The 72,089-nt window shown below is 39.6% G+C and overlaps 1 protein-coding gene and 2 pseudogenes across 1 annotated transcript; all 3 read right to left on the bottom strand.

Moving 5' to 3' along the window:
• Positions 1-9,922: 9,922 nt before the first annotated feature.
• On the bottom strand, positions 9,923-10,021 carry LOC132315271 (small nucleolar RNA R71; annotated as a pseudogene).
• A 16,461-nt stretch (positions 10,022-26,482) lies between these two features.
• On the bottom strand, positions 26,483-27,058 carry LOC132314056 (uncharacterized). Its single transcript, XM_059812972.1, has one exon. The coding sequence runs from the start codon at positions 27,056-27,058 to the stop codon at positions 26,483-26,485; it is 576 nt and encodes a 191-aa protein (XP_059668955.1).
• Positions 27,059-30,648: 3,590 nt separating this feature from the next.
• On the bottom strand, positions 30,649-30,747 carry LOC132315268 (small nucleolar RNA R71; annotated as a pseudogene).
• Between the last annotated feature and the right edge of the window lie 41,342 nt (positions 30,748-72,089).

The raw sequence follows: 72,089 nt of genomic DNA, 5'->3' as shown, positions 1-72,089 counted from the left end.
TAGTAACATATTCGTAATTGGGCTTGGGGTTTTATCATCTTGGGCCTTCTTAATAAGTTCAGCCTATTATGCTTAGTTAACATGGCCCAAGCTTCTTGTAGAGGCCCAATTTGAAGGTTGAATAGTCTCAGTATTTGTGTTAGTCCCCTTATGTGCTGATGTGTCTTGTCTTAATTGGAAGGGGAGATTTTTGCCCTTACACTTCGCCCCCAATCCCCTTTAGTTTGACATGGTAGTCATAACTAGAGGGAATTGAAAAATTGAGACAGTATGCCTTGAAGGCAGTGACTTATATTTGTTTTCTTGGAAAATACGAAGACCCAAAATCAAGGCTTTTGAGGAGGTTATAGTTGAGGTGCCCCCATGCTCAAAGGTGGTGTCTTATGTTGAGCCTTCTTCTGTTCAAGCTATTGGTGCTTTTATTTTTTCAGATTGACGGCGATCACTCTTGGTGATTAGCTTGGGTGACTAGCCTTAATGAATAATGATGGTGATCATTTTTAATGATCATCCTAGAGATCAACATAGTGTTTTTCTTGAGCAATTAGCTTCAACTTTCTTGATTGGTATTCCGAGGTAATTTATTTTTATCCTCGGTACTGCTCTGTGCTTCAGAGGATATGATATGAAAATTTTAACCGTCGATTTCTTTGAGTTCGAGGTAATTTTCATGTCATTTTGTTCCGCGACACTTTTGTGCCTTAAAGAAATTTTGAGGTACTCGGACTCTTGAGGTCTGAAGGCGAATGTTTATTCCTTGGCAGCTCTTTGTGCCTTAAAGGAAACTTGAGGTCCTCGGACTCTTTGAGATTCGAAGACAAATTTTATTCCTCGGCCGTGAGCCTGAGAGGAATTGTATTGTACTGGACTCTTGAGGTCCGAGGGCATGTAGTTCCTCAGCCATGAGCCTGAGAGGAACTGTATTATACCGGACTCTTGAGGTCCGAGGTATGTAGTTCCTCGGCCATGAGCCTAAGAGAACCTGTAACGTATCGGACTCTTGAGGTCCGAGGTAGTAAGTTCCTCGGCCATGAGCCTGAGAGGAACTGTAATGTATCGGACACTTGAGGTCCGAGGCATGTAGTTCCTTGGCCATGAGCCTGAGAGGAACTGTAACGTATCAGACTCTTGAGGTCCGAGGTAGTAAGTTCCTCGGCCATGAGCCTGAGAGGAACTGTAATGTATCGGACACTTGAGGCCTGAGGTAATAAGTTCCTCGGCCATGAGCCTGAGAGGAACTGTAACGTATCTGACACTTGAGGTTTGAGGTAATAAGTTCCTCGGCTATGAGCTTGAGAAGAACTGTAATGTATCGGACTCTTGAGGTCCGAGGTAGTAAGTTCCTCGGCCATGAGCCTGAGAGGAACTGCAACGTATCGGACTCTTAAGGTTCGAGGTAGTAAGTTCCTCGGCCATGAGCCTGAGAGGAACTGTAATGTATCGGACTCTTGAGGTCCAAGGTAGTAAGTTCCTCGGTCATGAACCTGAAAGGAATTGTAATGTATCGGACACTTGAGGTCCGAGGCATGTAGTTCCTCGGGTATGGGCCTGAGAGGAACTGTAACGTATCGAACTCTTGAGGTCCGAGGTAGTAAGTTCCTCGGCCATGAGCCTGAGAGGAACTGTAACGTATCGGACTCTTGAGGTTCGAGGTAGGAAGTTCCTCGGCTATGAGCCTGAGAGGAACTGTAATGTATCGGACTCTTGAGGTCCGAGGTAGTGAGTTCCTTAGTCATGAGCCTGAGAGGAACTGTAATGTATCGGACACTTGAGGTCCGAGGCATGTAGTTCTTCGGCCATGAGCCTCAGAGGAACTGTAACGTATTAGACTCTTGAGGTCCAAGGTAGTAAGTTCCTTGGCCATGAGCCTGAGAGGAACTATAATGTATCGGACACTTGAGGTCTGAGGTAATAAGTTCCTCGGCCATGAGCCTGAGAGGAACTGTAACATATCGGACTCTTGAAGTTGGAGGTATATAGTTCCTCGGCTATGAGCCTGAGAGGAACTGTATTGTATCGGACTCTTGAGGTTCGAGGTAGTAAGTTTCTCGGCTATGAACCTGAGAGGGATTGTAATGTATCCGACTCTTGAGGTCCAAGGTAGTAAGTTCCTCAGCCATGAGCCTGAGAGGGACTATAATGTATCGGACTCTTGAGGTCAGAGGTATGTAGTTCCTCGGCCATGAGACTGAGAGGAACTGTAATGTACCGGACTCTTGAGGTCCGAGAGCATGTAGTTCCTCGGCCATGAGCCCGAGAGGAACTGTATTGTATCGGACACTTGAGGTCCGAGGCATGTAGTTCCTCGGCCATGAGCCTGAGAGGAACTGTAACGTATCGGACTCTTGAGGTCCGAGGTAGTAAGTTCCTCGGCTATGAGCCTGAGAGGAACTGTAATGTATCAGACACTTGAGGTCCGAGGTAATAAGTTCCTTGGCTATGAGCCTGAGAGGAACTGTAACGTATCGGACTCTTGAAGTCCGAGGTATGTAGTTCCTCGGCTATGAGCCTGAGAGAAACTGTATTGTATCGGACTCTTGAGGTTCGAGGTAGTAAGTTTCTCTGCTATAAACCTGAGAGGAACTGTAATGTATCGAACTCTTGAGGTCCAAGGTATGTAGTTCCTCGGCCATGAGCCTGAGAGGAACTGTAATGTACCGGACTCTTAAGGTCCGAAAGCATGTAGTTCCTCGGTCATGAGCCTGAGAGGAACTGTATTGTACCGGACTCTTGAGGTCCGAGGTAGTAAGTTTCTCGGCTATGAGCCTGAGAGGAACTGTATTTAGGCCAGATAGTCTAAACTTAAAAAAAGAGAGAATATATTTTCTTTTCTTAATATCTCTTTAGGGCTGCTTATATTACTCCCTATTATGGAAGGTATTGCCCCCATGAAGGAAAGAAAAATATGTCTCGTTTGATGGCGGCAATGTAGATAATTTTCATGTAATTATACGCATTGGCACTCTCTGTGCTTTGGACGAGTTTACATGAAAATTTAACCTTCGACGTATTTGAGTTCGAGGTAATTTTCATGTAATTTTATGCATTGGCATTGTTTTGTACCTTAGAGAATTTTTTCATGAAAATTTAACCTTCGACTTATTCGAGGTAATTTTCATGAAATTTTATTCCTCGTTGCAGCTCGTTATGTGTTAGAGGAATTTTGAAGTCCTCGGACTCTTGAGGTCCGAAGATGAATTTTATTCCTTTTTGTAGCTTGTTATGCGTTAGAGGAATTTTGAAATCTGCGGACTGTTGAGGTCCGAAGATGAATTTTATTCCTCTTTGCAGCTTGTTATACGTTAGAGGAATTTTGAAATCTGTGGACTCTTGAGGTCCGAAGATGAATTTTATTCCTCGGCAGCTCTGTGTGCTTTAAAGGAAGTCTGAAATCCTTAGACTCTTGAGGTCCGAAGATGAATTTTATTCCTCTTTGCAGCTCATTATGCTTTAGAGGAATTTCGAATCTGCGGACTCTTGAGGTCCGAAGTTGAATTTTATTCCTCGGCAGTTCTGTGTGCTTTAGAAGAAATTTTGTTTTTTGGTGTCTGGTATCTACAGACTCTTAAGGTTCGAGACTTTTTGAGGTTAAGTTTGCCCCCACTTTTTGGTGCTTTGACGCCATATATAGTATAACTACATAGTTGGAATATTTGCTACTTCACTTGGGGATCGATCTTTATTGCGATGTGAATAAATCAAACCTAAATATTAATCAACACACGAACATGGAGCAAATACAAAGTTATTCGTAAACAAAGTTATCAGAAGCATGTAAAATGATTACATGTAGCATATAACAACTGATTAAGGGAAAGAAAGAATTTTAAGAACTTCTTATGTATCACAATTGAATTTGTAATTAGAAATTCTAATTAGTAACAAGTATTTACTCGTTCTTGTTTATCAAGTACATTGAATTTACTCAATGCATGTAATATTTTAGGACTTCAAGTAATAGACTAAATAGCACAGCTCGTGCATTCAATAATGCCTTTGGCCTCGGATCTTTATGCAAGTATAAATTTCAGAAGTCAATGTAGAGGGTCAAACTCTTCTTTTAGTTGAATAGTGATGAAGTTGTGCATCCCTCTGAAGAGTCTGAACCAACAATATCAAGTGTTGTGGTCCTAAGGCTCTGATCAATTATCAACCTTCAGTGAATAACTAATGGATATAATCTAAAATTCTGATCAAAGTCAATTGTGAGCAAAACAGCTAGTGGATATAACTAAAATTGCAATGCTGAAAACCCTCGATGAGGGAGAGAGGGATGAATCCGTAGAGGATTATAGTCGAAGAAAGAGAGACTAAAGAATCTGTTGAGTGTTGACAGAGACAGAAGTTCAGGTGGTCTCTTTTTTATATTTTTACTTAATAGAGTATACTGAATAAGCAATTTCTTTCAAACTGACTCATAAATCTTTATGTATAATGAGTGTCTACATGAATAACAAAATATGATTGCATCATGTGTAATATATATATATATATATATATATATATATATATATATATATATATATATAAAATTTGTATCATGAAAAGCTTAACCTAAATTGTAAAAATCAAAGTTGGGAAACTTATCTGATTAGAGAGATTCGCGTCTGAAAAGGCCTGGGATGTTTGAAATACCCAGCCAATAAGTCAGCTGGAGTTTGTGGCGTTGAGCGGCAACCCATTTTTAAGAATTTTCTGAAAGCCTTTGTTTCGCCGTTAGTCTTGAAAATTGAATGCTGGGAAGAACTTTGCTGACCTAAGAGCCCAACTCCTTCAGGTTCTTGGAAGACAAAACTATCGTTTGTCGTTTGTTTCACGTGCGTTCCAATAAGCATATTCAAGCTTTGAATGCTCCAGAATGAGTCCCCAATTTGAATTGGCAATTATATATATATATATATATTTATATTTATATAGATTTGAATGCTCCAGAATGAGTCCCCAATTCGAATTGGCAATATAAATTTTTTTATTTTATTTTATTTTTTCCCAAAACTGGGTTACCATGAAACCAGTTCTCAAATGAGGTTACAAAGCGGGCTTAGTTTTGGACTAACCCAAAACTGGGACAGCTTTGCTCTTGCAGCCAAACAGTGGCTATTAGGCTATATATAGGCTATATATAGTCTATATATAAACTTTTAGTCTACAGAGGAGGCGAACAATGAGAAGCTTGGATGTGGTGGACGGCGGGCTATTCAGCCTGTGGGCGACGGCTAGACAAAGATAAAGATGGCCGGCGAGCTCGCGGCAGAGATGGACGGCTGGTGAGATGGAAACTGCCGATGAGACAAATCTGCGAGCTTGGTGAGGACTTATGGCCGGTGATGATGAAGATGGTCAGCGAGCTTGCGGCAGAGATGGACGGCTGGTGAAAAGGACGGTGATGGCCAGCGACTATGGTTGGGCTTGATGGCAACCGGCTCGGATGGATTCTGTTCCGGCCGTGAGGACGGCGAATTCGGCTGAACTCGCGGTGGGCTTGATGGCAGCCGGTGATGGGTGAAGATGGCTGCTAAGAGAGAGCTGAAGTCTCGGTGATTGGACAGTTGCGTTGGTGGGTAAAATAGGTTTGCAAAGTTGTTTGACATTGGCGTTGTAGATACGAAGGCCGAACTGCTCGAGTTCAGGCTGAACTTTATCGAAAACCTGTTGCTTAAATGATTTGTTGCTGCGGAAGATCTCTTCCATGGTCATGGAGGCGGCGAGGACACGAGTCTCGCCCTTGAGCTCTGTGACATGGTTGAAGTACTTGTCATGGGGTAATATGAGCCTGGTATACTTGAGCATGCTCTCAATCATCCTCCACTTTGGGGCCGATGGTGAAGACCGCCGGGTGGACGAACAGAAGCTTCTCAATGCCATGGCTCGTAATTCGAACGTGTAGTTCTCCCGAGTTAGGTCCGACCTTGACGCATTTCTGGCCAGGTCGTAATCACCTCTTCTTAGCAAGCCTGATGTGTGGATCTATGACGAAAGATCCAAGGATGGTAAGAAGCTCAGACGGAGCAGCTGTGCGGTTCATGATGTGGATCTAGATCTAGAGAGAGAAACTAAAATGGGTTAGAGTAGCAGTATGTCTGCAGAGCGATTTTCCATGCCCGTGAGTGCAACATTGTAGCACGAAATAGTAGATCAACAGAGGGCTTCTGAGACTAATTAAACATTCTCCCTAACTAGTGCTTATATAATAATTATGCATGTTGGATTTGTTGCTCAATATTATATATATTCAAAATTAACAGGAATTTAAGATCAGAACACTTATCTGATTAATTTATGGCTTTTCGGATTCGGATAGACATCTGATTACCAGGGCAAACACACATGATGCCTCTTGGGTTTTCCATTCATCGGCCTTGCTACGCATTATTGCCTGAAAGCATATTAAGTGGCGTTGTTGATGGAAAGAACCTCGTGGGCCGGCTTGCGTTTTTGGACGTCGACACTTGTTACATGGAGACCTTTGGCCATGATAGTTATTGTTGGAGAGGACTTGGGTTCAAACCCTGGACTTGAATATTTTAATTTCAAGTCACATTGCTGGATTTGGAGATTTTAATTTGCAGTGTTGTAACTTTGGTGCGGATATATTTCTATACGATTCCCACAGATAGCGTCAAAGTATAGGTGCAAAAATTCGTTCAACTTTGACAAGTCAACGAATTTTCTACAATTACTACACCCAAAATAATAATAGAGAAGAAATAACGAATTAGAGAATTTGTATAGAGATGGGGGGTATTTTGATGATACAACTGAACCTAGGATTACCTAGATTGCCTACGTATCCCGCATGGAGTGCGAGAATTGATGAGCGCTGAAAAATGCGTATTTAAACCCCTTAAGCTTAGACATTCTAGTACCTTTATCTATCTTACTTTACCGTTTTAGATTGATTTCGTATTATTTCCATTTTCAGGCACTCATCCCAAAAATAAGCTAACTCAGCTAAATAAGAGTTTAAATGAAGCAATTCTGGGATTGAACAAAGAAAGGAGCAAAGTGGAGAAAAAAAGAAGCAAATGAAGCCAAAGGTGGGAAGCAGTAAAGTTCGATTGATCCAAGTCCAAGGTTCGATCGATCGAACAATGATCGATCTCAGCACTTCAAGATAGATCCAAGCCTTGGGCCAAAAGCAAAAAGTCCAAAGTTCGATCGATCCAACACCACCCTTCGATCGATCGAACACTTTTGCCCTTATTGAAATGATTGATCCTATCCACAGCTGTACCACCCACTAACCACTTTTGTCCTTTTCCCAAAAATATCTCCCAAAATATCTCGGATTTGTCTTTTCCTAAAAAGGTCAATCAGTTGGATTGATCCGGCCTAAGTTCGATGGATCTGAGCCAGTTCGATCGATCCAAGTCCAAGGTTCGATCGATCGAACTTCCTCCAATGCGAAAAAGTTAAATTTCCATCTCATTGAAAGTTGTCCTTTATCCAATAATTAAGGAATATTGTGTGCACGACCCCAGCTCATTTTGGGTGTCATTTGACCTACCTATATAAGGATAAGGATTGCTTTTTACACATGAGGCTAATATCATTTTCATATTATCTTTTAGAGAGCAAGCTTAGAAGAGGAGGCTAGAGACACCGTTGGAGACTCTTCATCAACCAAGGAGCAAATCTCTTCCATGGAGTTAGCCCTTGAAGGTTGGAGCAACATCACCATGAGTGGCTAGACATCCTCTTGGGGCTAGAGTTAGCCCCAAGCATGCTTTCTATATCTTAATCTTGTGTATTATTGAGGGATTAGTGTTGTAATACATGTTCTGACGCTTTTATATATATAAATCTTGTTTATTCAATCATTTATGTGGTTTAATGCTTCCAATTGATAATTTCATTCTATCCATATGTCTATATATGCTAGAATAGATGTTAATGTGCTTGTCTCTAGATTTTGTGTTATTGATGCATGTCTATGTGTATTGATGCTATAGATTTGGAGATTGTCAAGACATAGTGCTTAATGGAATGCTTTTGTGATTCTCTTGATGGTTCATACTTATTCCTTGATGGATTGTGCCTCTCCCTTAGTTTATTTTCATGCTAGTAGTGTAGTTGTAGTGTAGTGTTAAATGGGAGGACAATCCATGCATGTTGTTTGATGATCCAAGCTTTTGAATGCAAATAGCATATGTCTCTAACCTTGTGTTGTATTTGGATTGTGAGCTTAATGAAAGGATTAATGACTTGTTTTGATCTATTGTGCATTTCACATGTTGTTTAGACAATATATACTTCATTGCTTAGATATATTATGCCTTTCACATGATGTTTAGACAATACATGCTTAACTAGTCATTCTTGCTTGTTGAATCAACCAAACACACACATACACCAATATTGCAACACACCATTTGCCCTCATTAGTCACTTATCAATGGTATAGAAATGCATTGCTTGGTGGTGATCTCAAAACCCCAAGACTCTTCTCTCTCTTACTTACTCTTAGTTGCATTATTTTGTTATCACTTAGTTTAATTTAGTTGCTCTCTAATCAACCAAACAACCAATTGTTTGATCACTCGACCTACTAGCCCTAATAGCAATTCCACAACCTTGTTAGATCCTCACAATCCCTTGGGACGATCCCTACTCGCCCTAGCTATATTTTTAGTGAAGGTAGTAGTGGCTTCTATAAATGTAAAACTCTTAGCCCTCGCCTTAAATTTCACACTGTTAAGCTTATGGTAGGACGACGACCATAGTTTTTGGCGCCGTTACTGGGGATTGATTGATTTGATTAGGCAACATCGGATTTGTGGAATCAATTAGGATTAGTACTCTTTTGATCGTGTCTTTACTTTATTTTTATTTTTCTTTTTGGTTACTTATTGTGTTGTTCTTACTTAACTAGGTGCATTGTTGGAGAGGAAACAAGCAAAGGAGTATTCAAGTTAAACAAAGAAGAAAAAAGATAAAAATTCTAAAAATTTGCTAAGCTAAGCTTTAAATTTGGAGTTGAAGTGCTAAAGGACCTTTGTGAGACTTTCTTTACTCAATCCCTTTGTTAAATCGTCGGCCCACGTGGAGGCTTATTTTTAATTGTTCTTTGCATCATTGTTGTTAAAGCATGGGAGTATAAATTAAGTATTTGTGGAAGAAGTCTAATTGCATTGTTGTGAAGGCAGAGTGTTTGTCATTCTTTGTATTTGTTGTGTTTTGCATTGTGGATGCATGGACGTTGTTCATTGAGACCAACTCTTGTCCCTCTTGATTTGCATCTTGAATCAATCATTAGAAATCCTAGGGGAAGAGGAAGTTCAAATAGAACCAATCTATCAATGGATGACCATAATGATAATCATGTTGAGGACTTTGGTCACATAGACCAACAAGGTATCCTTTATCCCAATGTGCACAATGAGAACATAAAAGTACCATTAGGCATGCCTAGGCCATTCATTCACCAACCACCATAACAACAAGGCCAAGTTCCATATGGAATGCCAAGGCTAATGTATGCTCCACAACCTTCCATCATCAATCAAGGGATTCAAAACCAAGGTGTTCATGTTGCACCTCAAGTAGCTAATCCACATCTTGCTTTAAGAGACCATTATGTGCCTAACGAGTATAATGCACCAACATGCATCCAATTGCCTCCATTTAGAGCGCATCATTATGAAATTAAGCCATAAACCATTCAAATGCTTCCTAACTATCATGGATTTCCAAGTGAAGAACCTTACAAGTATTTGGATGAGTTTCTTGGAGTATGTTCCACCGTAAAATATACGGACATGCCGGAAGAGGTTTTAAGACTCAAACGTTTTCCATTCACCTGAAAAGACAAGGCAAAGTATTGGTTTAACAATCTTAGGCCTTTTTCAATCACTTCTTGGGTAGAAATGCAACAAGAGTTCTTGAAGAAGTACTATCCGGTTTCTAAGACCAATGCCATGAGAACCTCAATTCGAGAATTTTTACACGGGGATGGAGAAATGTTTCATGAGGCATGGGAACGCTTCAATGAATTGCTTAGGAAGTGTCCACATCATGACATGCCCAAATGGCAATTAGTTCAATATTTCTTTGAGAGCTTCTCGGACAACTATAAGGGTATGGTTGATGCTTCCATGGGTGGCTCATACATTGATAGGCATGAGGATGATGTGTGGCATCTTTATGAGAGCATGAGTGAAAATTCTTTGCATTGAACACTATCATCCAAGAATGGTAGAAATTCACAAGGTAGGAAGAGTGTTGGCTTACATCAGGTCGACCATTCAAATGAAATAGCCGCCGAAATGAAGTCTTTAGCTCGAAGGTTTGATCAATTTTTGATTAACTAAAACTCGGCGAACCAAGTATCTTCCTTCCCTAACCATTCTCATCGTGCATCAAATGAAACATGTATAACTTGTTCTAGTGTTCTTCATTCTACTTCTCATTGTCCTCATGGACAAGTGCAAAATGAACCTAATGAACAAGTCAATGCAGCTTTTGTGAACCAAGGGAACAAACCTTATGGTACTCACTATAATCCAAGTTGGAGGAATCATCTGAATTTCTCTTGGAAAAACCAAGGAGAGGGCTTAAACCCTTCCCAAGGCGGTTTTTAAGGGAAGTACATTCCACCTCCATTTCAAAACCAAGGATCCCAAGGTTATAGACCTTATCAATCATAAGGGAATCAATTTGCTAATTCTCATTTTCCCAACCAATCTTATTCCCAAAGTAATACTAGAAGTCCCGCCTTTGAAGAAAAAGTTTTGAATGCTTTGGGCACTTTAGAGGCTAACACACAATTGCTTCATTCTCACTCTCAATCTATTGCGAAGCTATAAACCCAAGTAGGGCAAATAACAAGCACTCTCAATGCAAGAGAGAAGGGAAAGATGCCTATTAATGCCCCACCTAAGCAACAATGTGTTATGGAAACCCATTCCTCATCGGAAGGCCACACCATTGAACATGTTAATGTGGTGACTACCTTACGGAGTGGTAGGATTATGGACAATCAAGTTGGAATGTCCAATGAAGAGAGTGAACCGGTGCAACCTTAAGTTGTCACCCGTCCCGTTTGACATCCCATTCCTCCTTCATTGCATATACATGATGTTGTGAATGAGAAAGTTTTGAAAAATGTGTTTGAAAAAGAAGTTTTGAAAAATAATGTTGAAAAAGTTTTGTTGAAAAATGATTTGAAACAAAATGATTTAAAAACTTCTTGTGTTGAAGAGAGTTCAAAAGAAAATTTTGAAAAAGTGTTTGAACCAAAAGTTTCATTTCTGAATGCCTTAAAAGGATCCATTTCAAAAGACAAGCAAAAGGCAAAAACCAATGAAATTATGGAAATGTTTAGGCAAGTGAAAGTTAATCTTCCACTATTGGATGCAATCAAGCAAATTCCGGCTTATGCCAAATTCTTGAAAGACTTGTGCACCCAAAAGCGGAAGAACAAGAGCTAAGCACTAAGAAAAGTGGTTTTGACCGAGCAAGTAAGCTCAATTTTGCAACATAACACTCTTCCAAAGTTTAAGGAACCCGATTCACCCGCTACATCATGCATTATTGGTGATCATATCATTAATCGGGCGCTTCTTGACTTAGGAGCAAGTGTTAACCTTCTTCCATACTCGGTTTATGTCAAATTGTGCCTAGCTGAATTGAAACCGACGTCGGTAGTTTTGTAACTTGCCGACCGATCCATTAAGAAGCCTAGGGGTATAATTGAGGATGTTTTGATAAAGATTGATAAATTCTTCTTCCCGGTTGATTTCGTTGTCATAGACACGGAACCGGTCCCCAATCCTAAGAGCCAAATTCCCGTTATCCTTGGTCGTCCCTTCTTGGCAACCGCTAATGCCAACATCAATTATAGGACGGGGATAATGAAGATCTCATTTGGCCACATGAAGGTGAAGTTAAATATCTTTAATCCCACACCCAATTCATTTGACAAATATGAAGGAGAGGTTAATGTAGTAGATAAATGTCATGATCTTCATTGTCAAGGAAATGAGCTTTTGTGTAAGACTAAAACTTCCAAAGGATTATCTACCTTGTATTCTCAAAGTCTTGTTTCAAATTCTTGCTTTGAAAGGGCATGGAAGCCCTAAGGTTGTAATTGCATATACAAAGGATTAAAAGTTTCTTTTGAGCTTAATCCAACAAGTTCTTCAAAGAACCATTTGTTGGGTGGAGTTCAAAGCATCTATCACCGTAACAAGGAGGGGATGCATTATAAGATCTTTGATCTGGGCTAAAAGAGCCTAATGTCTTGCTAGAGACGTTAAAAACTAGCAAAAGCATTCGTAGGGTGTCAAAACCCTATTCCTCCCTCATTTTTATCTTTCATTTCATTTCTTGCGAAGTCTAGATACTTGTTTTTGGTTCATATGCATTGAAAGGAACTTTGGTGAGGATTGCATAAGCTTTCATGTCATTATTGAGCATTCTGCATAGTTTGATCAATCTCAAACCTGAGTTCGATTGATCGAACTCCATTCTGTATCCAACACTTAGAAATTTTTTCGACCTGCAGAAACCTGCATCCAAATCACCTCTCTGTCCCATCGTTCGAACTAACTCTTAGATTGATCAAGAGACCTTCGATCGATCCAACATCCAAGTTCGATCGATCTCATGATTCAACACTTAGAAAAATTTTGAGCCTGTATAAACCTGTATATTTCACCTCTCTGTCCCATCGTTAGAAACATTTTAAGATTGATATGAAGTTCTTCAATCAATCCAACTTCCAAGTTCGATCGATCTCATGTTCCAACACTTAGCCAATTTTTGAACCAAAAACCTGCATATTTTTGCTCTCTGTCGGATCGATTGAACTCTTGTTTTGATCGATCTCAATTCTCCATTTCATTTTTTGATTTTGTTTTGACTTTTAAAATTTTAAAAATCCAAAATATTTTCATTTTTATTTTATTTTATTTTTCAAAAAGTTTTCAAAAATTCAAAAATATTTTAGTTAGTTTTTAATTATTATTGTTTATTCAAAAAAAAAAAAAAAACAAAAATATTTTCTTCTATTTTATTTTATTTTACAATTTTTAATTTTAATTCTAATTTTTAATTTTAGTTTTGCATTTTTCAAAAATTTCAAAAATCCAAAAATACTTTGCAGAGAGTTCATCAAAGTTTGATTGATCTCAGTTAAAGTTCGATCGATCGAAATGTTTTTAAAATAGACCTGGAGGGTCTCAAGATCGATCATTTAGATCGATTCAACCCTCCAAAACCCTTGCTTCCCTTATCACCGCCGCATCTACTGTCATCTTCCTCATCTTCGGTGAGATATCCGGTGAGATCCAAGTTCACATCTACCTCTCTCATCTCGGATTTCTCACCCACTCTTCGCATCCACTTCTCTCCCTTCGATTTGGGTAAGATCTGAGATCTCACTTATGATTTAAGCTTTAATATGATGATTAGATGCTTTATATGTTGCATTCTTGCTTTATACATGATTGAATCTTTATTTTTAAAACTTCGAAGCATTGAGTTTCCATATATATATATATATGTGTATATGCTTCGTATATATATGTATATGTTTGATCTATTTTGGGAGGATGGGCCATGATTGGGTGATAATATTTGATGATTTGTTGTGTTGAAGGGCCCACGAACACGTTTGTGTGGGCCCCATGCTTCCAAAGTCACAGATCTGTGACTGTTTACATTCGTCGCATAGTTCGATCAATCGAACTTATATCTCAGATCGATCTTGAGAGATCGATCGAACTTATGTCTCAGATCAATCGAAGTTGTGAGATCGATTTCACTTATTTTCGATCGACCAAACTTTTGTGATCGATCTCACTTCTTTTTCTGATCGATCGAACTTTACAGATCTCACACACACACACACACTTCATTCTTCATATATTATGTTCATGCTATCTCATATATGCCCAATGCCTGTGATATTCCACATTGGATGCATTTCATACGTACATTGTTTAGCATGTTTCCACTTGCATAGATTCAAGTCATATCTATTTTGTCTATTTTTACTGGACATACATGTTTCTATATCGTGCTTAAAATTTCTTATTCTGGCACTAACTCCCATTACAAGTTTTTCTTTTTCTTTTTGCAGGCCATGGTTAAGAGGAAGACCATTGCCAACAGGCAACACGGGCCCCACCGACACATTAGACCACGGATAGAGGAGCTAGCAGAGCCTTCTCATGCATTGGAGGAGCCAGCACAGGCTACCCCACCTCAAGCACCATCTCATGAGGCTGAGGATGACCATATGCCATCCATCTCTGCGGCTCATCCTACATTTACACCATCACCATCTCCACCGTATGCTGGAGCTGAGCATTCGCCTATACCAACTCAGCCAGCTCATCTGGAGCGTGATAGGCCCGTGCCTAGATATGCGCATATGACGGTCGACCATGAGTCAGAGTTTGATACAGCCTTCTTCTCCAGATCGGTGCTGACCCGATCAGCTTACCATGACATCATTCAGTGGGGCTTGGCCGCTATTCTTGCCCCAGTCACAGAGCCAGTTTACCCGCGGCTAGTACGGTTGTTCAACCAGAACCTCTGACCATCTCCGCGTACCACAGCAGAGCTGGTCACTTCTGTAGATGGCCATCAGATCACCAGCACAGTGGACTCACTAGCCCGCTTTTGCCACTGCCCATACCGTTGTCCTCCAGAGCTTTAGGAGACATATCCGAGGCTATGGCCTTCCTACGCCGACATGGCGGTCTTTCTTACAGGTCACCATGCCAGTGGTGAGACCTTCGCCACTTGGACATTCCTTCCAGATGACCTTTGGTTCACCGATTCCGTGTTCTTCCGGAACATTTACATGGCTTGGCACAAGATTCAGAGGAGGGACGATTATTTGACAACCCTCTACACCTTCTACACCGGGCACTGGGTGTCTATTACCGCGCTCATCTGGAGCGTGATGAGGAAGCTTTATGACGAGTACATCAGCAAGAAGATGCCCGGATGGGCTAAGTCTCTTCCATTCAGCCACCTTATCACCCAGATTTTGATTGATCAGCGCTACCCTATTCACCCTCGGGAGCACCCAGAGAGAGGTTTATGTCACTTTCTGAAGAAGGATTGGATAAAGAGCTACAACGCCATTATTACCAGACAGCAGGACCACGCGGTAGTGGCTGCAGAGGAGCTAGAGGAGGAGGAGGCACAGGCAGAGGCATAGGCAGCAGCAGAGGCAACAGCAGCAGATCCCGTAGTGGACGATGCACCAGTTGATCCAGCTGCCGATCATATAGATATTGACTTAGAGCGCCCTGCAGACGATGCAGAGCAGTACTTTCCAGCGAGGTCGACCATTCATGAGCAGGAGTAGACTTAGGAGCTTTCTTCTGATTCATCTATGCCTGAGGCTCCAGATCTGACCCCCGACTTTGGAGTACGCACCAGACGCTTGAGGATGCTGTTGTTGCCATCCGAGCTGATCTCACAACCTACAGAGCTAATTTTGCTTCCTTCCGCACGGATGTCGCGACTATGTTCTGAGATCTATCCCGAGATATCCGCGGAGCCCGAACTACCCATCCTACCTCATCCTCCTGAGTTCCCAGTTCCTTCTATCTCATGATCCCTCTCTCCTATTGATACTTTACTTTTGTCACTGTACATTATTGTTCTTGTAGCCGGTCTGTTGGCTTTGATATTTTTGATGTACCAGTACTTTTTTTTATATATATATCTGTTTTTGCTATGGATGTCATATATTATATTCTCATATCTGTATGTTTGACTCCATCAGGTGCATCACAGTGACTTCAGTGAGAGAGTGCTACCTAATTTTCAGGATCACCCTTATACCTCTCTCATTTCTTTACCTGTTTATCCCATTTACACTTGCATGTCCACTGTGCACTAATTATCCCATTTTGTTATCTGATGAGTTTATCCAAGTGCCAATTTTCAGGACCACAGTTCATCCCAAGTTTGGGGGGGCCAGGCCACCCACTTCGGATACTTCAGTCCCGATCATTCTATGCCTTAGTTGCACTGGTATACTCTTTCCTTTGTTCTCTTGCACATTGAGGACATTGTGCCATTTAAGTTTGGAGGGAATGGTGCTTTGCTGTGTTAGTTTTAAATTCAAAATTTTGAGCATGACTTGTGTATTTGAAGGATATTTCTATGATTGGTACATATCTAGCTATGATTTTGATCTTTTGAGGACTATATTGCTTAAAATTTGAAAATTGCTTGACTTGAGAGTCCAATATTCCTTGTATGCCTTATGGATGCCATTTAGGAGTAAATTTTTTGAAAGATTGATATCTTGCTTGCACTTGTGGTCCACATCATCTTGATTTTGTGATTATTTTGAGATTCATTCTAGGATTCTACACTAGCACCGGCGCACACTAGGATTCATTTGTGGGGTACATGCTTTGTTGATTATTGAATTGGTTATATCCTAATTGAGCTAGTAGTGCATTGAAAACTTTCATTCTTGATAAAGGTGGATAACAACCCCTTTTCACTAAGTAGCCGGGATTTTAGCCTCATCAAACACTGAACTTCTCACGCCGAAAGGTGGAGGGCCCAAACTCTAGGTTAATTATTGAATTAAAAAAAAAAAGAAAAAGAAAGAAAAAAAAGAAGTTGCAAAAGTAATAAAAAAGTGAGGACTTCTCCCAAAAGGTGAGAAGTAGGAAATGATTAGATGGTTGTTATCTTGATTTATAGCCTAGTTGATTTGAGCTTGTAAGTCCATAGGGGTATTTGAATGCCTAATGCCCTAAAATCGTCTGGTTTGGGAGTCATTGACCTAACGCCTTACCTCATGAATCGTTAGAAAGCTTAATAGATCAACACATTGCACTATGCTTCCATCTTTGATCCTATAAAAAAAAAAAAAAAATTGAGTGAAAAGAATAAGCGCACCAAGAACAATAAAACTTTAATAAAAGGTCCACTTTTTGTCTTGATGATTGGTACTAGATTTGTGTGCTAGTTTGAGGGTAAGGATGTGATTAATTCTTTAGTTGGCTTAGATATCAACATATTTGATGCCGGTCCACTCAAAAAGGATTCTAGAGTTGTTTTGATTTTCATGGTCATTTTCTTGATGTGTGGAGGACCATATTTGCTTGCTTGATGTTGAGATTTTGGGAGATTGCTCGAAAATGTTTGAAACATTGTATATTTGAGGTAGTCTTCTCCCAATGCTTGTATGCAATATTGGTGTCTCTTTTGAAAGAATGAGCTTAATGTTTATGGGTACCATTTTTGGAAACCCTCACGAGACTTCACTTGTCCACTAGGGGTAACCTAGGGGTTTAAAAGGGTTGTTGCATATCCTAAGTGCAATCGTGTTCCCTACGAAAGTGGCGTTACCCATTTATTGCTTTCTAGTTGTAGTTGTTTAGTTATTCATTTCATTTCTTTACTTTCTAGTTCATTGCTAGGGACTAGGAATATTTAAGTTTGGGAGTGTGATGAGCACTGAAAAGTGCGTATTTAAACCCCTTAAGCTTAGGCATTCTAGTACCTTTATCTATCTTACTTTATTGTTTTAGATTGATTTCGTATTATTTCCATTTTCAGGCACTTATCCCGAAAATAAGCTAGCTCAGCCAAATAAGAGCTTAATTGAAGCAATTCTGGGATTAAATAAAGAAAGGAGCAAAGTGGAGAAAGAAAGAAGCAAATGAAGCCAAAGGTGGGAAGCAGCAAAGTTTGATCGATCCAAGTCCAAGGTTCGATCGATCAAATAATGATCGATCTCAACACTTCAAGATAGATCCAAGCCTTAGCCCAAAAGCAAAAAGTCCAAAGTTCGATCAATCCAACACCACCCTTCGATCGATCGAACACTTTTGTCCTTATTCAAATGATTGATCCTATCCACAACTGTACCACCCACTAACCACTTTTGTCCTTTTCCCAAAAATATCTCCCAAAATATCTTAGAATTGTCTTTTCCCAAAAAGCTCAACCAGTTGGATCGATTCAGCCTAAGTTCGATGGATCTCAGCCTGTTTGATCGATCCAAGTCCAAGGTTCGATCGATCGAACTTCCTCCAGTGCGAAAAAGTTAAATTTTCATCTCATTGAAAGTTGTCCTTTATCCAATCATTAGGGAATATTGTGTGCACGACCCCAGCTCATTTTGGGTGTCATTTGACCTACCTATATATGGATAAGGATTGCTTTTTACATAGGAGGCTAATATCATTTTCATATTATCTCTTGGAGAGCAAGCTTAGAAGAGGAAGCTAGAGACACCATTAGAGACTCTTCATCAACCAAGGAGCAAATCTCTTCCATGGAGTTAGCCCTTGAGGGTTGGAGCAACATCACCATGAGTGGCTAGACATCCTCTTGGGGCTAGAGTTAGCCCCAAGCGTGCTTTCGATATCTTAATCTTGTGTATTATTGAGGGATTAGTGTTGTAATACATGTTTTGACGCTTTTATATATATAGATCTTGTTTATTTAATGATTTATGTGGTTTAATGCTTTCAATTGATTATATCATTCTATCCATATGTCTATGTATGCTAGAATAGATGTTAATGTGCTTGTCTCTATGTTTTGTGTTATTGATGCATGTCTATGTGTATTGATGCTATAGATTTGGAGATTGTTAAGACATAGTGCTTAATGGAATGCTTTTGTGATTCTCTTGATGGTTCATACTTATTCCTTGATGCCTCTCCATAGTTTATTTTCATGCTAGTAGTGTAGATGTAGTGTAGTTGTAGTGTAATGTTAAATGGGAGGACAATCCATGCTTGTTGTTTGATGATCCAAGCTTTTGAATGCAAGTAGTATATGTCTCTGACCTTGTGTTGTATTTGGACTGTGAGCTTAATGAAATGATTAATGACTTGTTTTGATCTATTGTGTCTTTCACATGTTGTTTAGACAATATATACTTTTTTGCTTAGATATATTATGCCTTTCACATGATGTTTAGACAATACATGCTTAACTAGTCATCCTTGCTTGTTGAATCAACCAAACACACACACACACACACACACCAATATTACAACACACCATTTGCCCTCATTAGTCACTTGTCAATGGTATAGAAATGCATTGCTTGGTGGTGATCTCTTAACCCCAAGACTCTTCTCTCTCTTACTTACTCTTAGTTGTATTCTTTTGTTATCACTTAGTTTAATTTAATTGCTTTCTAATCAACCAACCAACCAATTTTTTGATCACTCAACCTACTAGCCCTAATAGCGTTTCCACAACCTTGTTCGATCCTCACAATCCCTTGGGACGATCCCTACTCGCCCTAGCTATATTTTTAGTGAAGGTAGTAGTGGCTTCTATAAATGTAAAACTTTTGGCCCTTGCCTTAAATTTCACACTCTTAAGCTTGTGGTAGGATGACGATTAGGAATTAGGTCAGAACGTAGTTATGGCGATGAGAATTGGATCTCTATTTTTGGGGACTTGCCCTTTTTTCTGTGTCTCTTCTGTTGAGGGTTCTGAGCCCTTTTTATATAGGAAAAACCATAATTGATTCCTTTTAGGACTTGCATTGCTTGTCCCTTAAGAATATGAATTACATCATACTTTCCTTATAACATGGATTTACATTATTTGGTTTCCATAGATTATAATTCTTCTTCTAATCGAATTGTTACTAAAAATGGGTTTAGTAACATATTCGTAATTGGGCTTGGGGTTTTATCATCTTGGGCCTTCTTAATAAGTTCAGCCTATTATGCTTAGTTAACCTGGCCCAAGCTTCTTGTAGATGCCCAATTTAAAGGTTGAATAGTCTCAGTATTTTTGGTGGTCCCCTTATGTACTGATGTGTCTTATCTTAATTGGAAGGGGAGATTTTTGCCCCCACACCAGGAAAATGGGGACCAGCACCCGAATGGGGATCCAAGCAACACAAGGGATTCTCTATGGTTAGAGATTGAGAAAGGGAAGGTTGACTATGATACCTCAGTAGCTCGAGCCTATTGTTAATTATTATCTCAGTCTCAGTGCAATGGTTGTTGTTATTAAGAGTGATTAATGCTCTTATTTATAGGGTTCATCCCTCGGTCAATACCCTTCGGCCTTTAGAGAGAACCTCCTCTTTTACCCAAGGGTCTGAGGGTCCCCTCCTCTGGCAGATGGGATATTGACAGATGGGTTACGGCGCTTTGTCCTCTAGTTCAAAGAGGTAATGATGCTCCTAAATTAATGCAAGTCTCATCAAATGTCATTCCATAATTAATACATCTTTCATTATGCTCGAGCCAGGGTATCAATTGTCCTTTCCCCCATATGTTGACCCAAGTAGAGGTGATTCCTTGGATCCCAACCACCTGTCCATATATCCTCAGTCTCCCGGACTGATAAGAAAGAACCTTCTCTGAAGCCCAGCCTTTTTAGCCTCGCGGAATTATTTCTTATGCCTCGAGGCTTCCCCAGCTCAAAGGAGGTCTCAGTACAGGGATGCTTAAGGTTGCTCCTGCAAGAGGGGACCTTAGGAAGGAAGGAGAGAAGGAGGAGCCCATCTGACTGGAGCGGGGCGCGTCTACAGGAGAGGAAGGGTAGTGACCCCTGCCTCGGCCAGTGAGTGTAGATTTCGGAGCAAATAGCTTGAGTCTACTTGATTCCTTTTAGAGGTATGCCAAGTCAGCAGGGACCAAGCATGTTTATTTTCAACATAGGTGCCACCTCGGTCGTCATTGTGGCATGTATATCAACAGTATGCTAGGTTAGCAGAGACCAAGTATGTTTATTTTCAATGTGGGTGCCACCTCGGTGGACATTGTTAGCATGTATATTAACATTTTGCCCCCCTGTTCGAGGTCACCGAAAAGGGGAGGTCGAACAAACCATTAATTGCATTCAGATTGCTTGTTAGTTTGCCATTATTTATCTCGTGTATCGAAGAGTCGTGTCACCTCGGCTTTCTAAGCCCACGTGTCGCATTATTATTGGGGTGGCAGTAGTCATGTTGCTTCAGATTCCGAGTTATGTCTTTTCGTTTGTCAGAGGTGCGACACTTGGGGTTCTAGATCCCTACTACTTAACCCACACTTTTCCTCTGCTCAGCTTATTTATGCAAAATAAACAATTCCTCATATTGACTCTATATTTCCAACTCGAGGTGCTTTTACACCATGTCTCTTCGCACTGATGTTTCCCCCGTTCCTCCTTTGACAGAATGACAAGTGGCCTCTTATTTTGGTTTGAGCGACACCCTATGGCTCCAGGGTGACAAGTTTAGCGATGTGGACGAGGTACAAGATGGGTCCTTCCTGTTCGAGGGAGAACCTTACACGAGTGAGGGAGCATCCATCCCTTCCAGTTCGGTGCTAATATTTCAAGTAGAGTGAGGTGACTTTCCTCATTCCACCTTTGCTTTTACAAGTCAAACTGGTCATAGTCATGGGTGGGATCTGTGGACAAACGCCATTCTGGCCGATGCTGTATTTTATAAGACTTTGAAAGCCACAAGGATTACAGATGCCATTCGCAACACTCGCGAATTATCCATATCGTGGGACATCCCTGACTTCACCCTTCTCCTGTCCCGGTGGAGTAGGGATACTCATACCTTTATCACCTCGTGGGGCAAATTTACTCCTACACTCGAAGACGTGGTACAACTTATGTGCCTAAACATGTTCGGCGAACATGACCCCAGCTCCTGGTCTCTTCCCGAGGATGAGGTAAAAAGCCCCTCGAGCTTGCGTAGTGCCATCACTTCGGTCGGAAAGATCGCCACTCAGTACCAAGAGGATGGTCTTCGTGAGGACTTTCCTGAGACAAGGAAGAAATATACGTTTATGTTGCTTCTCCATTATTTCTTCCGCGACATCTCCCCTAGTGATCAGGAAGGAAAAACGTCCTTTAATGGCCCTAACTGTAGGGACGAGTCTCGTCTCGCAGGCTTCCTCCTATCTTGGCTCTCTCGATTTGTGTTTCCAGGTCCTCCAGATGACGGTCCTTGTTCCGACCTTGTTCCCTTAACTATCAGATTGTCTTGTGGTAAGAGTCTTCCTTTGGCCTCGCTGTTTCTGGGCACCCTTTATCACGAGCTTGATTTGGCCCATGCTCGTATGGAACGCTTTGTAGGTCGCATGAGTGTGGTGTCTCGAGTTAACACCATCTTCTTGCATATGTTCGTATATGAGTATTTTCCAGGCTACGCTCCTCGCCCCACCACATTACCTCGGGATAACAATCTAAAAAGATCCTTTCAGTGGCATAAGCATAGCCCAAAGAAGAAACTAGCAGAGTATATAGACCGGGAAGGGTGTTTTGTAGCTCGTCCCTATACTAAGGGACCTCGTGTGGATCATGGTTCCTCGAGGGATGGGACGGTGATTTCGGGCAAGTACCTCAAGCGCAACCCCACCTCGACCATTCTCGCCCTATCTTCTGCAGGTTATCTTCTTGCTCTCTTTCCTCCGCACTCAGGAGTAGGTAAAGTTTATAATCCCCACCGAGTGGCTCGGCAATTTGGATGGGATCAGGGACTTCCCCGGGACTATGGTTACGGGGATCGCCAGGACTATAGCACTTATACTTTGGGTTTCTCTCGCTTCCTCGACTCCGGAGGTACCGAGCTTGTGGGGGATTGTTGCATACTCCACATGCCTTCCTCCTCTAGGGTAGGGCGATGGGCTGTAGGGGTGAGGGCATATTGGAAGGACATCATGCACTCTTTCAGACATTATGTAAGCAGTGCTCCATCCCCAGTCCCTGCTCGTGGTTTGCTAAAGAATGATTCCTCATTTCGCCCTTTCAAAAATACTTCCGTAGCCGCTCAGGGCAAGCCCTGTGGTATGGCGAATTTGCACCCCCTCTCTTTGCCAGAATCTACTGTGCCTGTAATAGACCTTCGGGCTACGAGGCCCCGTCGTGACAAGCGTAAGCTTGACCAAGATACAAGTTCCTTTGTGCCTGCCTTAATTCCACCAAAACGCTCCAAGGTTTGCAATTTCATTCTTTACTTTTGTCATTATTACTTTGTTAATGTCATTGCTCCCTAATTTACAAAGCACTTTGCAGGAGAAGAGCATTGCTGCAGATTCCAATGCTCCCTTAGAGACCACTCGCCTGTCTACTCGAGCTGGGGCCTCCTCTGGTACTAGATCCCAATCCGTGCCTCCTGAAGGCGTTCCTACCAAGGGTTCCTCTATTGTTGATAGCGGTTGCACCCCTGAGGCTTGTAATGGCTTGGATGTTCCTTCCGATGCCTTGCACACTCTTGCGAACGTCCTTAGTGACCCTGAGGGGGCCACGAGGGAGGTACTATTTTCTGACTTGAATCCGTCTCATGCGCCCCCCACTCACTCGCGGCGCGGGAGGAGAAATGAATTAATCCCCTTAGCCTGAGGTTTGGGAAGCTTTAACGAGGATACAGGGACCGTGAACAAGGCCGTGGATCTTGCCATGGTTGCCTTTGATTTTGAAAGGAGCTCAAGCCAAACATTATCAGACAAAGGTGCCCCCCCCCCTTTTTTTTTCTTTTGAGGTTCATTCTATTGTTTTTTTTTTGGTATCCTCTTATTTAAATGTTAATCGCGTAGGCATCGAAGTGGAGAAGGAGAGGGAGGTTGGGGCTCGCTTGGGCGACCATCACTCGGGGTATAATGATGGAAACAGTGATTTTGAAAACTCAGTTGAAGTAATTCAAGAGCTTCCCAGGGAACCTCTCATCAAGCTAAGGTAAATGGTTGAGAAAGCCATTGACGAGCTTCTTCCCCAAGAAGAGGATGATGCTGAGGTAATGAGTTTAAGTTCTGCTACATCTTCTAGACAGAGCCATTCGAGAAGTGATGATCATCAATCTGAAGGTGGAGTCAGAACTCATCTTTCTTTGCCTGATAGTGCTGCAAAGAAGGGTGCTCACTCGTCCCCCTCTAATTCTCCAAGGGTGGAGAGACGAGTTGTTGCTCGCGAGGAGGTAGAGTCCAAGGTAGCTCTTATTGAGCCTGACCCTGGTGCGGGGATTATCTCATGGGGTGGATCAACCCTTACTTTGGATGAGGCCAAAATTTTAGATGAAGTAAAAACTAAACATCCTCAGACGTTCGAGAACCTTGATGGGGCGATTCCTTTGTTTCTGAACTTTGTGTATAAAGTAACATGCAAACTAGTGGTGGGGCTTCGCAAGGCCAAAGACTGTTCCTTAGGGAAGAATGAGCTCGATTCCTTGGATCACCTCTTTGCCAACCTGAAAAGGGTACAGGTCGAGGTGAGCTGGGCTAGAGGCATTCTTGCACGTATTGAAGCCTTTGCGGAGCGAGAGAGGGAAGTGGAAACAATCAAAGACCTCCGCGACTAAGCCGAGGAGGAAAATGGGGTACTTAATGTGGAAAGAGTTTGTCTGGCCGAGTTACAAGAGCAAATTAGGTTGAGGGAACAACACATCATTTTTTTGACCAGCGAAGTGGAGCGCAAGCTACTCTCGCTGGGTCCTGCAGTTCTGAACTTGGATGATTTGCTTTAATGCTGTAAAAGAAACTATTTACTTTTTTTTTTTTTTTTTTTTTTTTTTGAACCGAATAGGTGATTTCGCACTGCCCTTTTTTATTAATGGATTGCTTTTACTCTTCCTGAGATTACTCGTCATTATATATATGTTTTTTTGAATTCATTAACAATGTTTGATGTGTAATGTCCCTGTTTTTACTTTATAGTGAATTGCACAACATCAGTATGTTGTTTTACTTTGCAGTTAATTGCACAACATCAGTATGTCATAAGCAATTTTTGTGGAGAGACGAGAAAAGTAATTATGCACCGAAGCATCAGTTATGGGGAAATATGGAGTCCCCTGTCCCTCTTTGTTTTATATACTACAAAAATTAGGGCGATGCCAAAAGAATCCTTTTACAGATACAGCGCCTCGAAAGAGGTGCTTAGATTTCATTAGCTAAGCGTAATACTTCTTCAGCCACTTAGCATTAATCAGACCCAAAGTCTTGTTGTTACCAACCCTGCCAATTTTGTAGTATCCGCTATCGTTCACCGTTATGACCTCGAAGGGGCCTTCCTATTTCTGGGTAAACTGCGATGCTGAGAGATTTTACATTACATGTGTTGCAGACTTTAAAACCAAGTCGCCCTTCTGAAATGCTCGAGGTCGCACAGTAGCGTTGTAAGCTCTTGCTACCTTCCTTTGGTAAACTGTCAATCTGCTCTTTGCGTGCTCCCTTTGCTCGTGTAATCCTTCAAGCTCTCCGATTTTATGATTAAACTGAGAGTAACTTTGTTCGGCCAATCTCCCAGAGGGAATCACTATCTCGACTGGGAGCACTGCTACTGTTCAGTATACCAGAGAAAAAGGAGTGGCACTCGTGGCTCCTTTTACGATGGTTCGATATGCCCAAAGCGCGAGGAGAAGCTGTTTGGCCCACTTGTCATGTTGTTCTTTCAGGGTTCTACTCAAAATCCGAAGTAGGGTCTTATTGGTCACCTCTGCTTATCCATTACCTTTAGGATAATAGGGTGTAGATTTGAGGTGGGCCACTTGATATCTGTGTAAGAGCGTCCGAACCTTGTTGTTTACAAAGGGCATTCCATTATCCTTTACGATAACCTGAGGCACTCCGAATCGGCATATGACATTCTCCTTGATGAAATTTGCTACCAACTGTCCGGTAGCTACTGACAAAGCTACTGCCTTGACCCACTTGGTGTAAGCCTCGGTTGCCACTAGTATCCATTTCTTCTTTCTTGACTTTGGTGAAATAGGGCCTATCAAGTCCATGGCCCAAGTGTGGAATGGCCAAGAAGCACCAGTGGGATGAAGTTCCACTGCTGGGGTGTGGATAGCATAATTATGAATCTGGCATTCTCGACATTTTTGAGCAAAGTCCCTGCTGTTTGTTTGCATCGAGGGCCAATAGTACCCTAGCTGTATAAGGCGGTTGTGCAATTTTCTTCACCCTTGGTGCTCATCTTCATGTGCTTGCTTCAATACTTCTCATGCCTCAGTGATACTTATGCAATGCTTGGCCTTCCCATCGAAGCCTCGTCTCATTAACTCACCTTTGCATATAAAGAAATGATTTGCGTTTCGTCTCAGCAATGCTACCTCTTCACGGTCTTGTGGGAGCAATCATTTCTCGAGATAGTCCCTGTATTTCTGCCTCCAGTCCCCTTCATCAACGGCCAAGCATCAAGCTCCTTCGAAAATCTTTTGACATTTTGAACAAGCTTTTTGTATGGCGTTGGCATCGGCTGCCATCTGCGGCCAGTAGTATCCCTATCTCTGTATTCTCCGATATAAGCTCAGCGGAACATCACCACATGTTTGTTTGTGGATCTCATGCAGCACTTGCTTGGCCTCCTGTGACCCGATACATCTAGCCAAAATGCCCCCAGGGGCCCTATAATAGAGAACTCCTAGATAGAGTGAAAAGTCTTTGAGTGTTAGTGCGGGGATTTCGCCCGCGCCCTCCTTCAATTGCAATATATATGGGCTCCACCAATCTTCAATATCCTTCGGCTCATCAAATTCTTTGTTATTTAGGCATGACTCCTCCTTTTTATGAATTCAGATATCTACTAATTCTCCTGTTATCTCAACCTTGGAAGCTAAAGTTGCCAAGGCATCCGGATAGCGATTTGTTGCCCGAGGCACGTGGGTTATACGAAGCTCATTGAAATGACCGCTCAGCTTTTGGGTAGCAGTTCGGTATATTGCCAGAGTCGGCTCCTTGATGGCATATGTCCAGTCCAGTTGTTTTACTACTAAATTTGAATCTTCCTGGATATGCAGACACTTGAATTTCTCTTCTCGAGCTGCCAACAATCCTAAAACCAGGGCTTCATATTCTGCCATATTGTTAGAGCACGCAAAAGTTAGTTTGTACGAAAATTTTTGAGCCTTTCCCTCTCCTGAGGTTAGGACTACCCCCACACCACCTCCTTTAGAGGTCGACGATCCATCAAAGGATAATGTCCAAACCACATTTTCATCTGCGTAATAAGTGGAGTCGGGCTTTTCGTGAGGAAGATCATCTTGCACCAGTTCGAAATTGCCAGAGGGAAACTGGGCTATCAGATCTGCTAAGGCTTGGCTCAAAATTGTATGCGGTGTGTAGCACTGTATATCGAACTTGGATAACATTAAGAGCCATCGTGCAATTCGTCCAGAAAGGATAGGCCACGAAAGCAGGTACCTTATTGGATCATATTTGGTGACAAGATGAATGCTATGAGCAAGGAAGTAATGATGGAACTACTTCGCGGTAAATGCCAAAGACAAACAATGGCGCTCAATTGGAGAATATTGTGCCTCAGCTCCTTGGATGATTCTGTTGATATAGTAGACAGGGCATTCTCGGCCTTTTTTTTCTTGAGCAAGAAGCGCCTCGATAGAGTGCTCTGTTGACGTGAGATACAACCAGAGAGGAACTCCTTGCCGAGGAGCTATAATGGTGGGCGGTGAGGACAACAACTTCTTGACTCTGTCAAACGCTTTTTGGTGTTCTTCATTCCACTTAAATTCAGATCAACTTCTTATTAAAGTGCTAAAAGCATGCGTTACCTCGGCCAAGGCTGGGACAAAGCGTCGTGATGAGCGCTGAAAAGTGAGTATTTAAACCCCTTAAGCTTAGGCATTCTAGTACCTTTATCTATCTTACTTTACCGTTTTAGATTGATTTCATATTATTTTCATTTTCAGGCACTTATCCCGAAAATAAGCTAACTCAGCCAAATAAGAGCTTAATTGAAACAATTCTGGGATTAAACAAAGAAAGGAACAAAGTGGAGAAAGAATGAAGCAAATGAAACCAAATGTGGGAAACAACAAAGTTCGATCGATCCAACTTCAAGGTTCGATCGATCGAACAATGATCGATCTAAGTATTTCAAGATAGATCTAAGCCTTGGCCCAAAAGCATAAAGTCCAAAAGTTCGATCGATCTAACACCACCCTTTGATTAATCGAACACTTTTATCCTTATTCAAATGATTGATCCTATCCACAGCTGTACCACCCACTAACCACTTTTGTCATTTTCCCAAAAATATCTTCCCAAAATATCTCAGATTTGTCTTTTCCCAAAAAGCTCAACCAGTTGGATCGATCCAGCCTAAGTTCGATGGATTTCAGCCAGTTCGATCGATCCAAGTCCAAGGTTCGATCGATCGAACTTCCCCTAGTGTGAAAAAGTTAAATTTCCATCTCATTGAAAGTTGTCGTTTATCCAATCATTAGGGAATATTATGTGCACAACCCCAGCTCATTTTAGGTGTCATTTGACCTACCTATATAAGGATAAGGATTGCTTTTTACATAGGAGGCTAATATCATTTTCATATTATCTCTTGGAGAGCAAGCTTAGAAGAGGAGGCTAGAGACACCATTGGAGACTCTTCATCAACTAAGGAGCAAATCTCTTCCATGGAGTTAGCCCTTGAGGGTTAGAGCAACATCACCATGAATGACTAGACATCCTTTTGGGGCTAGAGTTAGCCCCAAGTATGCTTTCTATATCTTAATCTTGTGTATTATTGAGGGATTAGTGTTATAATTAACGTTTTGACACTTTGATATATATAGATCTTGTTTATTCAATGACTTATGTGGTTTAATGCTTCCAATTGATCATTTCATTCTATCCATATGTCTATGTATGCTAGAATAGATGTTCATGTGCTTGTCTCTAGATTTTGTGTTATTGATACATGTCTATATGTATTGATGCTATAGATTTAGAGATTGTCAAAACAAAATGCTTAAAAGAATGCTCTTGTGATTTTCTTGATGGTTCATACTTATTCCTTGATGGATTGTGCCTCTCCCCTAGTTTATTTTCATGCTAGTAGTGTAGATGTAGTGTAGTTGTGGTGTAGTGTTAAATGGGAGGATAATCTATGCTTGTTGTTTGATGATCCAAGCTTTTGAATGCAAGTAGCATATGTCTCTAACCTTGTGTTGTATTTGGATTGTGAGTTTAATGAAAAGATTAATGACTTGTTTTGATCTATTGTGCCTTCCACATGTTTTTTAGACAATATATGCTTCATTGCTTAGATATATTGTGCCTTTCACATGATGTTTAGACAATACATGCTTAATTAGTCATCCTTATTTGTTGAATCAACCAAACACACACACACTTCAATATTGCAACACACCATTTGCCCTCATTAGTCACTTGTCAATGATATAGAAGTGCATTGCTTGGTGGTGATCTCTAAACCCCAAGATCTCTCTCTCTCTTATTTACTCTTAATTGCATTCTTTTGTTATTACTTAGATTAATTTAGTTGCTCTCTAATCAACCAACCAACCAATTATTTGATCACTTGACCTACTAACCCTAATAGCGATTCCACGACCTTGTTCGATCCTCACAATCCCTTGGGACGATCCTTACTCACCCTTGCTATATTGTTAGTGAAAGGTAGTAGTGGCTTTTATAAATGTAAAACTCTTGGCCCTCGTGTTTATGCACACACTCTCTCAAGCTTGACGGTGTTGCGGTGATACACCTTGTCAGTTTTTGGCGCCGTTGCCGAGGATTGATTGATTTGATTAGGCAACGTCGGATTTGTGAAATCAATTAGGATTAGTACTCTTTTGATCGTGTCTTTACTTTATTTTTATTTTTCTTTTTGGTTACTTGTTGTGTTGTTCTTACTTAACTAGGTGCATTGTTGGAGAGGAAGTAAACAAAGGAGCATTCAAGCTAAGCATGGAAGGAAAAAAAAAGAGCTAAAATTAAAAAAAAAATTTGCTAAGCTAAGCTTTAAATTTGGAGTTGAAGTTCTAAAGGACCTTTGTGAGACTTTCTTTACTCAATCCCTTAGTTAAATTGTCGGCCCGCGTGGAGGCTTATTTTTAATTGTTCTTGCATCATTGTTGTTAAAGCATGGGAGTATGAATTAAGTGTTTGTGGAAGAAGTCTTATTGCATTGTTGTGAAGGTATATTGTTTTTCAATCTTTGTGCTTGTTGTGTTTTGCATTGTGCATGCATGGACGTCGTTCATTGAGACCCACTCTTGTCCCTCTTGATTTGCATCTTGAAATCCATCGTTAGAAACCCTAGGGGAAGAGGAAGTTCAAATAGACCTAATCTATCAATGGATGACCATAATGATAATCATGTTGAGGACCTTGGTCACATAGACCAACAAGGTATCCTTCATCGTAATGTGTACAATGAGAACATACAAGTACCATTAGGCATGCCAAGGCCATTCATTCACCAACCACCACAACAACAAGGCCAAGTTCCATACGGAATGCCAAGGCTAATGTATGCTCCACAACCTCCCATCATCAATCAAGGAATTCAAAACCAAGGTGTTCATGTTGCACCTCAAGTAGCTAATCCACCTCTTGTTTTAAGAGACCATTATGTGCCTAACGAGTATAATGCACCTACATGCGTCCAATTGCCTCCATTTAGAGTGCATCATTATGAAATTAAGCCACAAACCATTCAAATGCTTCCTAACTATTATGGACTTCCAAGTGAAGAACCTTATAAGCATTTGGATGAGTTTCTTAAAGTATGTTCCACCATAAAATATACGGACATGCTGGAAGAGGTTTTAAGATTCAAACTTTTTCCATTCACCTTAAAAGACAAGACAAAGTATTGGTTTAACAATCTTAGGCCTTTTTCAATCACTTCTTGGGCAGAAACGATACAAGAATTCTTGAACAAGTACTATTTGGTTTCAAAGACCAATGCCATGAGAACCTCAATTTGAGAATTTTCACATGGGGATGGAGAAACGTTTCATGAGGTATGGGAACGCTTCAATGAATTGCTTAGGAAGTGTCCACATCATGACATGCCCAAATGGTAATTAGTTCAATACTTCTTTGAGAGCTTATCGGACAACTATAAGGGTATGGTTGATGCTTCCATGGGTGGCTCATATATTGATAGACATGAGGGTGACGTGTGGCATCTTTATGAGAACATGAGTGAAAATTCTTTGCATAGAACATTATCATCCAAGAATGGTAGAAATTCACAAGGTAGGAAGAGTGTTGGCTTACATCAAGTCGACCATTCAAATGAAATAGCCACCGAAATGAAGTCTTTATCTCAAAGGTTTGATCAATTTTAGATTAACCAAAACTCGGCGAACCAAATATCTTCCTTCCCTAACCATTCTCACCGTGCATCAAATGAAACATGTATGACTTGTTCTAGTGTTCTTCATTCTACTTCTCACTGTCCTCACGGACAAATGCAAAATGAATCTAATGAACAAGTCAATGCAGCTTTTGTGAACCAAGGGAACAATCCTTATGGTACTCATTAAAATCCAAGTTGGAGGAATCATCCAAATTTCTTTTGGAAAAACCAAGGAGAGGGCTCAAACCCTTCCCAAGGCGGTTTTCAAGGGAAGTACATTCCACCTCCATTTCAAAACCAAGGATCCCAAGGTTATAGACCTTATCAATCACAAAGGAATTAATTTGCTAATTCTCATTTTCCTAACCAATCTTATTCCCAAGGTAATACTAGAAGTCCCACCTTTGAAGAAAAAGTTTTGAATGTTTTGGATACTTTAGAGGCTAACACTCAATTACTTCATTCTCACTCTTAATCTATTGCGAAGCTAGAAACCCAAGTAGGGCAAATAGCAAGCACTCTCAATGCAAGAGAGAAGGGAAAGATGCCTACTAATGCCCCACCTAAGCAACAATGTGTTGTGGAAACCCATTCCTCATTAGAAGGCCACACCATTAAACATGTTAATGTGGTGACTACCTTGTGGAGTGGTAGGATTGTGGACAATCAAGTTGGAATGTCCAATGAAGAGATTGAACCTGTGCAACCTCAAGTTGCCACTCGTCCCGTTTCACATCCCATTCCTCATTCATTACATGTACATGATCTTGTAAATGAAAAAGTTTTGAAAAATATGTTTGAAAAAGAAGTTTTGAAAAATTATTTGAAACAAAATGACTTAAAAACTTCTTGTGTTGAAGAGAGTTCAGAAGAAAATTCTCAAAAAGTGTTTGAACCAAAAGTTCCATTTCTGGATGCCTTAAAAGGATCCATTTCAAAAGACAAGCAAAAGACAAAAACCAATGAAATTATGAAAATGTTTAGGCAAGTGAAAGTCAATCTTCCACTATTGGATGCAATCAAGCAAATTTCGGCTTATGCCAAATTCTTGAAAGACTTGTACACCCAAAAGCGGAAGAACAAGAGCCAAACACTAAGAAAAGTGGTTTTGACCGAGCAAGTAAGCTCAATTTTGCAACATAACACTCTTCCAAAGTTTAAGGACCCCGGTTCACCCACTACATCATGCATTATTGGTGATCATAGCATTAATCGGGCGTTTCTTGACTTAGGAGCAAGTGTTCACCTCCTTCCATACTCGGTTTATGCCAAATTGGGCCTAGGTGAGCTGAAACCGATCTCGGTAGTTTTATAACTTGCTGACCGATCCATTAAGAAGTCTAGGGGTATAATTGAGTATGTATTGATTAAGATTGACAAATTCTTCTTTCCCGTTGATTTCGTTGTCATTGACACGGAACCGGTCCCCAATCCTAAGAGCCAAACTCCCGTTATCCTTAGCCGTCGTTTTTTGGCAACCGTTAATGCCAACATCAATTGTAGGACAGGGATAATGAAGATCTCATTTGGCCACATGAAGGTGAAGTTGAATATCTTTAATCCCACACCCAATTCATTTGACAAATATGAAGGAGAGGTTAATGTTATAGATAAATGTCATGATCTTCAATGTCAAGGAAATGAGCTGTTGTGTAAGACCAAAACTTCTAAAGGATCATCTTCAACCTTGCATTCTCAAAGTCTTGTTCCAAATTCTTGCTTTGAAAGGGCATGGAAGCCAAAGGTTGTCATTACATAGACAAGGGACCAAAGTTTCTTTTGAGCTTAATCCAACAAGTTCTTCAAAGAACCATTTATTGGGTGGAGTTCAAAGCATCTATCACCCTAACAAGGAGGGGATGCATTATAAGATCTTTGATTCGGGTTAAAAGAGCCCAATGTCTTGCTAGAGACGTTAAAGACTAGCAAAAAGCATTCATAGGGTGTCAAAACCCTATTCCTCCCTCATTTCTATCTTTCATTTCATTTCTTACGTAGTCTAGATACTTGTTTCTGGTTGATATGCATTGAAAGGAACTTTGGTGAGGATTGTATGAGCTTTCATGTCATTATTGAGCATTCTGCATAGTTTGATCGATCTCAAACCTGAGTTCGATCGATCGAACTCCATTCTGCATCCAACACTTAGAAAATTTTTTCGCCTGTAGAAACCTGCATCCAAATCACCTCTCTATCCCATCGTTCGAACTAACTCTTAGATCGATCAAGAGACCTTCATTGATCCAACTTCCAAGTTCGATCGATCTCATGATCCAACACTTAGAAAAATTTTGAGCCTGCATCAACCTGCATATTTTTGCTCTTTGTCTCATCGATCGAAACATTCCAAGATCGATTAAGAAGTTCTTCGATCAATCCAACTTTCAAGTTCGATCGATCTTCAAGTTTCAACACTTAGCCAATTTTCTGAGCCAAAAACCTGCATATTTTTGCTCTCTGTCTGATTGATCGAACTCTTGTTTCGATCGATCTTAGTTCTCCATTTCATTATTTTGACTTTGTTTTGACTCTTCAATTTTTTTTTTAAAAAATCCAAACATATTTTCATTTTTATTTTATTTTCATTTCATTTTATGTTTCAAAAAGTTTTCAAAAAAATATTTTAATTAGTTTTTAATTATTATTGTTTATTCAATTAAAAAAAAAAAACCAAAAATATTTTATTCTATTTTTTTTATTTTATTTTACAATTTTTAATTTTAATTTTGCAATTTTCAAAAATTTCATAAATCCAAAAATACTTTGAAGAGAGTTCATCAAAGCTTAATCGATCTCAGTTAAAGTTCGATCGATCGAACTCAGACGGGAATGTTTTTAAAATAGACCTGGAGGGTCTCAAGATCGATCATTTAGATCGATCCAACCCTCCAAACCCTTACTCCCCTCATCGCTGCCGCATCGAATCTCATCTCCCTCATCTCCGGTGACATCTCCGGCGAGATCCAAGCTCATATCCACCTCTCTCATCTCAGATTTCTCACCCACTCTTCGCATGCACTTCTCTCTCTCATTGATTTGGGTAAGATCCGAGATCTCTCTTATGATTTAAGCTTCAATATGATGATTAGATGATTCATATGTTGCATTCTTGCTTTATACATGATTGAACCTCCATTTTTGAAGCTTCGAAGCATTGAGTTTCTATGTATATATATATGTGTATATGCTTTGTATATATATGTATATGTTTAATCTATTTTGGGAAGATGGGCCATGATTGGGTGATGGAATTGATTGATGTGTTGTGTTGATGGGCCCATGAACACGTTCGTGTGGGCCTTATGCTTCCAAAGTCATAGATCTGTGACTGTTTAAATTCGTCGCACAGTTCGATCGATCGAACTTGTATCTCAGATCAATCTTGAGAGATCGATCGAACTCATGTCTCAGATCGATCGAAGTTATGAGATCGATCTCACTTATTTTCGATCGATCCAACTTTTGTGATCGATCTCACTTCTATTTATGATCGATCGAACTTCACAGATCTCACACACACACTTCATTCATTATATCTTATGTTCATGGTATCTTATTTATGCCCAATGGCTGTGATATTCCACATTAGATGCATTTCATACTTACATTGTTTAGCATGTTTCATATCCTGCCACCTGCATAGATTCATGTCATACCTGTTTTGTCTATTTTTGCTTGACATACATGTTTCTATATTATGCTTAAACTTTCTTACTCTGGTACTAACTCCCATTGAAAGTTTTTCTTTTTCTTTTTGCAGGCCATGGTTAAGAGGAAGACCGTTGCCAACAGGCAACACGGGCCTCACCGACACATTAGACCACGTACAGAGGAGCCTGTAGAGCCCTCTTATGCACAAGAGGAGCCAGCATAGGCTACCCCACCTCAGTCACCATCTCACGAGGCTGAGGATGACCATATGCCATCCACCCCAACGGCTCATCCTGTATTTACTCTATCACCATCTCCACCGCATGCTGGAGCTGAGCATTCACCTATACCAGCTCAGCCAGCTCATCTGGAACGTGATAGGCCCGCACCTAGATATGCGCATATGACAGTCGACCATGAGTCAGTGTTCGACACGGCCTTTTTCTCCCCATCGGTGTTGACCCGATCCGCTTACCATGACATCATTCAGAGGGGCCTGGCAGCTATTCTTGTCCTAGTCACAGAGCCGGTCTACCCGCGGCTGGTACGGTTGTTCTACCGGAACCTCCGACCATCCCCGCGTACCACAGCCGAGCTGGTCACTTCTGTAAATGGCCATCAGATCACCATCACAGTGGACTCGCTAGCCCGCTCTTGCCACTGCCCACACCGCTGTCCTCCAGAGCTTCAGGAGACATATCCGAGGCTATACAGGCCTTTATACGCCGATATGGCGGTCTTTCTTATATGTCATCATGCCAGTGGAGAGACCTTCGCCACTCGGACATTCCTTCCAGATGACCTTTGGTGTATCGATTTCGTGCTCTTCTGGAATATCTACATTGCGGGGCACAAGATTCAGCGGAGGGGGAATATCTGACAGCCCTCTACACCTTCTACACTGGGCACTGGGTGTCCATTCCCGCACTCATCTGGAGCGTGATGAAGAAGCTATATGACGTGTATATCAGCAAGGAGACGCCCGGACGGGCTAAGTCTCTTCTATTCAGCCACCTTATCACTCAGATTTTGATCGATCAGCACTACCCCATTCATCCTCGGGAGCACCCCGACAGAGGTTCATGCCACTTTCTGAAGAAAGACTGGACCAAGAGCTACAACGCCATCATTTCTAGACTATAGGACCGAGTGGTAGTGGCTGCAGAGGAGCTAGAGGAGAAGGTGGCCCAGGCAGAGACAGCAGTAACAGATCCCGTAACGGACGATGCACCAGTCGATCTAGCTGCTGAGCATATAGATATAGACTTAGAGCGCCCTGTAGATGACGCAGAGCAGTACTCTCCAGCCAGGTCGCCCATTCACGAGTAGGATTAGACTCAGGAGTTTTCTTCTGATGCGTCTATGCCTGAGGCTCCAGATCTGACCCTCGGCTTTGGAGTACGTCTGCAGACGCTTGAGGATGCTGTTGTTGCCACACAAGCTGATCTTATAGCCCATAGAGCTGATTTTACTGCCTTCCGCATGGATGTCACGACCATGTTATGAGATTTATCCAGAGATATCTGCGGAGCCCGACTTGCCCGTCCTACCTCATCCTCCTGAGTTCCCAGTTCCTTCTATCTTATGATCCATCTTTCCTATTGATACTTTATTTTTGTCACTGTACAGTATTATTATTTTTACAGCCGGTCTGTCGGCTTTGATATTTTTGTTGTACCTGCACTTTATCTATTTTATATATCTATTTTTGCTATGGGTGTCATATGATTATATTCTCATATCTGTATGTTTGACTCCATCAGGTGCATCAGAGTGACTTCAGTGAGAAAGTGCTACCCAATTTTCAGGACCACCCTTATACCTCTCTCATTTCTTTATCTATTTATCCCATTTACACTCGCATGTCCACTGTGCATTGATTATCCCATTTTGTTATCTGATAAGTTTATCCAAGTGCCAATTTTCAGGACCACAGTTCATCCCAAGTTTGGGGGGCCATGCCACCCACTTCGGATACTTCAATCTCGATCATTCTATGCCTTAGTTGCACTGGTATACTCTTTCTGTTGTTCTCTTTGCACGTTGAGGACATTGTGCCATTTAAGTTTGGGGGAATGGTGTTTTGCAGTGTTAGCTTTAAATTTCAAAAGTTTGAGCATGACTTGTGTATTTGAGGGATATTTCTATGATTGGTCTATATCTAGCTATGATTTTGATCTTTTGAGGACTATATTGCTTAAAATTTAAAAATTGCTTGACTTGAGAGTCCAATACTCCTTGTATGCCTTATGAAGACATTTAGGAGTAAATTTTTCGAAAGATTGATATCTTGCTTGCACTTATGGTCCACATCATCTTGATTTTGTGATTGTTTTGAGATTCATTCTAGGATTCTACACTAGCACTGGTGCACACTAGCATTCATTTGTGGGGTACGTGCTTTGTTGATTATTAAATTGGTTATATCCCAATTGAGCTAGTAGTGCATTGAAAGCTTTCATTCTTGATAAAGGTGGATAACAACCCTTTTTCACTAAGTAGCCAGGATTCTAGCCTCATCAAGCACTGAATTTCTCGCGCTGAAAGGTGGAGGGCCCAAACTCTAGGTTAATAATTGAATTGAAAAAAAAAAAAAAAGTTGTAAAAGCAATAAAAAGTGAGGACTTCTCCCAAAATGTGAGAAGTGGGAAATGATTAGATGGTTGTTGTCTTGATTTGTAGCCTAATTGATTTGAGCTTGTAAGTCCGTAGGGGTGTTTGAACGCCTAATGCCCTAAAGCCGTCTGGTTTGGGAGTCATTGACCTAACGCTCGATCTCATGAATCACTACAAAGCTTAATAGATCAACACATTGCACCATACTTCCATCTTTGATCCTAAAAAAAAAAAAAAAGAAAAAAGAAAAAAGAAAATTCGAGTGAAAAGAATAAGTGCACCTAGAACAATGAAGCTTTAATAAAAGGTCCACTTTTTGTCTTGATGATCGGTACTAGATTTGTATGCTAGTTTGAGGATAAGGATGTGATCATTTCTTTAGTTGGCTAAGATAGCAACACATTTAATGCCGGTCACTCAAAAAGGATTTTAGAGTTGTTTTGATTTGCATGATCATTTTCTTGATGTGTGGAGGACCATACTTGCTTGCTTGATGTTAAAATTTTGGGAGATTGCTTAGAAATGTTTAAAAAATTGCATACTTGAGGTAATTTTTTCCCAATGCTTGTTTGCAATATTGGTGCCTCTTTTGAAAGAATGAGCTTAATGTTTGTTGGTACCATTTCTGGAAACCGTCACGAGACTTCACTCGTCCACTAGGGGTAACCTAGGGGTTTAAAAGGCTTGTTGCATAAGCTAAGTGCAATCGTGTTCCCTATGAAAGTGGTGTTATCCATTTATTGTTTTCTAGATTCATACTTGTAGAGTTGCTCATTCCATTCCTTTACTTTCTAGTTCATTGCTAGGGACTAGCAATATTTAAGTTTGGGGGTGTGATGAGTGCTGAAAAGTGCGTATTTAAACCCCTTAAACTTAGGCATTCTAGTACCTTTATCTATCTTACTTTACCGTTTTAGATTGATTTCGTATTATTTCCATTTTCAGGCACTTATCTCGAAAATAAGCTAATTCAGCCAAATAAGAACTTAATTGAAGCAATTCTGGGATTAAACAAAGAAAGGAGCAAAGTGGAGAAAAAAGGAAGTAAATAAAGCTAAAGGTGGGAAACAACAAAGTTCGATTGATCCAACTTCAAGGTTCGATCGATTGAATAATGATCGATCTTAGCACTTCAAGATAGATCCAAGCCTTGGCCCAAAAGCATAAAGTCCTAAAGTTCGATCGATCCAACACCACCCTTCGATTGATCGGCACTTTTGTCCTTATTCAAATGATTGATCCTATCCACAGTTGTACCACCCACTAACCACTTTTGTCCTTTTCCCAAAAATATCTCCCCAAAATATCTTAGATTTGTCTTTTCCCAAAAAGCTCAACTAGTTGGATCGATCCAGCCTAAGTTCGATGGATCTCAGCCAGTTCGATCGATCCAAGTCCAAGGTTCGATCGATCGAACTTCCTCCAGTGCGAAAAAGTTAAATTTCGATCTCATTGAAAGTTGTTGTTTATCCAATCATTAGGGAATATTGTGTGCACGACCCCAGCTCATTTTGGGTGTCATTTGACCTACCTATATAAGGATAAGGATTGCTTTTTATATAGGAGGCTAATATCATTTTCATATTATCTCTTGGAGAGCAAGCTTAGAAGAGGAGGCTAGAGACACCATTGGAGACTCTTCATCAACTAAGGAGTAAATCTCTTCCATGTAGTTAGCCCTTGAGGGTTAGAGCAACATTACCATGAGTGACTAGACATCCTCTTGGGGCTAAAGTTAGCCCCAAGCATGCTTTCTATATCTTAATCTTGTGTATTATTAAGGGATTAGTGTTATAATTAATGTTTTGACACTTTGATATATATAGATCTTGTTTATTCAATGACTTATGTGGTTTAATGCTTCCAATTGATCATTTCATTCTATCCATATGTCTATGTATGCTAAAATAGATGTTCATGTGCTTGTCTCTAGATTTTGTGTTATTGATGCATGTCTTTGTGTATTGATGCTATAGATTTAGAGATTATCAAAACATAGTGCTTAAAAGAATGCTCTTATGATTTTCTTGATGGTTTATACTTATTCCTTGATGGATTGTGCCTCTCCCCTACTTTATTTTCATGCTAGTAGTGTAGATGTAGTGTAGTTGTGGTGTAGTGTTAAATGGGAGGATAATCTATGCTTGTTGTTTGATGATCCAAGCTTTTGAATGCAAGTAGCATATGTCTCTAACCTTGTGTTGTATTTGGATTGTGAGCTTAATGAAAAGATTAATGACTTGTTTTGATCTATTGTGCCTTCCACATGTTTTTTAGACAATATATGCTTCATTGCTTAGATATATTGTGCCTTTCACATGATGTTTAGACAATACATGCTTAATTAGTCATCCTTATTTGTTGAATCAACCAAACACACACACACTTCAATATTGCAACACACCATTTGCCCTCATTAGTCACTTGTCAATGATATAGAAGTGTATTGCTTGGTGGTGATCTCTAAACCCCAAGATCTCTCTCTCTCTTATTTACTCTTAATTGCATTCTTTTGTTATTACGTAGTTTAATTTAGTTGCTTTCTAATCAACCAACCAACCAATTATTTGATCACTCGACCTACCAACCCTAATAGCGATTCCACGACCTTGTTCGATCCTCACAATCCCTTGGGACGATCCCTACTCACCCTTACTATATTTTTAGTGAAAGGTTGTAGTGGCTTTTATAAATGTAAAACTCTTGGCCCTCGCGTTTATGCACACACTCTCTCAAGCTTGATGGTGGTGCGGCGATACACCTCGTCACGTCGCAAGTAAGTGATCTGTCCCACGAAGCTTTTTAGCTGCTTGAGGGAATACGCCCGGGGGGGGGGGGGGGGGCATTTCAATGATAGCCCGTGCCTTGCTTTGCTCAATATTGATGCCTTACCTATGCACCATAAAGCCCAGAAAATGACCCGCCCGCTTCGAATCTGAAGACACACTTTAACGGATTCATTCTCAACTTATATATTCAGCATCTTTCAAAAACACTCCTCAAATAGGCCAGGTGCTTGTTCCTAATTTGCGACTTTACCACTAGATCGTCCACATAATCCTCCATGTTCTTGTGCAACATGTCATGGAAAATTGCTGTCATGGTGTGTTGGTAGGTAGCTCCAGCATTCTTCAATCTGATCGGCATGACAGTGAAATGGAAGTTTCCCATGGGAGTACGAAATACCGTTTTCTCTGTATCACATTGAGCCATCTTGATCTAATTATATCCATTGTACCCATCCATGAATAAGAACATTTCGTGTCCTGAGGTGGAATCAATTAAACCGTCGATCATCGGAAACGAGAATTCATCTTTGGGGCATGCTTTATTCAGGTCTTTGAAGTCAACGCAAACTCGAATTTTTCCATTCTTTTTCTTCACTGGGACAATATTTGCCAGCCACGTAGGGTGTTGGATAGGTTTAATAAAGCCAGCCTGCAAAAGTCACTGAATTTTTTCCTTAATCTGGAGCTCGAGTTCTGAACAAAAACTCTTCTGCGCCTGCTTTACTGGGTATACCTTGGGTTGTACGTTGAGATGATGAGCCACTATTTGCGGGTCAAGTCCGGGAATCTCATTATAAGTCCAAGCGAACACATCACTGAACTCCCTGAGTAATTCTATCAGCATCCCCTTTTTCATTTTCTCCGAGCTTCTTGCATACATACGTTATTCGTGGCTGGCCATTCATAGCTAAATTTACTGCCTCCAGTCCCTCCTGAGCGAGCCTGCTTGATTTACTAGACTCAAGATCAATTCCTTCATCCGAGCTTGGAGGTTGCACCTGACATGCCTCTACTTGGGGGCGCAGCTGGTCTAGAGTCCGTGCCCCCCAACACCGTCATAAGCGATATACGACCCTGTCGCCTGGTAAACATACTCTCTTGCATACGGCAGCCTTCTTTTGGCCGGCGGCACTTCCCGAGCTAGTTTTTCATTTCTCAGACCCTTCTTTTGCCTGCTGGCAAAAGATCGTTCCATTTCGGTAAGGGAGTAGCCACCAACGGCTGAGGCTTGTCCGCATTATCGAGTTCATCAAAGAACCCCGCTTCCACCATATGAGTCTCTTTTTTGGTGAAGGGTCGATCAGAACACCGGACAGTAATCTGTTTTCCATTCCAGAATCCTTTCATGCACTGATGGTATGATGATGGCACGATCCCGAACTTGTGCATCCAGTTACGCCCCAGAAGCAAATGGTAGGAGGTGTCTGAATCGATGACATGAAACTTGGTCGAACTCCTGAACTTACCGATGACAAGCTCAACCGTCACATGTCCTTACGTTCTCTGGATATCACTACCAAACCTGGTTATTTCAGTCGACTTGCGGATGAGTTTTTCACTCGGGAGTCCGCTTCGTCGAAAAATTTGTAAGGGCATTATGTTGAGAGATGAGAGACGACCCATTATCTAAAAACACACACTTGAGCTCCACCCCGTTAAGGGATGTAGTAACATATAGCAGCCGATTATACGGAGTGGGGATGCATTTGTTTTCTTCCGTGAAACAGATGACCGCACTTGATGGCCCTTGTGGAGCGGAGAGGGACGCGATGGCCGCCACTTCTTTAAAACCCTTTCTTGCGGCTGCCCAAATGAACTTATGCTACGTTTGGTGTGCAGGAATGGAATGGAATGGAATGCCCATTCTAACCATTCCTTTGTTTGGTATGCAACTTAAAGTGGGAATGGTCATTTTATTGGAATGAAAATCTATTCCACAACTAAACCTATGGAATGGCCATTCCATTCCCAAGTAATTTATTTTAAAAAATCGACTTCCCAAAACACCCTCATATTCTAAGTTCAAAAAACTACCATTACCGTCCACCACAATCATCTCCGCCTTTTAACAACAACCACCACTACCACTGCCTTCCACCACCATCGACTTTCACCATCGCCCACCACTTTCCACCACCATCGCCGCCACCGTTTCCCAAAACCACCATCGCCGCCTTTCACCACCGCTACTACCACCGCCACCGCTGCCACCGCCGCCACCACCACCTTCTACCACCACTACTGGCATTGCCTTTCACCACCTTCCACCACCACCACCGCCATCTCCTTTCACCACTGCCACCACCTTCTACCACCACCACTGTTACCACCTTTCACTATCACCACCATCTTCCACCACCGTCACCGCCACAGCCCTATACCACCACCGCTGCCTTCTACCACTGCCACCGCCACCTTTCACCACCATCGCCGCCGCCTTCCATAACCACCAACGCCGCCGCCATCACTTTCCACCTCTATCACCTTCTATCCCCACCACCACCACCACCACCTTCCACCATCGCCACCGCTACCACCATTCACCACCACCACCGCCACCGCCTTCCACCACCACCACTATCGTTAATTTAATTTAATTTATTTGTTACTAAGAGGGATATTTTAGAGAATTCAATTAGAAATTTATTCCATTCTAAATTTTAAATTGGTCTAACCAAACATTAGAATGGTTATTATCATTCCATTCCTACACATTTCATATTTACAACCAAACAATAAAATGAGAATGACTATTCCATTCCATTCCCATTCTCATTCCATTCCCATTTGCATTCCATTTCATTCCTGCACACCAAACGTAGGATTAGCAATTTCTTTTTGGGCAAATGGGAAAAATCCATCTTCTGTAGGATATCTCTGACAGGGGTGGCTTCTAATAAACGAAATATGTCGCGATCACCTTCCTCAACCAGGGCGACTTGGGCAGCATTAACCTCGAGTTCTTCTTCATGGCTTGCTTCTCCCGTTACCATCATTTCCTTCCCTCTATCATGCACTAGGAAAGGCTCATCTCTTACATCTCTAGCAGGGAGAATTAGTTCACCATTGGCAATCCGGCGGTGGAAGAAGTTCCGCAAAGCCCAACAATCAAAAGTGGGATGCCACGTATGTCGATGATACATACAGAATCAAGGGTGAGATGCTTCTTCTGGGGTCGGCTCTCGAGTTGCTTCTGGCAATTTGATGTCCCCATGTTGAATCCACTTCCGGAGTATAGTCTCCACTTCTTCCAGAGTACAAGGGAAATGAGGGGGAACCTTATCAGGATTCTTCGCTCAGGAGGCGCGGGATGATCCTGCATTCTTCTTATTGGGGGATGCATCCGCGACTGAAACTTGAGGCCTGTGCCTACTTCAGCTCTCTTCCTGGGTGGGACTGTGCATGCAAATAGCCAGATTACTTGCCAAATTGTGAGATACCTCTATCAGATCCGCGAAGGTAGGGAGTTTCAAATTGATGAGATGAATTCGATAAGAGCCCTGCATCCCTTGTTTACAGATCTTGGCCAACGCTTCCTCTTCGTGAGTTTCATAGCATTCTATGGCTCGGTCATGAAATCGATGGAGGTATACAAGCAGATCCTCGCCAGGGCCTTGAACTTCCTTGGTTAAAGAGAGGGTGGTTACCTTCTCCTCCGCTTGGAAGAATTTTTTTTGAAATAGCATGGCCAATTGATTCTAGGTAGTGAGTGACTCGGATTCCAAGTTTGCATACCATTTATACGCTATGTCTGTGAGAGTCTTGGAAAATTCCATAAGCCGCAAGGTATGGTTGTTCCCAAAGGGTCCCAAAGCTTCTATGAATCACACCATATGCTTGCGTGGATTGCCTTTCCTTCTATCAAATTTGCTGAACTTGGGGGCCACGTAACCCGGAGGGTATTGAAGGAGTGCAATGGCTTGTGAGTAAAGCGGCTTGCGGGCGATCTTTTGAGTCAGAAAATTTCTTTCATTTTGCAATAGCATTTGCAGGTCCGCCATGGTAACATAAGGTGACTGTTGAGCTGAACCCTGTTGGCGCCCGAGCTCCTCTAAGCTCCTGTCTCTATAGATTGTCTCCCTTCGTCTAAAACTTGGGGTGGCCAACCTCACCAGTGCTGTGAGTGGGGTATTAAAGAGAGTGTGGTGAGCACGCGGTGGCGTGTTCCGTGACCGCCTACACTGATCAGTAAAATGTCTTACTTTGGTTTGTGGTAGGGGTATCTGCCTTGTGGAACTATCCAGAGTCACCTGCCCGCCAATGGGTTCGTCGGATAAACCACTATATGACTCCGCTCCCCACTGAGGTACTCCCCTGTCAGCAATTTCTCGAAGCAGGGTCCTTCTGGGTGCCCTCAAGTTGCTCCATTCTGTACGGCAACGCATTATGAGCCTCTACCAAAGCGTCTGGATAAATAATCCTAGTTCTTGGGAAGTACGACCCAGGCATGCTCACGGACCCCTCGTAGCCTCCGCCGAGGGCAGGGCAGGTCTGGGATGGTGGGCTGATCTCACGTACACTTGACATTCACAAAATACTCCTCCCTAATGAAGTCATCAAATTGTTGATAGTAGTTCGTGAGTAGGATAAGGAGATTATTCCACATAAGCCAGGAGAATGGGGACCAGCACCCGAGTGGGGATCCAAGCAACACAAGGGATTCTCTATAGTCAGAGATTGAGAAAGGGAAGGTTGACTATGATACCTCAGTAGCTCGAGCCTATTGTTAATTATTATCTCAGTGCAATGGTTGTTGTTATTAAAGAGTGATTAATGCTCCTATTTATAGGGTTCATTCCTCGGTCAATACCCTTCGGCCTTTAGAGAGAACCTCCCCTCTTACCTAAGGGTCCGAGGGTCCCTTCCTCTGGCAGATGGGATATTAACAGGTGGGTTACGGCGCCTTGTCCTCTGGTTCAAAGAGGTAATGGCGCTCCTAAATTAATGGAAGTCTCATCAAATATCATTCCATAATTAATACATCTTTCATTATGCTCGAGCCAGGGTATCAATTGTCCTTTCCCCCATATGTTGGCCCAAGTAGAGGTGATTCCTTGGATCCTAGCCACCTGTCCATATATCCTCAGTCTCCCGGACTGATAAGAAAGAACCTTCTCCGAAGCCCAGCCTCGCGGAATTCTTTCTTGTGCCTCAAGGCTTTCCTAGCTTAAAGGAGGTCTCGGTACAGGGATGCCCAAGGTTGCTCCTGCAAGAGGGGACCTTGGGAAGGAATGAGAGAAGGAGGAGCCCATTTGACTGGAGCGGGGCGCGTCCATAGGAGAGGAAGGGTAGCGACCCCTGCCCCGGCCAGTGAGTGCAGATTTTGGAGTAAGTAGCTCGAGTCTACTTGATTCCTTTTAGAGGTATGCCAGGTCAGCAGGGACCAAGCATGTTTATTTTCAACATAGGTGCCACCTTGGTGGTCATTGTGGCATGTATATCAACAATATGCCAGATAAGCAGAGACCAAGTGTGTTTATTTTCAACGTGAGTGCCACCTCGGTGGATATTGTTGGCATGTATATCAACAACATTTTGAATTAAGATTATAATACCCTTATGGACCAGAGGCTTAGAATTGAGGCCCAACTTCAACATTTTAACTACGAGAAGCATTTAGCATTTAATTTATTATAGAGAAATATATATATATATATATATATATATATATATATGTGTGTGTGTGTGTGTGTGTGTGTGTGTGTCTTTTATGTTTATCATGTTTACTTAATTAAGGGAGAGTTCGACACATAACTTTTTGTATTGGCACGAGTTTATCAGATCGACTTTCTTTTGGGTAGTCAATTGTGATCTTTTCCATTATTTTAGTTTTTTATAAATAATTTTAATGGTAGACAATGTAAATCACAAATAAATCGTACCAATACAATCTGTATTCTTCAATCACGCTTTCTTGGTTAAACTTGATTTTCTTTAACTTTCCTAGTTAATTAATTTCCAGTTCAGTTTCCTTTGTTAATTATGTTCTAGTGCTCTGTAAGGGTTCTCCCATAGAGGCTTGCCTCTCCCATTTTGCAGCCTTTATTCTTGCCATGGAAAGGATTTGTAAGCTCTGATCAAGTAAGGAAACGAGTCAGTCATCGTTTTATCTTCCACTGTCTCTCAAATCCCTTCATGAAGTTTTGGCCCATATGAATTTTGGGGTTTACACCTGTGACTCTAGGGTACAAGTTGTGCCCAAGGCTAAATTACACAGTGGTAGTTGGTGATGTGTTTGGATAAGTTATCATAATTCTCTATAGCTTTAACTTGAACAAACCAATATCTATAAAAAATTTTGGTCTTATTATATTTATTTTGTAAGTAAATTTTCCAGCCTAGGGACAACAATCAAATCCAACATCTATCAAATTTTCTTGAAAAATATATATGTTTCAAACAGAGAATATTTCCATATTCCAGAACATTAGGATAATTGTTTTGACTTGTTGAGGACAATAATAACACGTCCATGATAGAAATCTGTAATGTTTCGTGTTTTTCAGATTTTTTTCTTTATTTTATTTTATTAATTTTGTGTCTCGTTTTGCACGCCACGTTCTCTTCTATTTTTTATTTTTTATTTTTTATTTTGTTTCTTTTGCTCACTTATTTATGTGAGGTATTGATAAATATATATGTGTGTGATTATATTTCTGTTTAGTTAGTTTTGAGTGAGGAAGGGATATTTTGTGGCACATATGTATATAACATGAAGTTAGGAGGGCATTTTGGACATTGGAGATGTTTCTTTGACCTTTACTATGAATGATGCTAGAAGTGGGTGATATGGCTTCATTTTACACCATCCCCCTCCTCTCATTTTCAGCCACCACTTCTTTTTCTGCTTTCATTTTCTCTCTCTTTACATCCAACGCTCATCTCTCTAGATTTCTTGAAGGTGGAGGAAGAATTGATCAAAGTCATAGTTAGCGAAGTTGTAAAGCTTGACAAAGGCTATGTTTTCACACCGGTCTTGCATGCATTTGGTGGGATTCGAGTTCGGGATCAAGTAGCTTGGAGTTGCTTAATTTGTTGAGGTAGGGGTGTCTAAATCATTAAGGTTTGACGTTTGTTGAGTTCTCTTGTTCTGATTTTTTGCTAAACATGTTTAGAATGATGAATCTTGAAATAAAAATGTTAGTTATATATTTATGTGAAGAAAGAATGCTCAAAGATGATGTTGGTGGTGTGTGTATATATATATATATGTACTTGGATGCAAAATTGTTTAAAGAATATGATTATGTGTATAATTGCTATCATGAAAATGTATAGATCAGTGTAATTATATGGTGTTGATGATGAGCATGTTTGGTTAATTTGATAACATTGGAAAACATGTAAATATTAGTTGTAATTATGCATGATTTCATTCATGGTATGGTTATGGTGAGAGATTTGGGGTGGAATTATCATACGAATTATGTTTGCAAAGGTTTGTGGAAAGCAAATATGCTTTGTTATGAAAGGGAAAAGTTTTGTGAAAAATGGTCTTGTGAAAGGAATCAGATTTCATAAGTCCGAGGCTAACTTGACCTAGAAGGAGCGCGTACTGAATTTGGACGTGTAGTATTGAATATTGATTATTAGGTCCCAAATGGTTGTCGGATTTGAAGTTAGGGATAGTTAATCAATCTTGCATTAGTAAAGTTAGTTAGCGGTTTTAGGTGTGAGTTAGGTTGGATTGGGACTAATGTCGGGATGGGTTGCATTCATGTCATTGTCGCATTTATGAGTATAGTTTAGCCCTTGTAAAGAATGTTGATTAGAATGAATTATGTTGATAGTGGTACTTAACATTCCCATGCATGATCCTAACTTCTGTTTACCCGTTCTTTGTTTGTTGACTCAAGAGAGCCCAAAGCTAATGCTTTAGGCATTTCTTACTGAGCTTTTGTGCTCACCCCTTATTTTTAACATTTTTAGGAAATCGGAGACGATACGGCAATAGAAGTGCATCCATAGACTTAGACGCAGTTAGGATCTCCAATTGTTAAAGCTATGTAATCATGGTCATGGCGGCCTTATTTTTGTAATCGAACTCTTTTGAATTTATATGTAATGAGCATGTATGATTTGATTTTCAAATGATGAATAAATGCTTTATTTTGATGTATGTATAATATTTCTTTGATGAAATTATGTGTATAATTTCATATACGGGTTATTCAGCATGTTGATTTGTGTCGGGAAATGGTTAGAGATGAGTTTTGATCAATCTCATAAGTTTATGAAACCATTTGACTAATTAGATGAGTGATTTAGATGATTTTATGGAATTAACAAAAATCAAGTTTCTGGTGTAAGGCAAGTAACCAGTTACATGATCCCATGTAACCGGCTACATGAGCTATGTAATCGATTAGTTGAATTTTTGCACATCTGCACGTTCACTGCCCAAGCCAAGTAACCGGTTAGATGATCCCATGTAACCGGTTAGATGATCCTATGTAACCGGTTAGATGCGTTATGTAACCGGTTAGATGAGACATCTAACCAATCAGTTGGTCTTAGCAGAATGCATGTTAACTGGACAAGATCATCTAACCAATTAGATGAACAAAGTAACTGGTTAGTTGAACTAGTATTTGCACTTGACTCCAGACTTCAGTATAATTACATAATTACCCCTGGACGTTATCCTAAATCATTGAATGACCTTAGTAAATGACTATTTTTCCCTTTTTGGATCCTAAACCACATTTGACCACGCTAAATGACTATTTTCCCCCCATTTAAACCTAAAGTATTAGAATAGTGTGAAATGACCATAATACCCTTATGTGTCCTCGGGTTTGGGTAAGAACTCGGTTAGCAATCCGGATTCTCCGGATTTGGATCGTTTCAAAATCGAAGCCATTCTAGGGTTTGAGGAGATAGAGAAGCATGAGAGAAGGAATGAATAAGAGAGGTCACTTTTGCTTTATTTATTTATTTAGTGACTATTTAATTATGTAGATTTGGTTATTCTAATCTAATTTTTCCTTTCTTAAATGAATGCTTTACTGTGTTGATCAGTTATCTCCTCCTCTAATTTTTTTAATGGACGCTCTAAAGATGAAGTGTACATGATTTTCTTTCATAAAGTGGAACTCATTTGAGAAAAAATGTTGGTTGCGGCTGTTGCACCATGCAACGGACGCATCAGACCGTTTGTGTAATACAAGCGTAATGAACGATGCCTATTGCTAACCAAAATTTCTCCACATTAACCCAAATTTCCATGAAAATAGGAAAATCAGTAAACTTTCTATATTGTGTCCAAGGATTACTTTTGAAACCATGTAAAGAATTCATTCGTCAATGCGAGGTGTTAATGATAAGAACCACCTTGTAAATCATCAATGAAAGAATCATAACAAACTCCACATTAAGAACTTTTTGTTTGCTCAGTGGATGGATTCCATAACCCAGTAGTACTAAACAATTACAAGAACATTGGATTTTGGACTGCATATATTTTTGAAATGGCAAGTATAGGTTTTAAGATTTGGAGAAACTTTTAATTTGGAAAAGAAATTACCAATCAATAAAAACCTATAACGTGGTGATAGGGAATCCTCAAAATCATTTTCCAAACTTATAATGAGATGAATTTCTCTATTTCCTCATTATTATTAACTCAACACAAAAGTCAATCCTTTTGATTTTAGAAGTTCCTTTCAATTCATAGAAGTCATGAGATCAAATTTCCATTATGTGTGTGTATGTATGAATGACATAGGAGAAATTGACCTATAATTAGATCAGCAAAAGTTGTGAATACATATGTAAAGGAAAACACAAACTAAAAGTAGAGTAAAGATAGTTACAGGGAGTATAAAAAGGGGGCAATTAATTAATTAGTCCTTGGGGTCTTGTGACTTTTCAACCAATAGTGTATTGTACTCATTCCTCAGGCTTTTATATTCCTCACTCAACTTCTTGAAAGCTTCCATTGTCTCCCCTGGAAATTCCTTCTTCTTTTTCTCTAGACTAAGTTTCACTTCTTCTATTTGTCCCTTTTCTCTTCATTCTGTTTCTGCAGAGTTTCCAACACTGATGCCTTTTTGCCTAAACAAACAAATTAAGAGTCCTTTTTCATTCCCTATGATTAGTAAACTAAATTAATGTTGTAAAAATGACACACACACACACATACACACACAGGGAGAAAATAGAAAATGTTGTACTCCCAAAGTTTCAAATTTTACATATACTAATTTTAGGCTTTTTTATTTAATCAATGAAGAAGATAAAAGTACCTGAAACTTTTGTGAGCTGCTGCTACTCTCCATTACTTGAAATCCTAAAAGAAAACATAGGATTTTTGCCTCTATGTTAGTAAATCTATAGTTAAGAAGATAAATATATATACATATATATTCATTCTCATGTAAATTATAACTTTCTAGGTCCTCTCTTGTCCATCTGTTTGTGTAGTGAGGTCTTTATCTTGTAATATTATTTTGGTTTGCAGTTTCCTCTGTTGGAGCTGCTTCTCTACAGTCCTTGTCTTTTGCAGTGGTCTTAATTTTTTATATATAAATAAACTTTTCTATTTTCAATAATTCATTAACTTATTGATACTCACCTAGTCAGAGAACTACATATCTCCTTGGCTTCATTATCAAATTCATACTTTAGAATCTAGTTTTATCTCTTCTTATTGTGGTTTTGTGGAGTCTGATTAGGTGGAAGATTTTTAAGAAGATTTAATTATATGGAAACTTCAAGAGTACTGAATTTTAGGGAAAATTCAGTTTCCTAATCTGATTTGACTTCCTTGGTTTAAGGAAAATTCAGTTTCCTGATTTGATTTAATTTCCTTATTGGTTTTGGATTCTACAAAAGGCAAGTTCTTGTAGGACAAGTTTGGGACTCTATAAATAGGGGTGAAAGTTAAAGATAAATGTGTGCCAATACAAGAGAGAGCAATTGAGAGAAAATTCTCCTTGTAATTCTTTATTTTTTTCATAGTGAATTTGTTCGGTGTGCTCTATGGACGTAGCCCTAAGATTTGGGTGAACCATATGTATCTTGTGTTCTTGTGTGTGATTTTTTTTTTCTTTATGATTGCTTGATTATTCCTCGAACAACGTGCGTTGTTATTTTGCGTTTCCACCACAACATCTGGAATCAAATTTGGTTGATTGTGTAGTACAACTCTAACAATTGGTATCAGAGCCTTTGGTTGAGAACTTAGGGCACAGAAGGTGTTTGACGAAATTCTGAAAGTCTTTCGATCAAATCTGTCCGATCGAGTGGGAGTAATGGCATCAGAAGATAAGACATCCACATCCATGATCGAGAAGTTCGATGGCACAAACTTTAGTTTCTAGAAGATGCAAATTGAAGACCTCTTGTTTTAGAAAAATCTATATCAACCTTTGGGAGAGAAGCCAGAGGATACAAAGGATGCAGATTGGGAATTACTTGATAGGAAGGCTCTTGGTACCGTCAGATTGACATTGTTAAAATTAGTCGCCTTCAACATCAAGAATGAGAAGACGACGATGTCTCTCATGGCAGCCCTTTTTAGTATGTATGAACAGCCTTCTGCAGCGAACAAGGTGCACTTGATCAAGAAGTTGTTCAACATGAAGATGGTCGAAGGTGGTAAGTTCAACGAACATCTAAATGCGTTCAACGAGATAGTTGGGCAATTAGAGTCTGTTGATAATGACTTTAAAGACGAGGTCTGAGCACTACTAATTCTAGGGCAGTTACTTGAGAGTTAGAGTGGCACAGTTACAACGATCAGTAGCTCTACAGGGAAGACCAAGTTGAAATTTGATGAAGTTATGAGCATGATTCTGATTGAAGAAATCAGAAGGTAAACAATAGAGGTTTCCACCAGTGGTTCAGCATTGAATGTTGAAAGCAGAGGCAATGGTTCAAACAAGAAGAAGGGCAATAATAATAGAAACAGAGGTAGATCCAAGTCAAGGAATGGAAGGACACAGTGTCAAAATTTTAGGAATTCCACAGATCTCAATGACGGTGAGTGTTGGAATTGTGGAAAGAAGGGACTTTACCGTGTTGATTGCAGACTTCTAAAGAAGGGAACCGAAAGAAAAACTGAAGCAAACTTTATCTCAAAAGAATTAGATGATGCATTGATATGCTCTTTGGAGAGCAAGACGGAGTCATGGGTTTTAGATTCTGGCGCATCATTTCATGGCACCTCAAACAAAGAGCTATTTAATAGCTATGAATCGAGTAACCTTGGCAAAGTGTATCTTAGTAATGACTAGCCTTGCAGCATCATTGGTAAGGGTGAAGTGCAAATCAAGTTGAATGGGTCAGCTTGGAATTTAAAGGATGTGAGACACATCTCTGACTTGAGGAAGAATCTGATTTCGATAGGACAATTGTCAGATGAAGGTTTTGTTACAACCTTCAATGGAGACTCGTGGAAAGTTTCCAGAAGCGCTATGACCATTGCACGTGGTAAGAAATCTGGCACTCTCTACACAACTACTAGTGCTTGTGGGTCTATAGCAGTTGCAGAAAACAGAGAAGATCAAAACCTTTGGCACCAGAGACTAGGTCACATGAGTGAAAGGGGGCTCAAGATTATGCACTTAAAGGGGAAATTACCAGGCATACGGGCAATTGATATTGACTTCTGTGAGAGTTGCGCGACGGGTAAGCAGAAGAGGGTCAGTTTCAAGAAGAGTGGCAGAGATCTCAGAAAGGAGAAACTTGAGCTAGTTCACATAGACGTTTGGGGGCCAACCACTGTCTCATTGATAAGCGCCGAATATTGCATATTCAAGCGCCCTTAATTGCATTATTTAAGTCCGTTGTTTGCTTATATTATGTAGATTACTTTCATTTGCATGTTTTTGTATATTTTCAGGTCCATTGGCCAAAAAGAAGCAAGAAGGATGCTTTGTGGAGTTTTGACCACCAAAAGGCACAAGGCTGAATTTCTGGCAGTAGTGGATCCTGAAATTTGCTCGCCATTTTGACCTAGCAAACTCAAGAATTGGACTTCCATCATAACAGGAAATATTTAGAGCTCTGAATCAGATTTCCAAATCTTCAAATATTTTGTCATTCGGAGTTCGGAGCAGAGAGTTATGATATTTTTATCAGAGGTGCTCAGAACTGCCTGGCAGCAATGAATTTCTGCCTTGCTCTTCAATTTCGACCAAACAGACTTGAGAATTGAATCTTTACCAAAACATAAAGTTTTTAGAAATCTGAATTAGATTTCCAAATATTCAAATGGTTCATCATTCGGAGTTTGGAGCGCAAAGTTATGGCTATTTAACTAAAGTAGGTCTGGGCGGAGCAAGTGAAGCATGGAGCTTTTTACACTAAATTCGAGCGCTTGAGGCCTTTCTTCGAGTGCTCGAATTTTGGGCAGATTGTTGTTCGGGAATAGCCCATTTCAGCCACTTGCACTCTACATTTACCAACTTTGGATTTCTCTATTGATGAGGTGGTTGAGGATGTCTTTTGGGGGAGAGAGAGAGGCCTTATCTATAAAAGAGAAGAGAAGGGAGGCCACACAAATTCATTATCCTACATTTTTACAAGATAGAGGAGAAGAAGAGAGCAAGGAAGAGGGGGTTCTTGGAGCAAAAAGAAGGGAGCTCGAAAATGGAAGGAGGATCCATGCTTCTTCCTCCATCTAGGGCCACCATGGGCAACTAAACCCTCTTCTAGGGAGGTGATGAAACTCCTTCTTGTAAGCATGTCTTGTTTTTGATTTACATTTGGGGATGTAATGTATATATATGACCTCTCCATGAACTAGAGCTTTATTTGATGTGAAGAGCTTCAATGTCTATTAATGATCATTTTGAGTTTAAGATCTTGTCTTAAGATTGTTTCCTCTTATGATTATTTTGCTTCCATTTTCATAGTGATAATGAAGATGAGTTTATGGAAATGTTTTTATTGGCATGATGCTTGGGAAATTTGATAGTCTATAGCTTAGGGTTCTCTTTTGATAGATTATTCTTGATTCCTAATGTCATGTGCTTCTACTATGTGATTAAGGGCTTGATAACTCTATGCTTAGTGAGTATGTCTAAGGTTGCAACCTAGTTTAGGTAACCAAAACATGCAATACTTTGATAAGTTATTCTTGCCTATTGATTTCATAAAAAATTCTTGAAGGTAATGTAGCAATTTTATGTTGTTGCATTTCATGGTTATGTGTATATATTATTCCCCAAGTAAATCATATCCTAGCATGCTTATTGATGGTTATGGAGTCTCTTCCCTAGTCTCTTCTCTATTGTTCTATCTCATCTAATTCTTGCAAGTCACTATTGTTTTATGCACATTTGAATTCCTAGTTTAGTGTCCATCAAACAAACCCTTATTACCCCGTATCATTCTAAGAACAATTCTAGACACTTAGGTTGCCATAGACTAGTGCAGTCCCAGTGGTTCGACTTACCCGACTAATAGCCCTATTTTACAATTATTCGTGCTATTGCGAAGGTTGATGTATAGTTGATCAACCGATCACTCATCCATTGGTGGAAAATCCTACTTCGTGACTTTCATTGATGGTCACACGAGGAAGGTATGGGTTTATTTTTTGAAGCACAAATCTAAGGTATTTGATGTGTTCAAAAAGTGGAAGGCCATGGAGGAGAATGATACAGGTTTGAAGATTAAGAGGTTGAGATCAGATAATGTTGGTGAGTATGAAGCACTGGGTTCAAGATGTTCTGTTTTGATAATGGGATCAGATTAGAAAGGACTGTGCAAGGAACCCCATAGCAGAATGGGGTGGCAGAACGGATGAACCAAACATTGACAGAAAGAGCCAGAAGCATGCGCATACATTCGGGTCTACCCAAACAGTTTTGGGTAGAAGCGGTCAATACAGCATCCTACCTAATAAATCGTAGACCATCGGTGGCTTTGGAGCATCGAATACCAGAAGAGGTATGGAGTGGCAAAGAGGTAAATCTTTCATGGTTGAAAATTTTTAGTTGTATTGCATATGCGTATATTAGTGACCATGCTAGGGGAAAGCTCGACCCCAAGTCACTTAAATGCATCTTCGTTGGGTATGGCAGAGACGAGTTTGGTTATCAACTCTGGGATAATTAGAACAAGAAATGTGACGGCCTTGGTTTTTTAAGCCAGTGCATCTTGTGATGAACCATAGTTTGATCCGATAACGGATCCGAAATGCGAAAGTGAAAACAGAAAACAAGACTCTAAGAAGTCAAAGTGACCTTCCATGAGGTCATGGAATTCAATGAGAACTGATGCGGAAGCAAAAGACCAAAAATATGACAAATAAGCCCCCAGGGGCAAAATAGTTATTTCTGAAAACTGTGAACTCGGGTGTCACCGAGCACACCGCTGGAAGGACAACGAAAAACTAATCAAGATGGACTCAAGAATCACTTAATTCGGAGTCCGGATGAAGAAGATATGAAACTCCAAAGTTTCATAAAATCAAACTTTGAGGTTTGAAATCAATGCGGCAAGGGTACTTTATAAGGGGTAAAATGGTCTTTTTAGATATAATTTGATGCAACCGTGCATACCGTTATATAGACCAGCAAAAACTAATAAACTTAGACTCAAAAATCACTTAATTTGGAGTCCGGATGATGAAGATATGAAGCTGCAAAATTTCAAAAAAATTAACTTATTTTCCGGATAAGAAATCTGGGCAAGAATAGTGTTTTTACAGCAAGCAACATTTGATTTTTTTTCTCGGAACTGAGGCTAAAAACGGACCCTTAACCGAGTTTTTCTGGAAAAACAAGAAGAAGAAACCCCCCTTAAAATCATGTTTTGTACCCGGCAGCACAAAAGGAACGGAGAAAAACACGCTGTAAGATCCCTAAAATACCCTTAGATCAGCCTAGGTCAAAAGGGACCCAAAAAGCTGCTACATGAAATTTCTTAAGGATCAGTCTACAACTGAGAGAAAAAATGGCCTATCAAATGAATTTTTCTGAAAAAATACTAGAAAGAAACCCCTCCCAAAATTGAGGTTTCTACGTGACTTGAGGGAGAATTAAAAAAAAAAAATCAATGTAGAATGCCCAAAATGCCCCTCCATGAAATCTAGTCATGAGGGTCATCAAACTGCAAAATGTAAAACTGGAAGCTGAACTTTGCAATGGATTTCCGGTATCAAGATGACATTTTCTGGAAAAACATGAAGAAGAAAACCCCCCTAAAATCACATTTTCTAAGCGACCATATTGAAAGAAGAAAATAAAACTGATGTGAAAAGTCTAGAAAGCCCCTAGATCAGATTATGCAACAAAGTTTCAAAATGAGTCCATAGGAGGCTCATTTCACCAAAGAAGAAGGATTGCCCGGAAAAAACCATGCACGCAAACGTAATTTACCTATTAGGACGTGATACAATGGTCCATGGCTTAAAAATACCACCGATGCAAAATCCGACCCCCCAACGGGCAAAAAGGCAAAAATGAACAAGAAAAGGGAAATTTGAAAACCAAAATTAACAAATGATTTCAAATTACCGTTTGGCCCTTTGTCAAACTTCAAACATGATTTATAAGACCCTATGAAAGAATAAAAATGGAATTCCCACACCCGATGCAAGCATAGTGAATCAATGACTCGGCATTTTTTCAATATTTTCATAATATTTCATGAAGTTAAAAGTTACATAGGGTACAAATTAGATGTCATTGTCCCATGACCTCATCTCATGCTTGTCAAATACATTGTAAAGAGTGTACTTATGTACACATTACAAAAATAGAATCAAATTTACACATTTTGACATATAAAGCTATAAATGGCATTTCAAGCCAACATTTACAAGAAATGAGAACTTCAAGTCTACAAATCATCCAAGCATGATGTGAATCCCGAATCTTGATCCCGGTACCTGAAAAATGTCCCCACTATGTGGGTGAGTAACATAAAGCTACTCGTAGGAGATAAGCATGCATCGACCTAGCATTTTACAATTCTATCACCTTAAGATGAAACATGTTAGAGGGGCTCATGCCACCTAACGTCTATGTCAAAGTGAGACTCAGGGATCATCCTAAGCTACTCATGCAATTGAAATGAACTACGGCATACAAGTATACATGCTCAAGTACACTAAACCGTATTAAAACATGATACACGACATTCAAGTACACATGCTAACAAGTATACTAAATCATATTAAACGGGATAAGCAATATCTAGCATACATACACAAGTATAAGATATATGTATATAGTACTCATAAATCAAGTATACAAACACAAGTATACTAAGCTAAACACATACGCACAAGACAAGTATACATGGCACAAGTATACAAAAATGAAATCCGCACACACAAGACAAACATACTAAGTTTAAATACACTAGATAAAGTTTAGATAGACCAACAAGGATACAAGTTCAAGTATATAGTTTCAAGTATACTAAATGAGATCAAAATACATAGGCAAGCACCAATTCTCAAGTTATAAGTAATCCATGATTAACAACTTGAAATTGAATGCGAAATCAAAGTAGAAAGACTAGGACATGTGGTCACTAGACCAAGTAAGTGTTTCAGGGTAATTACGACCCACAAGGCACTGCCTAGTGCGTACATGCATAAGTTATTCCGGACAATTACGACCCACAAGGTACTACCTAGTGTGCACTTATAACTTAGAAGACTTTTGTCTCCGTACTACAGCCAAACCCTAGCCATCACGTGAAATATGCCCTTACAAGCTTTCCAAAATCAATAAGTCCAAAGCTTATACAAAAATCAATAAGTTAGACCAAACTTATACCAAATCCACTAATGCATAAAACCATCTTCCATGCACAAATAAGGTTGAATCTACACAAACCATGTCTTATAATTCAAGTTTAGATAGCATATGACATGTCAAGCCTCCAATATGCAATTTATACACCAAAACAAGAATATTTTACAACAATTGAACCACATTACCACACTAAGCCACAAGTACTAAATAAGTCCCAATTTAGTAACTAGCTTCCATGGTAAATAATTGTAATAATCTAACATGCTATACACCTACACAAGATATATCTAAACAAGTTATGCAAGTCAATGATATTCTATATCATGATAAGTCCAATTACCATTTCAAGAGGTCTTAAGTACTAATTTTACAACAAATTAGTAACATGATCACAAGGTGGTTAAACAGACTACATTTCAAGGGATTATTAACCTATTACCTCCAATATCAATTTAAGTGACCAACACACTTAAAATAAAGTTAATTAGGCTCATTAATTAATTTTTCTCTATTACCTCCAATATCAATTTAAGTGACCAACACACTTAAAATAAAGTTAATTAGGCTCATTAATTAATTTTTCTCTAGATTTTCAAACATATCCAAATGTCCTCAATTTAATTTATGTTAAAGAACTCACCAAGGCCTACTTTAATATCACATTACAAGTTGGTTTCATACTTGATACAACTATGTGAATTAATCTTTCACAAAAAATAAATATTAAATAAGTTTTGTAATTCTTACTCAAATGTTCCAAATTTAATATATGTTACACAACTCACCAAGGACTAATTTACTAGCATGCCACAATTTAATTCTAAACTATATATCATCATTAGAATTAAATCCTAAACAAAGAAAATAAATAAATTAAATTCTAAAAACTTGAACAAGGCATGCTCACAAGTTGTACATGCTTATAAAACAATTAATACAACAATAATATAAACCTAAGACATCCCCTACCTCAATTTGAGATGAAAATCTCAAAAGCCCACCGAAAAAAAAGTGCTCCGAATCCGACGATACCGAAGGGTTTTGTCGGGGACAACACAATCTACATGAACCCACAAGAGGCCCCATCAAAATCACAACTTGACTTCAAACCCGAATGCAAAATTTGGCCAAAATCGGGTTCTAATGAGGGGGAAAGATGTGTGTGGTTAAGACAAACACAAAACGCGAAGGCACTTCGACTTTTTAACAAAGGGAAGAAGGTTCAAATGAAATAAGAAGGGTGCCAGCCCCCTTGGGCTGCCATAGCAGGTTCTGGTCATGCATGGATAGGGGAGAAGATGACTTCTTAATTTTAAGTTCCCTTATTTATAGAAAACTCAAAAAGTGCCCCGAAAGGGCCCTGCAGGGTTCGAAAAAGTGGAATTTGAGCAGATGTGCTCAAATGGCAAAACTCCGTGAATGAAAAAGATTCAAAATGATAAAATATGAATAATGGAAGAAACGGCATCAAAAACTGAGTCTCGACCAGAGAGATATGCCCTGAACAAGTTCGGCGGCAACCGGGGCCAGAAACCCTGAAACTGAAGTAAAACGACCAGAAGGAAATTCCAAGAATTTATGAGTCTACGAAAAGTGAAAATGAATCCCGTACAAGGATCCAGGCTCTAGATGAAGTATTTTACAAAACTTTCATTAATTGCAAAATGGCCTTTCCAAAAAGGGTTAATTGCACTAATGCCCCAGAATTAAAATATCTTCCAAAAATATTTTCTTAAAAACCCTTAAAATAAATTATCTTCAAAAGATATTTACTAAAAACACTCCAAAAAAAGAAAAAGATTCTGAAAAACTGTGCATCCATGCCCCTATGGACACCGGAAGCAACCAGAGTACTTTCTTGCAAAAGTGAAGATACGTATTTCGAGGAAACCACTGAAGATGAAGGCACGTGAAGTCAAAAACCAACTCCAAACACAAGGAGTGAGGTTATGCCGACCAAGTGACAAACGGGGAAAGGACAAAATAGGGAAAATGACAAAACAGGGAAAAGGAGGAAAAGTGACTAGTGTCGAAAAACGAAAAATGTAGAAATGTCTCAGTCCTCAAAAGAAGTTGTCAATCCAAAGGAAAAAGTCTCAGAAACCATTTCCGAGCACTCGAGATGACACTAAGAGACGAGAAACTGAACTCAGAAAAGAAATTTCAACGAAAAAAATTCATCCGTAAAATTCTGAGGAAAAAGGAAAGGAAGGAAATGACCGGGTCATTACAACCTACCCTCCTTAAAGAGATTTTGTTCCTGAAATAAGGAACATTCCCAGAAGAACCGAAGAAGGACCGTACACAAGGTCACACGAAAGAACAGATCATAAAGTACCTAAGGACAACTCCAAAGGTCTCAAAATCAACGAAGAGATGCGAAACCGCGAATAGTGAGACACCTCTCTAACGAATTGACATACTAACCCAATGTCAACCACCCAAAAGAGATCAAGCTAACTACATAACTAAACAAGGAACACAACCAGAAGCAACATGGTAGCACGAATACTGACTAGAACCCGCCCACAACGTACCCAAGGTGTGGTAGCATCCATAGTGTCAAGTGCCCGCCCACACTCACATTACTAGCTAGGTATTGCAAGGTAGCATCGACGACAACTAGCACTCGCCCACACACAACCTGTACGGTAGCATGACAGTATAAAGCCTTAATTCATCACCTGCCCCAATAAGCTCACCCGTGAAACCTATCGATACAAATGACATCAATGTCAAACAATCATTACCTAAAGCACCACGGAAACCAGGCATTCTGTGGGAGTTGTAATATGGTCCAGAATGTCCGGCCGGACCATTCTGGCCAATCCAAAACCCTGACAACAATGTTATAGGCACCGCTACGCTTAAGGCCTTAAATCCTCAATACTGGAAAAACTGACAACCACAAGTCTCAAAACACTATTGTCAACCACACCAGTCACAAATCCAAAGCCTGACAAGTCTATTCCTTCAAGCCAATAGATCGGACTTTACAAATCAAACAACATCATCATCGCCCTAGTTACAACGAATCCTAACAAAACAATGCACCCAAAATCTTCCACGTCATCCTAAAGCTGACCTACTATAAGGCGACGCCTAGGAATCAAGACATCGAATCAAGCTCACACACACAATCCCGACAACCAAGGTCATACAACCCCAAGTACAGTGCGGACTGATAAAAAGGAATAAACTAATAAAGCAATTAGTTATGAAACATATATATACATATGCAAGTATACACTCACAAGTATACTAAGAAATATCGAAATGAAAATAATATATATATATATATATGTACAAGTATACATTCGCAAGTATACTAAGTAGTACTAAATCCATGCTAAACAAGTATACAGGCTCAAGTATACCATACCCAAAACAAACTGAAATAAACAACGCGCAAGCATGCTAGGTACAAGTATACTAAACGTAAATGAAATTCCACGAACAATTTCACAGAAACAATTTCGCACCATACAACTAAACATATAGTGTACAAGGGTAATTAAATATGCTACCTATCACATAGGGGTCAAGCATCAGAGACACTCTACACATCACCTATGACGCTAGCATGACAAGTAGATATAGTAAATGAAAAACACATCATCTATATCATCACATAACCACCAAATAGCCACATCCCCTAACATATTTCTAAGGCATGCTCAAAACAACAAGGCATATAAACATGTAGGAATCACTATGCAAACAACAATCCTGCAAAATCATAAGCAAGAAGGGATGAAATGCCTCTCAGAAGGACAAACTCACGGAAAGTGAATCCCAAAAATTCGGATGAGTCTGATCTCTCTCCGTGAGGAAAAGAATCATCTCCTAGAATGAACACTAAGGTTCCCGAAACAAAGAGTCTACAAGTCTTTCCTAAGACTGGCCCAAACACAAGGTGGAATCCTAACGCCACACAAAACAAACAACGGTGTAATGGATAGTCCCAATACTAACCATTACGAGACACCAACGAGAGAACTCAACTCAAGATGCCAATGAGTTCGATGAGAACTCTACAGGATCCTATCCATACAAAATCCCAAGTCTCCAAGGACGAGGGAGAATAATTAATTGCACCAATGCAATTAATTACGCGTAACCACTCACACCCCAACCTTAGCTCGTAAGAGTTGTCCAAAGCAAGACAAGAAGAATCCTAGGTCAACGCACCTATCAAATCTCCGACCATCACTATAAGAAGAAGAAACGCGAGGACCTCGCCAATGAGGCTCATGAAAACGAATCTCCCAATCCCCAAGGAAGGACTCGAGTCAATCCGACTCGTCTTCCCGTGGCTTTAGAAACAAGACCCCAATGATGTCATCACATCAAGGTCACCACGAAATTCCAAGAGATGATGCCTTAGCATCAATCTCAACCAACCAAGCTAGGACAACCCGCAATGCCTAAACAAGACATAAAATAAGTAGTTGTCACGTAATATAACAATGCACTACGTACTCACACAAGTAGAAAATAATCACATAAGGCATATCAATGTGAGCATCATACAATCATGCTAAGAATAACAAGCACATGTAACACGTCAAGACAAATAAGCATAACCCACATGCTAAGCAGACAAGCGTAAATCAACATGTTGAAACAGACAAACATATACAATGTACCCAGACAATAAGTACATATAACATGCTAAGACCCACAAATATATACTATATGCTAAAGCAACAAGTATAGATATATATATATATATATATATATATATATATATATATATATATATATATCATGCTAAGACAGTTAAGTAAACTTCTAAACATACGTCCACATAAGCACGTAAACATGTTACCAAGAAGCCACTAAACACATAGATCATGGCAACACAAGTATGATATGCACCCAAAACCCGTCGTCCTAAGGTTTTTGAACCTAGGAGCTCTGATACCACCTGTGACGGCCCTGGTTTTTCAAGCCAGTGCGTCCTGTGATGAACCGTAGTTTGATCCGATAACGGATCCGAAATGCGTAAGCGAAAATAGAAAACAAGACTCTAAGAAGTCAAAGTGACTTTCCATGAGGTCGTGGAACTCAATGAGAACTGATGCGGAAGCAAAAGACCAAAAATATGACAAATAAGCCCCCAGGGGCAAAATAGTCATTTCTAAAAATTATGGACTCGGGTGTCACCAAGCATACCGCTGGAAGGACAACAAAAAACTAATCAAGATGGACTCAAGAATCACTTGATTCGGAGTCCGGATGAAGAAGATATGAAACTCCAAAGTTTCATAAAATCAAACTTTTGGGTTTGAAATCAATGCGGCAAGGGTACTTTACAAGGGGTAAAATGGTCTTTTTAGATATAATTTGATGCAACCATGCATACCGTTATATAGACCAGCAAAAACTAATAAACTTAGACTCAAAAATCACTTAATTTGGAGTCCAGATGATGAAAATATGAAGCCTCAAAGTTTCAAAAAAATCAACTTATTTTCCGGGTAAGAAATCTGGGAAGGAATAGTGTTTTTACAGCAAGCAACATTCAATTTTTTTCTCAGAACTGAGGCTAAAAACGGACCCTTAACCGAGTTTTTCTAGAAAAACACGAAGAAGAAACCCCCCTTAAAATCATGTTTTCTACCTAGCAACACAAAAGGAACGGAGAAAAACACGATGTAAGATCCCTAAAATACCCCTAGATCAGCCTAGGTCAAGAGGGACCCAAAAAGCTGTTATATGAAATTTCTTCAAGATCAGTCCACAACTGAGAGCAAAAACGGGCTATCAAATGAATTTTTATGGAAAAACACGAAAAAGAAACCCCTCCCAAAATTGAGTTTTCTACGTGACTAGTGAGAGAATTAAAAAAAATCTCAATGTAGAATGCCCAAAATGCCCCACTATGAAATCTGGTCATGAGGGTCATAAAGCTGCTAAATGTAAAACTGGAAGCTGAACTTTGCAATGGATTTCCGGTATCAAGATGCATTTTCTGGAAAAACATAAAGAAGAAAACGCCCCTAAAATCACATTTTCTAAGCAACCATGTTGAAAGAAGAAAATAAAATTGATGTGACAGGTCTAGAAAGCCCCTAAATTAGATTATGCAACAAAGTTTCAAAATGAGTCCATAGGAGGCTCATTTCACCAAAGAAGAAGGTTTTCCCGGAAACAACCATGCACGCAAACGTAATTTACCTATTAAGACGTGCTACAATGGTCCATGGCTTAAAAATACCATCGATGCAAAATCCGACCTCCCAACGGGTAAAAAGGCAAAAATGAACAAGAAAAGGGAAATTTGAAAACCAAAATTAACAAATGATTTCAAATTACCGTTTGGCCCTTGGCCACACTTCAAACATGATTTATAAGACCCTATAAAAGAATAAAAATGGAATTCCCACACCCGATGCAAGCATAGTGAAGCAATGACTCGGCGTTTTTTTAATATTTTCATAATATTTCATGAAGTTAAAAGTTACATAGGATACAAATTAGATGTCATTGGCCTATGGCCTCATCTCATATGCGTCAAATACATTGTAAAGAGTGTACTTATGTACACATTACAAAATTATAATCAAATTTACACATTTTGACATATAAAGCTATAAATGGCATTTCAAGCAAACATTTACAAGAAATGAGAACTTCAAGTCTACAAATCATCCAAGCATGATGTGAATCCCGAATTTGATCCCGGTACCCGAAAAATGTCCCCACTACGTGGGTGAGTAACATAAAGCTACTCGTAGGAGATGAGCATGCATCGACCTAGCATTTTACAATTCTATCACCTTAAGATGAAACATGTTAGAGGGGCTCATGCCACCTAACGTCTATGTCAAAGTGAGACTCAGGGATTATCCTAAGCTACTCATGCAATTGAAATGAACTACGGCATACAAGTATACATGCTCAAGTGCATTAAACCGTATTAAAACATGATACACGACATTCAAGTACACATGCTCACAAGTATACTAAATTATGTTAAACGGGATAAGTAATATCTAGCATACATACACAAGTATAAGATATATGTATATAGTACTCATAAATCAAGTATACAAACAAAAGTATACTAAGCTAAACACATACGCACAAGACAAGTATACATGGCATAAGTATACAAAAATGAAATCCGCACACACAAGACAAGCATACTAAGCATAAATACACTAGATAGAGTTTAGATACACCAATAAGGATACAAGTTCAAGTATATAGTTTCAAGTATACTAAATGAGATCAAAATACAGAGGCAAGCACAAATTCTCAAGTTACAAGTAATTAATGATTAACAACTTGAAATTGAATGCGAAATCAAAGTAGAAAGACAAGGACATGTGGTCACTAGACCAAGCAAGTGTTTCCGAATAATTACGACCCACAAGGCACTACCTAGTACGCATATGCATAAGTTATTCCGGGCAATTACGACCCACAAGGTACTACCTAGTGTGCACTTATGACTTAGAAGACTCTTGTCTCCGTACTACAGCCAAACCCTAGCCATCACGTGAAATATGCCCTTACAAGTTTTCCAAAATCAATAAGTTAGACCAAACTTATACCAAATCCACTAATGCATAAAACCATCTTCCATGCACAAATAAGGTTGAATCCATACAAAGTATGTCATATAATTCAAGTCTAGATAGCATATGACATGTCAAGCCTCTAATATGCAATTAATACACCAAAACAAGAATATTTTACAACAATTGAACCACATTACCACATTAAGCCACAAGTACTAAATAAGTCCCAATTTAGTAACTAGCTTCCAAGGTAAACAATTGTAATATTCTAACAAGCTATACACCTACACAAGATATATCTAAACAAGCTATGTAAGTCAATGATATTCTATATCATGCTAAGTCCAATTACCATTTCAAGAGGTCTCAAGTACTAATTTTATATCAAATTAGTAACATGATCATAAGGTGATTAAACAAACTACATTTCAAGGGATTATTAACCTATTACCTCCAATATCAATTTAAGTGATCAACACACTTAAAATAAAGTTAATTAGGCTCATTAATTAATTTTTCTCTAGACTTTCAAACATATCCAAATGTCCTCAATTTAATATATGTTAAAGAACTCACCAAGGCCTACTTTAATATCACATTACAAGTTGGTTTCATGCTTGATATAACTATGTGAATTAATCTTTCACAAAAGATAAATATTGAATAAGTTTTGCAATTCTTACTCAAATGCTCCAAATTTAATATATGTTATACAACTCACTAAGGCCTAATTTACTAACATGCCATAATTTAATTCTAAACTATATATCATCATTAGAATTAAATCCTAAACAAAGAAAATAAATAAATTAAATTCTAAAAACTTGAACAAGGCATGCTCACAACTTGTCTATGCTTATAAAACAATCAATATAATAATAATATAAACCTAAGACATCCCCTACCTAAATTTGAGATGAAAATCTCAAAAGCCCACCGAAAAAAAAATGCTCCGAATCCGACAACACCGAAGGGTTTTGTCGGGGACAACACGATCTACATGAACCCATAAGAAGCCCCATCAAAATCACAACTTGAATTCAAACTCGAACGCAAAATTTGGCCAAAAATGGGTTCTAATAAGGGCGAAAGATTCGCGTGGTCAAGACAAACACAAAACGCGAAGGCACTTCGACTTTTTAACAAAGGGAAGAAGGTTCAAATGAAACAAGAAGGGTGCCAACCCCCTTGGGCTGCCATAGTAGGTTCTGGTCATGCATGGAGAGGGGAAAAGATGACTTTTTAATTTTAAGTCCTCCTATTTATTGAAAACTCAAAAAGTCCCCCGAAAGGGCCCCGCCAGGTCTGAAAAAATGGAATTTGAGCGGATGCGATCAAACGGCAAAACTCTGTGAACGAAAAAGATTCAAAATGATTAAATATGAATAACAGAAGAAACGGCGTCAAAAATTGAGTCCCGAGCAGAGAGATATGCCCCGAACAAGTTCAGCGGCAACCGGGGCCAAAAACCCTGAAACTGAAGAAAAACGACCAGAAGGAAATTCCAAGAATTTACGAGTTGTCAAAAGGTGAAAATGAATCCTGTATGAGGATCCAGGCTCCAGACGAAGTATTTTACAATAACTTTCATTAATTAAAAAATAACCCCTCCAAAAAGAGTTAATTGCACTAATGCTCCAGAATGAAAATATCTTTGAAAAATATTTTCTTAAATACCACTAAAATAAAATATCTTCAAAAGATATTTACAAAAAACACCCCAAGAAAAGAAAAAGATTCTGAAAAACTCTGCATCCATGCCCCTATGGACATCGGGAGCAACTAGAGTACTTTCTTGCAAAAGTGAAGATACGCATTTCGAGAAAACTACTGAAGATGAAGGCACGTGAAGTCAAAAACTAACTCCAAACACAAGGAGTGAGGTTATGCCAACCAAGTGACAAACGGGGAAAAGACAAAATAGGAAAAAAGACAAAACAGGAAAAAGGACGAAAAGTGAATAGTGTCGAAAAACGAAAAATGTAGAAATGACTCAGTTCTCAAAGGAAGTTGTCAATCCAAAAGAAAGACTCTCAGAAACCATTTCCGAGCACTCGAGACTACACTAAGCGACGAGAAACTGAACTCAGAAAAGAAATTTTAACGAAAAAAATTCATCCGTAAAATTCTGAGGAAAAAGGAACGGAAATAAATGACTGGGTCATTACAAGAAAATCATCAGAAGTAGAGATGTGATTTTCAATGAGAAGGTGATGTACAAGGATATCGATGCAGCACAGTTAACTAGTCCTGTACAGAGTAAGCCTGAGTTTATTGAGTTGGATGATGATCCAGAGAGTATTGATGCGGAGCAGACAGATGATGGTTCTTGGCCAGAACTCACAGAACATAGTTCGCCGCAGATGGCAAATTCCTATGCCTACACCTAAAAGGTCTACGCGACCTCATGTACTGAATAGGAAATATTTGGATTATACGTTGCTCACAGATGATGGTGAGCCTGAATGTTATGATGAAATATGTCAGGTTGAAGATGTTAGCAAGTGGGAGCTTGCAATGGAAGATGAGATGAAGTCCTTTATCTCCAACAAAACATGGGAACTAGCCAAGTTGCCCATGGGGAAGAAAGCTCTTCACAACAAATGGGTGTACAGGGTAAAAGAGGAACACGATAGTTCCAAGAGATACAAGGCGAGAATGGTGGTTAAAGGCTTTCAGCAAAAGCAAGGCATTAACTACACAGACATTTTTTCCTCGGTTGTGAAACTGAGTAGCATTCGCTCAGTTCTTTGCATTGTTACAGCAGAGGGGTTGTACCTTGAGCAGTTAGATGTCAAAACTGCTTTCCTCCATGGTGACCTTGAGGAGGAGATTTATATGCAACAACCGTAGGGTTTCTCAGTCAAAGAGAAAGAGAAACTAGTGTGTAAGTTGAAGAAAAACTTATATGGTTTGACGCAAGCCCCAAGGCAGTGGTACAAGAAGTTTGATGGTTTTATGAGGCGATATGGCTACAACAAGTGCAATGCTGACCATTGCTGCTACTTCAAGAGGTTCAAGTCAAGTTTCATTATCCTTCTACTTTATGTTGATAACATGTTAGTGGCAGGTTCTGATTTTGAAAAAATTAGCAAACTGAAGAAGCAGTTGTCTAGTGTAATACCACTAATTTTCAAAAGGATAAAATTGGAATTTAAATTTGATTCTATATGCATTTATAAATTGATTTTGTCGCTATGTGCTTATGTGTCAAATTGTTTATTTGTGTAGTGGTTTATTTTAATTAATTATTTTATTTAAATGAATTGTTTTCTTTAATTGTGTTTATTTGAATTAATTAATTATTTATTTGCATTTGTTAATTGATAGTTGAATTAAATTGGTAATTGTTTTATGTGAATTGTCTGACTTATTTAAATTGTTTCATTATTGGGTGCTATTTTCTTTAATTGTTAATTGTATTGTTTTAATTGTAATTCACTGGTTTTAATGAGATTTAAATTATTATAATTCTTGTAATGTTAAAAATTAGGTTAGTAGATTTAAGTTACGGTTATAACTTTGGATTACAATTCACGTATAAGTAGCCGACGTATACTATAACTTAGGCTGCTCTATAGGCCGACTGGAATTTTCTTTAGGGCTTTGGCTCTAATATTATAAGGATTAGGGTTTTGGGGTCAAGCCTATAAATGCACCATTATGTTTTAGCCTAGGGTTTACGAGCATAACATATATCACAGAAACGTAAAGTAAGTTATGTAAAACAGAGGGTTGAGGGAACAGAGCATTGTAAGGGTTGTCAAGGAGGAAACTAGAGAGGACCAAGGAAGGGTTGTGGTGGATTATCCCAGAGCACTAGAAGGCTTTACAGTAGTTCGTGTTGCCGGAACAGTGGACATGACGTCGAGATTTCATAACTGAAATCACAGGCAAGTTCTATTTTGTCTCTATCCTTTTGTCCTGTGTTCTGTGCATCCCTAGATGATCTCTAGGATCTTAATTGGATATTAACTGATTATTACATACTTAATAAGTTCTATATTGCTTGTCTGTATGTTTTTAGATTCATCCGTATTGTTTCTGTAAGTTAAAATTTATAGCCTGATATTAAAACGTAATTGAATCGGCAATGTTTTTATGGTTCTTGTTAATGTAAAATGGTTGGAATGAATAACTGGGATATCACTGGATGTATATTCGACTCTTAAGGTCAATGTAAATGAGAAACAGATGAGGTGGAAGCGGCCGGAGACGAGGCAGAAGGCTGTGGAAGTCGCAGTAGTGCAAACGGCTCTCAAAGGAGTGAGAGCCGGCTCTCCAAAGGAGAGAGCCGGCTCTAGGGCAAGGAGAGACGGCTCCCCTTGTGGGAGAGCCGGCTTTAGGCTAGGGAGATCCGGCTCCCTCTTGTGGGGAGCTGGCTTCATGCAAAAACTACACCTGTAGGTGTAGTTCTGATATTTTTTTTTTGAGTTTTAGGGGCTGCGGGGTGAATCTGAATTTGTAATTGGGCTTCTAAATAATTTTAAATAACATGTTTAAGTCCCAGGATGGTTAGTCTATGCAATTAAGCTAAATTGACATCATGAAATTTAATCGTTTAATTGTATGTTGTCCATGGAAGTGAAGGATTTAACTGTAGGTTGCTGTTCTAGCAACTATTACGGGTTGGTATGATTATACTCTAAATATAATTTAGTATAATATGCTCTGTTAGGTATCGGATTTGTAATATATCAGTCCCTGGATTGTTAGTTATTTAATCACATACTGTAACCGGATAGGGATTATTTAACTGCTTGTTGTGAATCTAGCAAGTTAAAGGATTTGTATGATTGTACGCAAATATAATTGAATGTAATATGCGTGGTTGGTTTTTTAGTTTAAATTATATCATTCTCGGATTTATAATTGACACTTTACCAATTGCTAATGTTTGTCAACTGCTGGACTGTATTATGGATTAGTTGAAATTTAAGTTAAATGAATTAAATTATCAACTACATGGATAGATTCTGGATTTTGAATGGATGAACTATTAAACTTTGTCTCATCTATTACATGGATTTTGTTATGGATTTTTAGTTGATGAACTGTTTAAATTTTATTTTTTATCAACTATATGGACTATGTGGATTTTATTTGATGTACTGCTTAAAATGTTGCATCATTTACAGATCATTTGCATGTATGCATCGGTATGGGATGGTGGCATATGGAGGGACGGATCAGGTCACAACGCTAATTCCTACCTATTCATACATATGGAATGGATTAACTAAAACAGTTAAATCCTATACGGTTTCATGTCCTGTCAACTAAAACAGTTGAACGACATATTGGATAGTTGTTTATATTTCTGTATTAGGACGGATAGGGATTTAATTAAAACATTTAAATCCGGATTATATGTTATGCCTTGAGCGATGAACAGTTGACCGGCACAACATTGTATTTAGAGGGAACTTGCATATATAATTGGGATAGGGATTTAATTAAAACATTTAAATCCTAATTATATGTTGTGTCTTGAGCGGCGAACAGTTGACCGGCACAACATTGTATTTGGATGGAATTTATATATATAATTATGGTACCGCAATCTGAGCTTGAGTCTCATAGTCGACGGTTAGGGAGAGTATATGTAGTAGGATGCGTAGTTAGCTATGTTGGTTGAGGTATACCCTATTAGGCTTAGGTAGTCATGCCCACTCAGGTGCGTTTTGCATGTTGTCTTCTGTTCAGGTTGAGACCCTCAGCGTAGTCTAATGAGAGTTTTGTAGTGTGGATATATATTTATCTTTTACGGACTATATAGATATGGTTGAGACATCTAGGATGTATCTGCATATCGAGTCTCTGTTTGGATTGTAGTTAGGATAGAACTTGTTCGTGGGCCTGACCTACCATTATTTTTCAGGTAACGGACGGTTTCAGGTCTTAGAGTTTGTTCGTGCTGAGCAGAAAAGGCTTCTCATTCTTCCGACGACGTAGGAGTTTCTTCATGATCTAGCATAAGAGTTCTTCAGTTGTTGTCTTCAGTGTTGGAGTTTATTAGGGGTCCACCAGATGGATTCCCGAGTTGTATTAGAATTGGAGAGGTTGGATGTATCAGATTAATTCTTGATTTATAAAATTTTATTCTGTGGTTTTCAGTTTTGGATTATCTTTCTAGTTTTTTTTCAGCAAATTTTATTTATTCTTGTTATCTTAATTGCATCTGTGTTCATTTATTGCTAATTGGTTTGATATCCTCGGGTAATCGGGCGTGGGCCTGGCCAACCCGCATCCGAAAATCCGGGGGTATCACATCTAGTGAATTCGAGATGAAGGATCTTGGTGCAGCGAAACAGATTCTTGATATGAGGATTAACAGAGACAAACAGAAAGGTACTTTGCAGTTTTCTCAGGCTGAGTACGTTAAACGGGTTCTGAAGAAGTTTAACATGAATAATGCTAAGGCGGTGAGTACTCCCTTAGCTAATCACTTCCGCTTATCTCAAAATCAGTGTCCTAAGACAGAAGATGGGAAAAACTTCATGGCTAAAATTCCATATGCCTCAGCCATTGGAAGTTTGATGTATGCCATGGTGTGCATAAGACCAGACATTGCATATGTAGTGGGAGTAGTAAGCAGGTTCATGAAGGATTTGGGCAAGCTACACTGGGAAGCAGTAAAGTGGATATTAAGATATCTACGGGGTACCACAGACAGATGTTTATTTTTCAGAAGGGGTGAAGTGAAGCTACATGGTTATGTAGATTTAGACTTTGCTGGT

This window comes from Cornus florida, unplaced genomic scaffold (genome assembly GCF_030987335.1).
Source record: "Cornus florida cultivar Cherokee Brave unplaced genomic scaffold, ASM3098733v1 CherokeeBrave_3.0.0_Hap2_Chr06, whole genome shotgun sequence".
Classification (NCBI taxonomy): Eukaryota; Viridiplantae; Streptophyta; class Magnoliopsida; order Cornales; family Cornaceae; genus Cornus; species Cornus florida.
The sequence above is the reverse complement of the archived record's forward strand: the minus strand, read 5'-3'. Positions and strand labels throughout refer to the sequence as shown.

Excerpts from the sequence above, each read along its gene's own strand:
- LOC132314056 (XM_059812972.1), bottom strand. The coding sequence starts at position 27,058 with ATGTTATCCAAGTTCGATATACAGTGCTACACACCGCATACAATTTTG.